Raw genomic sequence first — 72,089 nt, forward strand, 5'->3', positions numbered from 1 at the left:
TACATGAACACTAAGGCCTTCTAGGTTAGGGCCAAATACAAACAACAATTACAATATTAGTTCTACAAGATCCCTTAAGATCCAACTTACAATCTCAATCCCATCTTGTCCATATCCATAACTAGATAAGAACACCAAGAAGAAACAACACTTATGCCCTTAGGTCCACCAAGCAATCCTCTGGTTCTCAAGGTGTAGCAACTATCTTTTCAAATTCACATCTACCCTTCCTCCTCTTCTCTAAGCTAGATGAATCATTCCTAAAGACTCTACAAGACCCCTTACTTATTCCCAACTAAGCCACAAATTAGAGTAGTTCATTACAAACTAAATTAAATTCCTTATATTAAATATATGTTGAGCCACAAGTCAGCTACAACACAAATTAAATACCCCTACATAAAATTAAAAGCCAAAAGTTGGCTCACAATCAACTTGACACCAATGAGAACCAAGACCAAGTCAAGCATCAAATAAACTAAGCCAAGCATCAACAAATTCTAAAGCATTGTCGAGCTACAAGATCATGTCGAGCTTTGTAGATCATGTTAAGCTCCATAGACCATGTCAAGTCCCATAGAAAATGTTGATCTCCCAATGTTTATAAAACACTAGTATTTTCCAAGCTCCACAACTTTAGATTGCAAGTGAACCCAAGATGCTCCTACATTAGACACCCCAAGTTTGAAAAGATGTTCTCAGTAGCTAGAAGAACATCTTCTAAGATTCAACACATAAACTTCAAACTGGTTCTTCACATACATGTCCTCCAAGCCCTCAACTTGTATACTCTTTCCTTTTTTTTTCTTATGCTTCCTCACATCCATCCTCAATGTACTACAAGTCTACTTTTCGTATTGATCTCCAACCTTCTTTAAATCTAGCAACTCAATTTAGCTACCAATACTCTGGTTTGTTCTATCGAGTTATTCATTTCTCAAAAAAATTAGGGAAAACTTCCTAACACCTTTCTCAACAATAAACACATTCTTTACACAATCATGCATGACCTTGTAATTGTAAGGAAATATCTGAATACTCACTTAACTGCATCCCAATGTATCCATCCAGGATTAGCCATAAATTGACTTAGGACTCCCACTGCTTGGGCAATGTCTGGTCTAGTACAGATGATAGCATACATAAGACTACCAACTAGACTAGCATAAGGTACTCTACTCATGTCCTCCACCTCACTAGGAGATTTTGGACAAACATCTACAGATAAATTTGTTCCCACAGGAATAGGAACACATAGTGGTCTACAATCTGCCATGTTGAACCTATCCAACACAGACTTCACATACTTACTCTAACTCAACCAAAGTTTTTTGTTAGACCTGTCTCTACTGATTTCCATACCCAAGATGTACCTAGCTGCCCCAAGATCTTTCATCTCAAATTGTGCTGACAACTGAGATTTAAAATTAGAAATCATACCCTTACCCTTCTCAAACAGCAACATATCATCAACATATAATGCAACAATAAGAAGGTGATCATTTTCAATTTTTAAATAAACACAATGATCTGATTTTGATCTTACAAATCCAATTGACAATACAAAGGCATCAAACTTAAGGTACCACATCCTAGGAGATTGCTTCAAACCATATAGAGATTTCTTTAATCTGCAAAGTAAGTATTCTTTACCTTTAACAATGTAGTGCTCAGGCTGTGACATATAAATCTCTTCCTCCAAATCACCATGAAGGAAAGTTGTCTTCACATCCATCTATTCTATCTCTAAATCATATGATGTAGCAAGAGATAATAGAAATCTAATGGGTGTCAACTTTGCAACAGGAGAGTATATTTCACCATAATATATTTCCTCTACCTGTGAATACCCCTTTGCAACCAATCTAGCTTTATACGTTTCAACACTGCCATTTGCATAGAATTTCTTCTTGAACACCCATTTACAACCAACATATTTTCTCCCTTTAGGCAAAGGTACAAGGTCCCATGTTTTTTTTTTCTCTAATGAAGCCATCTCATCATCCATAGCCTCAATCCAGGAACCTGCATCTTCCATGCCCAAAGCCTCTTTCACAGGTCTAGGCTCATCAGTGTTAGTAATCAAAGCAAAAGCACAACTAGAATCTAACATAGAATAACCAAACCTTTCTAGTTTCTTTCTTTCTCTCATGGATCTCCTCAAGGGTTGAGGTTGAGGTTGTTCTTCCTCTTCTTCTAAACTATCAGAACTGCAAGAGCTCTCTTTATCATTAGACCCAACATGGTCTCTCTATTCAGTCTTCTCAGGGGTAGGAGGCAACTGAACAACATCTTTTTCCTTTTCTTTTTCATCTGGTTGTAGCACAATAGGAGAAGATGTTAGCTCTCTAAAAATAACATTTCTACTATACAACACCTTACTAGTCACAGGATCCCAAAGCTTGTATCCTTTTACACCAGCACTATACCCGATGAAAATACATTTAACAACTTTGTTTTTAAACTTAGATCTTTTCTCCATTGGAACATGTGCATAAGCTTCACAACCAAAAACATGAAGATGTCTAGCTAAAGGCTTCTTACCAGACCACACCTCCATAAGTGTCTTACCAACAAGGGCTGATGTAGGAGATCTATTAACCAGATAGCAAGCAATGGCCATAGCTTTGGCCCAAAACCTTTGTTCTAAACTAGCTCCACTAAGCATACTCCTAGCCTTCTCCATCAGTGTCCTATTCATTCTCTCTACAACTTCATTTTACTGTGGGGTATATGGAGTTGTCTTATGCCTCTGGATACCTTGTTCTTTACAGAACCGTTCAAACTCTTCTTAGCAAAACTTACCACCATTGTCAGTTCTCACACACTTAATCTTCTTACTAGTCTGATTTTCTACAAGACACTTAATCTTCTTACTAGTCTGATTTTCAGTTCTCACACACTTAATCTTCTTACTAGTCTAATTTTCTACAAGGGCTTTAAATTCCTTGAATCAACTAAAGACTTGTGTCTTACTTTTAAGGAAATAAATCCATGTCCTTCTACTGTAATCATCTATGAAAGATACAAAAAATATAGACTTGGAGATTGAAGGAACTTTTACAGGACCAAATACATCAAAATGAATAAGATCCAAAACATCATAAGATTTGTGAGAACTAGAGTAAAACTGAACACAATTTTGTTTACCATATACATAGTGTTCACAGAAGTCAAATGCGAGATTGCAATCATTTAACCCCTCAACAAGATTTTCATTTTTTAGGGTTCTGAGACCCTTCACACCAATGTGGCCAAATCTCATATGCCACAACATTGTCTTTTTTGTAGGAAGCTTACCTTCCAAAGTGTTTGCACCCTTAGGTACACTTGTTGCACTACCATCAGAACCACTAACCACAGTCTTCTTTACTGCTCGTTCAGATGGTGGGGATGAAGTGATAGCTACTCTCTTCTTTGAAACAGAAGAACTATTACACTGAGAAATGTGTGCATCAAGCTAAAAAAAAGTACCTCTCCTAGTACCCTTAGCAAGCACCATAGTTCCTCTCATCATCTTACATCCATCTTTAGAAAAAACAACTTGCACACCTACATCATTCATCATACTTACAGATAATAGGTTTCGTGCCAAACCTGGAATGTGCATAACTCAATTCATTCATTTTACTCGTCCATCAGGAAATTTGATAGTGACCCTTCCACATCTAACTATCTTTAAGTGAGAATCATCACCCAAGTACACCTTTCCACCATCGAACTCTTCATATCTTGAGAACCAATTTTGATGAGAGTTCATGTGAAAAGATGCACCTGAGTCAACCAACCACACATCATCAGATGCATGGGCTGCCAAAGCTACGATGAATGCATTGCCATCTTCTTGAGATTTTTCAGAACCAAAATCTGAGGCTTTCTTCTTCTTCTTAGGCTCTTTATAGTCTTTACGGAAGTTCCCAATCCTATCATAGTTCCAACATTTTTCCTTGGACTTATTGGAAGTCTTTGACTTCCCACGAGGTTTGGATCTACCCTTATTGTTAGACTTATTGTCATTTTTCTTTCCTCTTTCCATGGATCTCCCACGAACAACAAGGGCTTCTTTTTCTGAAATGGAAGCCTTTCTTCACATCTCCTCTGATAGCAAAGAAGACACCACATCATCCATTTTGAAATTGACTAATGTGCTTTCAAGAGCCATCACAAGATGGTCCCATGAATCTGGTAAAGAATACAAAAGTGTGTAGCAATGATCCTCCTCCTCTAACTTGACACCAGCTAATGTCAACTATACAACTTCTTCCTCAGGAACAACTTGTTCACCAAGATTTGGCCTGATACACGGCCCCAAGTCTCTCCCACAAACTATATGCAGTTTTCTCATCTAGAACATTCAGAAGGACTGCATCGGTTAAATAGAGTCTTATTAGACCCTTAGCTTTATAGTCTTTGATATCCCAATCTACTTGAGCTATAGTTGTTGGTCTTGTAGTTCTTATAGTCACTTCCCATAGGTCACAGTCTTCCAACATGTCTTCCATCTTGAGTTTCCACAACTCGAGATTAGTGCCATTGAATTTCTCCACCTCCATTCTTCAATATGATGAACTCACCATTTCAATCTGCAAATAAGATTTAGGATGCTCTGCACAAGACTCCCACTCAACTTGAGATTAGCTCAAAAAACCCTACCCAACAACTAGGATCAAAAGTTGATCAAGCTCTGATACCACTTGTAAGGAAACTTAGGTGTGGAAACAACTTCCTACACTAATCTCATAAGGAAAGTATGATGCAAATCCTATTAAAATCTTCTAAACTTATAGATTCAATATCATGTAAACAACAATATTGCAGCCAACCATGCATACAAAAAATAGACAGAAAAAAGAACACATAACACAAGGATTTTCTGGTGGGGAAAAACCTTTCGGTAAAACAACCCCACCCCTTTAGAACCTAAACAATGTATTATCTTCAACACAAGATTACAATACACTTGTAATGCAAGTTCAACATCAACAACAGAAGACTCCAGTAGCTACTCGCAGTACCAACAATACACCTTTTTTGCATCACTTCTCTTTGCAACCCTAAAAATGCTTATAACATGCACTTCACTTTAGGGCTACTCCCAAAATTAAACTGTATTAGGGTTTTACCATTCTCTGAGAAAATAGGAACCCCAAAAAAAATTAACCCCACTATTGGGGTAGAGTGTATAGTACTCAAATATCTTAGTTGCCACATGTCTTCACCTGTCATTGAATCTTTTTAACATAGCTCTTACGTGTAATAGGAATCCATCATAACCATTTTATTCATGATCTCCTTACACACAATTCAAGATGTCAACACATCAACATTATTTTCAAGAAATACATTTTACAAAAAAAATAATAAGAATAGGAATTATACAAGGTTGAGACACCTTATTCCTAACATTAATCATACTACCAAGGTCTACCAAGCAACACATGACAACTACTCATGTCCACAATATCACACAACACTTGGTCCTTATACTACCCAATCTGGAAGGCATTGCTTGTAATGAAATAACTTGCACAATAGAAGAATAATATCAAAAATATTATATAAATAAATGAGAGTAATAGGCCACTTTGAGGGGGAAACCTACAAATATCTCCAATGAGGATAGACTTCACAATATAATGTTGAAATAAGACTTCACAATCTTTTATATATACCTAATTATGCTTAGGTTGAATAGACACAACTCTACATAACACCTAGGCCAACCTACCTACCTAAATAATAATATAATAATGATAACATTAATTAATTAAGGATTAACATAGCCACGAGTTGACTATTCATAACCCTATGTACACCAATATTAAGGGTGTAGCATGCCCCTTGTCTTAAAATAAGAATTTTCTTTAATGCTAACCAAGTGTGGATTCTGTTGAATTAACTCCTCATCCTCTCATGTGGCCTCTTCAACTAGTAAATTCTTCAATTGGATGAGATACTAGTTGAGGCTTCTATTCCTTAGCTTCTTTGTGCATATTTGAAGAATGCAATCTAGTTCCAAAATTATTCTTCCTTCTTCATCAAGCTCTGGTAGTAATGTTTGAGTAGGAATATTCTATCCAATTACCTTCTTTAAATAATAAACTTGAAAAACTGGATGTATCTTTATTGTTGGTGACAACTCTAGCTTGTAGAAAACACTATCAATCTTTTGCATGATTTTCTATGGTCCATAATATCATGCAGACAACTTATTATTCTTTTTTTCTTGCTTCATTGAGATTTTTTTATAAGGTTTAAATCTTAAGAAGACTCAATCCCCAACTTCAAATTTTCTTTCACTATGATGTTGGTTTGCCTATTGTTTCATTTGATTTTGTGACATAGCTAGATTCTCCTTGAGTCTTAAAAGTACCTATTATTGATGAAGCAAGTGGTCCTATACTTCCTAAACTCTTGGTAACACATTTAATGATGATGTGATGGAAGGAGGATGATATCCATAAAGTGCCAAAAATGGAGACATTTTTTATGAGCTATGAAAATAAGTATTGTACCACCATTCAGCAAGAGGTAGCCAATCTACCCATTGAGATTGTTTCTCTAAAGTGAAACAATGTAGATATCATTCCAAACAAGTTTTCCCATTTGATTGAGGATGGTATGAAGAAATATGAGCCAATTGAGTACCCAAACATGAGCATAAATCTTTCCAAAAAAGACTAGTAAAGATAGGATCATGATCACTAACAATAACCTTTGGTGTACCATGTAGCTTTTGGATATTCTCCAAGAAAAAATTTGCCACTATACTTGTAAAATTATGTGATAATGCAATTAAATGTTCTTATTTAGTGAGGTGATCAACTACTACCATGATGACATTATGAACTTTCAATTTGGGAAGCCCTGTGATGATGTCCATGGATACCTCTTCCCAATGCTAGCTAGGAAGAGATAAAGGTTGAAAGAGACATAGTATCTTGATTGTTTCCTCCTTATTTCTTTGACAAACCAAACATTTAGCTACAAATTTTTGAACATCACCTTTTATCCCTTCCCAAAAAAAGTCTTGCTTTTCAATTGTTGGATTAGATTACTTGTTGCAACATCATTTTGTCACTCTGCTTTGGCTTCTATCACCCAATTTTCCTGCAATATTGAAAGGGCATGCAATAAGGCTTCATCTTTTTCATCCTTCCTAGAAAGTGCATCGGCCACAATATTTTCCTTCCCTTTCTTGTATACAATTTCAAAGTCATATCCCAATATCTTAGTAACCCACTTTTGTTTCTCTTTCAAATATAGTCTTTGTTCCAAAAAATGTTTTAGGCTAACATTATTTGTCTTAACCTTGAAGTGCCAACCCATTAAATAAGGCCTGCATTGTTTAACTGCATGAAGGATTGCTAGCATTTCCTTCTCATAAATAGGTTTGAGTTGATTTTTACCTTTTAATTGACAACTCTCAAAAGAAATTGGTCATTGTTCTTGCATAATAAATGCTCCTATCCCATTTCTAAAAGCATTGTATTCCATAATGAATTCCTTGGTGAAGTCTAGAGTGGCAAGCACTAGAGTTGTACACATAACCTTCAATTTCTCAAATGCTACATTAGCATGTTAATTCTAGTGAAAAGAATCCTTCTTCAATAGATTGGTGAGGGGTGCTACTATACAACCATAATTCTTCATAAATATTCTATAGTACCTTGTTGATAGCAAGAAACCCCTTAGCTTCTTAATGGTTTTTGGAATAGGCCATTGCATGATAGCCTTGATTTTGTTAGGGTCCACCTTTACTCCTTCATGTAAAACTATGTGTCCCAAATACTCCACCTCCTTAAGACCAAAAGTACACTTGGATGGCTTTGCATAGAATTGATGATCTTCAAGTAATTGTAATGCTTGATCTACATAGTGTAAATGTTTTTCCCAAGTCTTGTTATAAATCAATATATCATCAAAAAAATACTAACACAAACTTTCTAAAGAACTTCTTAAAAACTAAATTCATCAAACTTTGGAATGTAGATGGTGCATCGGCAAGACCGAATGGTATCATCAAAAATTCATAATGACCCTCATGAGTTTGAAATGTCATCTTAAAAATATCTTCCTCCATAATCCAAATTTGGTGATAACCTGATCTAAGATCTAACTTGGTAAAATACAGAGACCCATTTAACTCATCTAGAAAATCCTCAATGACTGGAATAGAAAACTTATCTTTAATGATGTACTTGTTGAGCACTCTATAATCTAGACACATGCACCAAGTTCCATCCTTCTTACACACCATCACCACAGGTGAGGAGTAAGCACTTTGGCTATGCCTAATAATTCCTGCTTCTAGCATTTCCTCAATAATATTTTCTATCTCACTTTTTTGTATGTGTGGGTACCTATAAGGCATGATGTTTGGTGGCTAGTTCCCTGGAACTATTTGTATGGTATTATCATGATCCCTCTTAGGAGGAAGTCCTTTAGGCATATCTCTAAGAATTATTGAGCAATGATTAATTATTTCTTTTAAATTTGGATGAGTAAGAGCATTAGAATGAGAAACTTCTAATGAACATAGTTGGGCCAAAAATTCACCTGCTCCTTTCTTAAGAAACTTTTTCATTTGATGAGAGCTTACCATCTTTAGGGATTTTGCATTCAACCCCCTTAGCTCCACTACCTCTCCTTTTGATTGAAATATCATGAATAGTTCTTCAAAGTTAATCTCGAAGGTTTCCAATGTAGTAAGACATTGTAGTCCGAAAACAATATCTATTGCACCCATGGATATCACATACATTGGGGTATCCAGTTGATAATCTCCCATGGATAATTTGATGCTATGAAACTTCCCTAAACAAATAAATGTACCCCCATTTGCAATCAAGAAATGAAACACTAGGGTTGGATATATAAAACAATTTAGAAGAGTTTCCAAATTTTTATTGATGAAATTATGAGTACTACCTGAGTCGATCAACACAGTTACTTTCTACTTCTTTAAGAAACCCACTACCTTGAGATTTTGTGGTGCAATAAAATCTGAAAGCACATGACAAGAAATGATTTTTTGAGAATCATGTGATTCCTCACCTAACTCCCTATCCTCCTCTAATATGGGTTCATCCTCTTCTTCCTCACCCAGACCTTCAATATAGAACAATTTCTTTCACTACATTTGTATCCTCGACTATATTTCCTATCTCAATTGAAACACAACCCTTTTTCTTTTTTTCTCCTCAATTTTTTGTGGAGTCAACTAAGTAGGTTGAGGAAGAGAAGTTGTTGAATTTCCTTTTTATCTTGTCACATTATCCCCTTACTTTCTAGGAATCAAGAACTTCTCCTCTACCCTGTGTGCCAATATAAAAGACTCATTTACTAAACTAGGACTAAACGTATGCACCTCATATTGAATGTGATCTTTGAGACCACCAAAGAATAAACCATTCAAGTTATCCTCTATAATTTTATCCACTCTTAAGGATATATTTTGGAATTTTTGAATATAATCCTTAATTGATCCTATTTTTTGAAGCTTAGCAAGTTGGCTAAAGAAGTTTTCTATCACACTATTGCTATATTGTGCTTTGAGTTCTATAAAAATTGACCATGATATTGTGAGACCCTTTTCCCCGCTATGAGTACAAAGCCAAAAATACTAGATGAATTGATCTAGTTCTAGATATAAGGAATCCATCGTGACCCTTTTCTCCATATGGAGTTTGATGTACCTCAAAAAAATCTGCATTTTATTTATCCATGTTAGAGGATCCTTGCCATCAAATTTGCGCATTTCCACCTTTGGGAAAAAATTCCTAGGTCCCATAGGATTATTAACATTTCTGTCATTATTAGCCAACTCGAAGGATTCACCTTGATTACATGAGAACTCCTTCTTTGTTTCATTTATATAGGTGCTTAACATGCTTCGTATATCTGATATATCTCCTCACAGGTCACACGTATCCCTCTTAACCTCTTCCTTGAACTTACTTATTTCCTCATTGGGATTACTATCTTATGTTATTTCCCAATCCTAATCAGAGGATTTCCCTAGTGTGGTAGCATTCTTTTTGCCTCTTGTTGGAGGCCCCATCATGATGGAAACCAATATTTTTGAAATAAATCATACAAATGAAATGTAAATTCTCTAATTTTTTAATTTTTTTTTTACCATAACTTACTAGAGCCAAGATACCCTTAGTTAGAAAAAATCCAAAAAATTAGCAAATTTGTTGCCTTGAGAGAGAATTCTCCTAATTTTGTAATAACATTCTTATTTTTCCTTCAATTTCTCCAAGCTTTGAAATTTAGGTTCCTCTATTATGTATTCAAAAACCCAATACAAGTTATACTCCAATTTGGTAGGATGTGATAGATATGTAGATCTCAAAAAATTATGTAGAAATAGTAATCCTACAATATTTTTCTCAAATTTTCTCCAATTCCAATGAATTTTTTATTATAGCTTCTTTAATATGGTCTTCTAAAACCCTTTAAAATTCTTTGTAAAATTTGCTAAGATTTAAAAGTTATGTTCTTCACAAAATTGCTCCAACGTTGAGAAAAAAATCTTGCCTTTATGGTGCCAAGATCATGCTCTAATACCACTTGTAATGAAATAACTTTCAAAATAGAAGAAATAATATATAATATTATATAAATACTTGATAATAACTGAGATTAATAGCCCACTTCAAGGGGGTAACCTCCAAATATCTCCAATGAGAACACACTTCACAATATGATGTTGAAATAAGACTCACAACCTTCTATATATACCTAATTATGCTTAGTTTGAATAGACACAACCCTACATAACAGCTAGGCTGACCTACCTACCTAAATAATAATATAATAATGATAAAATCAATTAATTAAGGATTAAGATAGCCACAAGTTGACTATTCATAACCATATATACACCAATATTAAGGGCATTACATTGCTCCCTCACTTCCAAAGCATGTTCACCTTGCAACTAGCCAACCCTATAAGGATAAGGATGTTTCACTCTCTTCAAAAAAAAATGAACCATCTCCATAGAAACAAGGTTACCAATACTACCACTGTCAACAATCACCTTGTAGACTTTACCACCAGACTTACAATGAGTCCTAAACAAACTAGTTCTCTGACAAGAATCTAGTATCCTCTGACCAACCTATAGTCATCAAGCAAGAAAACTCTCTCCTTTCTGGGGTTGATTGTCTTCAACCACAACCTCATTCACAATAGTAACTCTACTACCATGAGGACATTCAAAAGATCTATGTCCTTCACCACATCTGAAATAATTACCACTAAACTCACATCCACCTATCCTTCTCTTTTGATCAACAAGTTTTGGTTCACCTTTTGCACTTAATTTAGCCTTTCCTGAGTTATCCTATTTCTCCTTCCCTCTAGCATTACCTTGAATTTTCCTTTTCAACTTATCTTCTTCCTTTAGATTATACTATCCTCAACTGAATAAATATCTAGCATACCAACCACATCCTGACTATAGAATCTCAAACCATTAATGTATCAAGCTACTTTCTCCTTTGACAATTCTCTATGACCAGACTAAATAGTCAACTTATAGAACTCCTTGGTATAATCCTTCATAGACATATTGTTTTGCTTCAAATTTTGTAAGCTCTTAAACAACTCAAGTTCATAATCAACATGAATGAACTTTTCCTTCAACTTAGTTACCATAATTCTTTATCTAGAGATCTTCATTTCACCTTCTTCTTATTTGTCTCTCTATAGTTCTTTCCACCCAAGAGTAGCATGTCCTTTCAACTTAGTCTATGCAAACCTCACTCTAAGTGGATCCTCAATATCCTCAAGATCAAAGTAGTTTTTCAATTCACCAATCCAATCAATTTGGTCTTTCGGAGTCAAAGTACCTGATAAATTAGAAACCTCCATCTTATGCTTCGACTCCAACTGAGATCTAAGTCTAGAAAATTGAACAACCCTAGTTCCAATAGGTCTCTCCACATGATCAATTCTATCCTCACCACTAGATATTGCAACTTCAAAATCTTTAGCAACTTCTTGATAACTATCTTCAATACCCGTATTCCTAGGTATACCACCCAAAGCACTCACAATTTTAGCAATCGTGTCACTCTTCATCAATGTAATTTTAGAGTTGAATTCTTCTCTAATCTTCCTTGAGATCCTTTCTTCCACAAAATCACTAAGATCATCAATTTCCCTAGGGTCCAATCTTCTTGGAGGCATCTTCCAAAAATTTTACAAACCCTAAGTAATAGATCCACCAATCCAGAAGATCAACAGCTCCAAACTAAGAACCTTGTGCAAACTACCACAACTTTGATGATCTATCTACACACTCAAGAAAACCTTCACTCTAATACCACCTGATGTAGTACAAGGTATGAGAATCCCTAATGGATATTTCCTAACCCCTAGCAAATAATCACATAGTGGAAACACAACACAAGATATATGATCTGATACCAAATGCAACACTTTATTCATAAATATAAGTGATTCCATGCAATATTCTTGATTATAAGGCCTTTCAGGTTAGGGCCAAATATAAACAACAATTACAATATTAGTTTTACAAGATCCTTTAAGATCCAACTTATAATCTCAATCCCAACTAGTCCAAAGCTACAATTGGATAAGAATACCAAGAAGAAACATACCCTCAGGTCCACCAAATAATCCTCTAATTCTCAGGCTGTAGCTACTAGCTCTTCAAATTTGCATCTACCCTTCATCCTCTTCTCCAAGCTAGATGAATCATTCCTAAACACTCTACAAGACCTCTTATTTATAAGTAACTAAGCCACAAGTTGGCCCAATTCATTACAAACTAAATTAAATCCATTACATTAAATATATGTTGAGACACAAGTCAGCCACAACTCAAATTAAATGCCCCTACATAAAATTAAATATCAAAAGTTGGCTCATAGAAAAATTGACACCAATAGAAACCAAGACAAAGTTGAGCATCAAAAAATTCTCAGGCATTTTCGAGCTCCCAGACCATGTCGAGCTCCAAGACCATGCTGAGCTCAAAGACTATGTTGAGCTCCATAGACCATGTGGAGCTCCCAATGTCTATTGAACACAAGTATCTTCTAAGCTCCATAAATTTAAGCCAAAATCCCCCCCCAAACATGCAGGATTACAAGCAAGGCTAGGATGCTCCTACATCAGAAGATGATTGTGCATCCATCCTAGTATAAGAGTACCTAGGGTCTTAGGTCAAACCCTATATCAATTTTGGTTTTTAAGTGGCTTAGGCCAACCCATTGATGAACAAGGACTAAAAGAGAGTCCCCAGTGTGTTTTTGAATCTCTAGGAGGCAAAACTAGGTCTGCACAAATAGTTTTCCAAAGAGTTGTTAAATTTGCCATGTAAGTGTTAAAGTTATCAATATAGGTCACAGTTGGTCAAAGGATCAAACTAGCTCCAACATGTATGAAAATAGGTGAGAATGTGTTAGGGGTGTTTAATCACACTAAGTATCATTCTAAACCTATTTGAAGTGATCATGGGTGTTAGAAATGTGAAAGTGTAAAAGATGCAAAAGTTGGCAATGACAACATTGAAATTTTGTAATGTTATCATGACAACATTTTGCAAAATAGCAAAGAATTAGTTGTGGGTCTAGTAAGTTTAGGGCCCATTTGCCGTTGCACCAAAAGCCATGACTGTTAGTGAACATGGAACACCACATAATTAACCACCTGTGGGTAGGGGAGTGTGTCGCATCACCCAACAATCTCCCCCTTGACGCGCATACCAAGTGCTTACGTGGGTCGGGAAGGCACCGGGGAGATTTGAACCCATGGCCCATTTTTCGTTGCACCAAAAGCCATGACTATTAGTGAACATGGAACACCACATAATTAACCACGTATGGGTAGGGGAGTGCATCGCATCACCCAACAGTAAGTGCTGGAATTCTTTCTTGTAAAGAACATATTAGGTTGATTTAAACCTAATACCATAGTCATAAGGACTCACTTCACTTTAGGCTCTGTTAAGCGAAGGTGGGAAAACCTAAGGGATTTATCTTATTAACTTGATATTCTTCTCTACAAGACTATCCCCTATAGTAGAAATGGTCAATATTCTTCTATAATTTGCTGAAAAACTTCTTGATTATAGTAACTAATTACAACCAAAAAGAAACATCAAATAAGCCATGACCGACACTTCTTGCTCTTCAATACATAAAAAAGGTAAAATGATTTGTTGGTGTATGTAAATTTCATGTAGTTATATGAATGTTCCAGTGTGCCCTTGAACTTTAGAATGGGCCAGTGTCTTATCCATTGGGTTATAGAGTCAAAGATTAACAAACTTAAACCTTTTTAATCAACTTGTGATGAAGAGAGTCAACATTAAACTTTTAGTTTCATTCTGATTCTCATCCTTTTCATAAACCCTAAACCTTATCAATTATAGAAAGCCATTACCCAATTCTTTAAATAAGCAACAATCAATAAGAGATATACAACCACTTGAGTTGCATTAAACTGAAGAAAAACCTGTTCATTCAGTCTAAAAGCTTATAGACATATGGAAAAGAGACAAAACTTCAAAGATAATGACAATTAAGGATAAATCCTTCCACTTTGATCTCAATATTACTAATAAAACTCATAATATAACATAGAGATAAAACGTCTTTTCCAAAATGTTTTCCTTTTTGTATTCAAGTATGCATACAAATGAACTCATTCAAATAACCACATAACACTCTAGATGGACAACAAAATAATAATATGACATATATGAAAATTTTATCGACAACTGACCTCTACTTCTCATCTTGGAAATCCATAAATAGGATTGCAACAAGCTATAGATGAGAGGAGGACACATGTCAAAATTGTAATGGAAAACAAAAACTCTTTGGAAGATGGGATCCATAGATTTTTACAAAACAATCTCCCAGAAAATCAATCAAAAGGATAAGTAAATGAAATGGTAGAAAAAAATTTAGATCTATCCTTTAGTCTTTCCTTTTCCTTGTACTTCATCTGCCTTGCTTGCAAAATATCTCAACTACCTCCTCTCGGTAGAGCTTTTATTTCACCTACTGCTTCCTAGACATAAATCTCCCTTTTAGTGGGCCAGTCGGTATTCTTTACTTCTTGTAAATCTTGAGTGGCCTTGGTCCACTTAGCATCCATGATTGCCTTTGATTCAACAATAAACTTATTTAAATTTATTTACCTTAAAGAGAGAGTCAATTAAAACATGAAAAAGGGAATCAACAACATCTTCAAAATTTGCTACTATAGTCTCCTAGGTCAAAATGTTATCAAAAGAAGCTAACCACTCTTGCCAATTTTTTACTACATTGGTAGAATCTAGTATCAATGGTATATAGGGCTCCACTCTCTCAAATAAAATCTTCAATTTTCCTTGTATGACCTATAGCTTACCAATAAAGAAGCCATTTAATTCTCATACTATCTCCAGGCTTTCCTTTATAGTGAGTATCTTGTCTAGCAAGTCTGACTTTTTATCCATCAATACAATCAATCTATCCAAAAACTTAAGATAAGGTCCCCATAGGCCAAAAGTAGGAGTTAGCCATAAAAGTGCTTCATTGAAAAATTACTCAACACTTTGTAAAGCAGCATATAAATTATGAGCATATTGTGATATGCTCTTCAAAATATCAACTCTATGGCTCATTATGTTTCTAAGGATCTCTATCCTTACATTTCCTCCCTACTGAACTAATTGAGTATCAATACTCATTCTTCTTGGTTGTGATGCTTCACCCTCCTCTATATCCTCTCTCTAAACTAGGGCTTTAGTAGTGTCCTTGACTGGTAATGATGTTTTGTGTCCCTCTTCTCTCTAAGCTGGAACCATTCTCTATTATGCTTGTGTCAGTTGGTCTTTGAGAGATGTAAACTCATCCTCAAGTGCTTGGATCTTGGCCTCAAGCTCAACAATTTTCTCTTTGTATACATGGTTACTCCTAAGCTCATCTTCATAGAGCTTTCTAACATCAATGTAATCATGTATGGAATGGGCTAACCTTGTTTCCATTTCCTCCACCTTGGCCTCATTCATAAATGAGAAATGTTTCAGTGCCTTGGATATTTATGTTCCAGAGGTGCCTTGTAAGGTCCATATAATCATATTACCTTATTTAGTACTCTGTACATCCATCAATTTTGGCTTTTTGGAAGCAGGGGCCATACTACAAATTGCTAGGTATTTGGTATCAATATTGAAACCAGTCCCTCTCTCTAGTAAATCTACACCAAATGCCTCATAAGAAATGGCATTTTCCTACCTCCTTATCTGATCAAGTATAAAGATTGCTCCAAGTCCCATCCAGGCACCAATAACATGCCACTCCTTTGTACTAGACCTTTGGCCTCTTCCAAAGTCATTACTTCACTTTTAGGATCATAGGGCTAAAAATTCTCTATCAATTCCATTCTTTTCTCATCAGATTCATCTGGTTTCATCTTTAGAACAAGCTCACTCTATTTTATCTTCTACAAGAAACTCTTAAATTCATTGGAGTTGATGAATTCGTCATCCTCTAAGAATTGTTGAGCTTGGATGATCCTATCATCTAATCTTGTTGCTGCTAATTCCAGATCTATGATGGTATTCTTAGTTGTAGCAGCCCTATTTTGTAGGTAATTTTGTCTCATGTCATCAAAATACTAACTATTTCTTGGCAAAATCTGCAAGGTCCTTTTTCTAACCTGAGGAGGGATATGAATAATCTTTTGCCTCTTATTTCCTTTTGCCATCCATGATATCTAAGGAGCATCATCTTCTCCTACCTCAAGAGTCACATTTGGTTCAAGGCTATCAAGACAAACTCTATCCTCTTCCCCTATTGGACCCTCTAGAAATTTGGTCATAATCTCATAATGGTCCATGACCATTTTCCTAATTCTTTGGGGGTAAGGGATTTCCACGTAGAATCCTACAAATTGAGGATCAATTCTCTCTCTACCCTTAGCACATCATCAAGCTTTACAAGCTTATCAGTTGCCTTCCATTCTACTACTATATTCAAAATAATATCTTCATCGAGCAGCTCCTTGGAATTTGGCAACACATAATTTCTCATTTCTTTGAGTGTTGCCCTCATCCAACCGTCAAAGTCATACATTCTATAGGGGCCTACGCATAAATTATAATGGTGTAGATAGGAGTGGATTGAATCTTGGGCCTCTTTGCCAATGATGAAATCACCAATCCTAAAGCATCTACACAAAAAGGTTCCCCTATGCACTCTTGGCCCTAGATATTCCCTATTTACCATGAACAATTTCCAAATGAACTCAATTATTCCAAGCCTAGGAGGGATGAATTTTGGCAATATATGGGGTGGGTGGGGACAACCATGGACTCTTATTAAATAAAAATAAGGAAACAAGAAAATATCCCCCTATTTATGATCCAATCTCTTCCCCTCAGGAAGTAGGGCTGGTCTTAAAAGACCTTTCAAAATTTTAGGTGCCCTAAAGTATCTTGGGTCTAACATCTTCTTTATTACAGCACTAAAATTATTGAAAAATGACACAGAATTAGAAAAATGGTAAGTACTATCCCATACCCATGTCCATAGCTATATAGGAAGATCTCCATTCAAGTTAGAAGTCTGATTGATGAAATCAGAACTAATATACCCCACATTCTTATAAAGAATTAAGTGCATCAGTAGTGAGTAAGAGGACAAAGTGAAATCTTTCATATTTCCAGTCTGGGCCCTGGCAATGTTCTGCTTTATTATATCTAGAATATGAAAAATAGTTATATTCACAAGCATGGTAGGAGTCATGTACATCCCTTGCAATTATGTATTCTACTCCATAAACCTCATTAGACCTATCCTTTCCAACCACTTTATGGACACCATATACAATTTTGACAAAATAATTATTGAATTTATCCAGGGGCATCTTTTTCTCAATCTTCTTTGGGTAGTCACCCACTTTCTTCAAATCCCTAGGGATATGTTGTCGCATTGAGGTTCCTATGAAAGCATTGGGGTTTGTTTCAAATATCCTCAGTAAATCCTTTAAATCTATAGGTTGACCCATAACACCACTTAATCCAAAGGCCTCTATGAAAGGCTCTCTATCCAAAGTACAAAGAATAGTTCCATCCTTCTTATGGAAAGACTTAGTGGCTAGATTATAACATTGAAATAGGGCCTTCATTAAATCTACATCCATAAAAACCTCTAGGAAAATTAGCTTAGCCAGGTTCTTATTCCATGGGTTATACATAGGAATTTTCTTCTCCCTATTACAATAAAAGAAATAGAAAAGCTCAGAACCCATAACATCAAGACATATGGCATCTCTACATCTAGCATATGGGTCGATGAAAGCATGATCACCTACAAAGTTTGCATTAGTAGAACCAAAGAATATTTTTATCCATTCATCTTCAAATCTGCTAGGCTTTCTCTGTTTGGTTTTACCTTCCTTAGAGGTTGAAGTCTCTGAAACTGCCATATCTGAGGCCTGAATCTCCTCTACTTCCTAGTCAGACATCTTGAAAATATGCAAATAAAACACCCAAAATAGATATTACTCTATTCTTAATAAGCTCTAGAAATGATAATTCAAAATTCTCAAAAAACATAGGAAATGCTCAAATTCTCTTTCTTTGCAAATGGAAAACTATGATTATGAGAAGAGAAAATATTTATAAGCTGATATGTATAGACTAATGTTTATCTTGCATTTATTTCAGCATGCTTGAAATATGATATCAATCTATTCTATCAACTTCATGGAGCATCACCATTAATATCCAACTATGCACTTTTCGTATTGTATTCAAATCCTACTAGTCAAGAAGCCTATTGTTCATTTCCTGACATTATGTTTTTGTCAAAATAAGATCCTATGATATTATGACAAGGATAGTTGAAAATACCTTTCATAACATCACTTTATTACAACATTGTCTTTCCAACCTTATGAACACCCTTTAATAAACTCATGTCGACCAGTCAAACACAATGGAAAAATCCCTTATGATCTTACGACCTCCCTATTGTTGTAGCATTGGCATCAATTTCATCTCATTTTATGTTCACATGACAAGCAGCTTCATAAAATCATAGGTCACTTTTCTTTAACATCACCATTAGTCCCATTTTCTTCTATGATGTTATGGAAACCTTGAATCCTTTATATCATATCATCAATGGCTTATCATTTTTCTTGTATGATTTTATGATCATGCCCTAACTATATTTCGGAGAACCTCCTTCATAACCTTAAGATCTCATGATGAATAATTCATCATAAGATCGAAGACCATAATTTTCCACTCAATTTATATTATAAAACCTTTTCTGGTCCCACTCATTTTGACAGCATACACACCTAGCACTTGTACATTTTCTCTGTCCAATCAGGAAGTAGACACTTGTGTGACAACTCATCTCCTTGTTCACCTTTATCATCTTTACGATCTTACAATAGCTAAGTATCATGCCATCGAAATGCCTTCATATTTCCTTTATGATCCTATGAAAGACAACTTGTTTCAAGATCATAGCTGGCCTTTTTACTGCTCTCAACATCACGATAATCCTTTCATCATAATATTTGAGAAGATTACAATACAAACCACTTAAAATTTTATACAATCATACGATACAAAAAAATCATATGATTGGGAAGACTCAAAATTATATCCACAATAACACAACACAAAATCAATCGTGAAATCATAAAAGGCTAAAAGCCTTGTTTACAATATTTTGCTAACTCTCCATCATAACATCATAAGAAACAATATGTTTAAAGAAAAGAAAACCCACGATTCATATGGCCTAGGGTTACAAATAGGGCATAAATCAAACCATTAGGTTTATGTAAAAATAGGGTTTATTCTAAGAATGGATCCAAAATAAAAAAACAACCCTATCAAACAAGTAAAACTTTTCACCATAAATCTGAAAATTTAGCCTTGGTAGAAAAAGGAACTAACAATAAGATAGTTGGAGAACAAGAACTATAGCTATATAAGACCATTCTAGGGTAGAATGAGGGGTTTTGGAGTTCCTTTTGTATAAATTTGATCAATAAAGCAATATTTATTATCTATAAGAATTATCATAGATTATTTGCAACTCAAGGATTTATACTCTAATGGAATGGATTGATTAATTTATATGCATGTGTACATAGAGTATCTTGTGTACTTTCTTGGTGTGATTTCATCTTTATTTCTATTTATTTTATTGGTGTAATAAAATCCCCTCTCTGTGACTAATTCTTTGGTCCCTATAGAGTAGGAGGCACAAAAATGTCCCTACCATGAAATTCCACTGTGGAGATTGTATGACCTTCTAAAATATTCTAGGGAACTCTATACATAGTGTAAATATACAATTTGGGACCAAGATATGTAGGTTTTCTATTTTTTCTACTAAGCCCTAGGTGAGCTCAGTGATTAGTTGAAGTATTTGATAGATTTAGGAGAGCAATCTAACTTCATGGTTGTGTAGAGGACTCTTTGAAGGTATTGTGAGCCAAGGGAAAACTCACGGTGAATCCATTAAGTGTGTGTTTGAAACCTCAAAAGACATGGTAGTCATTTTAACCTTAAAACCCTTAATAATAGGTTTGATTCTATAAAAGTATTGTATGAACACATTGGAGGGCTAAGACCTAGAAAATCCTCGAGTAGTCTAAAAAAGGTATCTAAAAGGGTAATTTTTTTGGTGTCTTGTCAAAGGAGTTTCAAAATTATTGAGCAAAAACCCAATTAAAAGAACTAATTCATACAAAAGGCTACTAGCCCTATTACCAAGGGTGTTAAGGGGATCATTTATAAAATCATGGGAGATGCCAATAAATTTACCCTAAAACTAGTGGAAAGATTTAATTTGGAAGCCCCTCCATCTAATTTGCAGTTGGTCTTGATCTTGGTTTGCTAATGCTTGTACTTAACAAGTTTGGTTCAAGAAGTGTTGTGAGGGTAATTGAGTATTTAACTTGGTAGGAGAGATATAGTGAGGAAGGAGAATTAAGTGAAGGATTCTTCTTGGTTAGGGTCAAAAATAGTACCCTAGAAGGCTAGGATAGTAGCCTTAGGAGAGTCCAAAAGAGAAAGGGCTCTAGGTTTGAGATCTCTATATCAAATTAGAATCAGAGCCTAAAACATTTGGGCTAAGTATATGTCAAAGTTTGGAAATGAATTAGTGGGTAAGAAAAAGATAGTAGATAATGTAGATTTATGCATAGAAATGATAGATAAAGAGGAGGAGAATAGGCTCCTTAAGGAAGCCCTTGAAGCTATGAAAATAAACTAGATGAAGTGGTAGAGACAACTGATAAGGTTAAAGAGAAATTGAAGGATAGTGAGTATAAGGGTAAGGAAATAAATGAAGAGGATGAAGTCCATGAAATTGACCCACCTCTATATGAGGAACCATTTTAAGGCCATAAAATCATTCAATGGAAAGTCTCTTGAAGGGAGACCCTTGTTTGGTGGAAAGATGGATCTTGAGATAGTGAGGAAATGGATAGAAGGCATGGAGAACCACTTTCAGTGTGAAGGGATTACTGAAGCTCAGAAGGTAAAGGTGGTCAAGTCTAGATTGAGGATACCAACCCTCACTTGGTGGACGTTTCTTCAAGAAGAAAGAGAAAAAGAGGAAAGAAGCTAATATCCAATTTAAAAGATATGGTGGAAAAGATAAAGGAGAACTATGTACCAGAGGATTATGAGATTCAACTACATAAAAAGATACAAAACCTCAAACAAAGAGATATGAATGTTGCTGATTATATAGAGGAATTTCAAAAATTATTCCTAAAATCAAAAGTTCAAGAAGAAGAGAGTATCAAGGTAGCAAGGAATTTGAGTGGGCTTAGGTGGAGCATACAAGAAGAAGTCAGCCTCTTAACCCCTACTACTATCATAGGTGTGTTGAAAATTTGGCTAAGTAGGATAGGTTGGAATAAAGTAAAAGTTGTCATTTGTGGCAACATATACTTTGTATAAAGAAGATATTATATAAAAATGAAGAATTCACAGTTAGACATGAAAAAATACCCAAGTACAAGTTTGTTATCTAGCAGAATAGAGACACTTTTGATATGTATAGATGATAGAGAGATTATTGGCATATGTGCAATTGGGTACATACTATAAAAAGTGTCAAAATTATTGGAAGATTGGAAATATTTTTGGAAGATTGGTTTGATGATGATATGTTACATTCATGACTGAGTTTGTCATTGATGTCAACATAGCATGTTTGATGTCTTCTGTGGTATCTGATAGAAGAACAATAGAAAGATTAAGTCAGTATGGAAAACTAGTTGAGCATGATAACCACCCAAGGTTATGAGAGATACGTTTGAGTATCTAGTATATGTAGTTAACATCAAAAGTAGAAAATACAAGTCTAGAAGAAGTTATGTAAGTTTTGGTGATATCTGTTCTGAGATAGAGTTTACATAGGCATGTTCTAGTAAACTAGTTATATCTCTTAGCAGAGTTGATATCTTGATGATTGAGGTTGAGGACATGAAGAAGAAATTTTGGTGGTGATGTCACTAGATCACTCATCATAATATTGAGTGTACAAAAATTTATTCCAGTTGCAAGGCAAAAGATTTATGTTATCACTAAGTGTAATGTGTTCTTAATGAGGTCCCATAATAATTAGTTGAGAAGGACTAATAGCCAACTCAGGAATTGTTTTATGGACTTGGTATAAAAGAAGGATATTTCTCTTTATCATGATATGGATATATGTGACATGGGAATGTTTGGAGAGTAATAGAGTAGTACAAAATGTGAAGTTGAGCAGAGTAGTGTGAAAGTGAAGGAAACTTTTTTTTCGAGGTTTTTCTAAGTGATCTAAGGTTTGGTATTTGGATCCAAGGTCTATGACCTCATCTACAAGGTCTGGCAGTGATTGATCTAGTTGATAGGATAAAGGAAATTATAGAAGAATGAAGAAGATACCAATAAATTACTTGTTTGAGCAATGAGCTCTTCTTGTAGTTGAAATTAAATATTTGGGCAGTGGGTTCTTCTTGCATACATTATATCACAACTCCTAATAGGGTTGGAATCTCTTAAAAAGGATTCAAAGTCTTCTAACAAGGACTTATTGTACTAAATTTTGTAATAGACTCCTAATATGGTCTATCCTCTAAAAAGGAATATTTATATTAGTACATCATCTTGTGGGCATCATTCCCACCAGGTTTTTCCCTCTGATCAAGGGTTTCCCTAGTCAACATATCTGGTGTAATTGTCTATGTGCATCTTTGTATGGTTGTTGTTTATTGTGATTGAATGGTTAAGTTTTTTAATGAAAATAAGTGGTTTTATTATTTGTTAACTAAATCACCCCCCCCCCCTTCCTTGCGTTATCTTAGTGGACTATTATTTCTAACAATTGGCATTGAAGCCTTAGGTGCTCGAAGAAAAAGTTTAATAGCTTTAGAAGATCCATGGTGAACATGTTTAGAAAATATAGTCTAAATTTTGATGGAAAAGACTATGACAGTTGGAAGGAAAATATGAAGACACATTTTTTATGCATGGGTCTGGAATATTAGATCTTGACAAAATCAACAAAGAAAATCATTGAAGAAAAAGATTTGGAAACTTGCACAGAGAAAGAAAGAGATATTTTCATGTGTGACATGAGAGCTAGAGAAGCACTATTGACTCCACTTTCTGAAATTGTGTACTATTAGGTAAAATCACTTCCTTCTTCACCTTTGATTTGGAAAGCTTTGGAAAATAGTTTTGAATGTGATGCACATTCTAAGAAGTTGAGGCTACAAAGTTGGATTTTTGCATTTCAAGATGCTAAGATGATGGAAGATGAATCTATAAGAACATATATAGGCAGGATATCAAAGATTACTATAGGTATCAAGGCCCAAGGAGGAAACAAAGAAGATGATGAGGTTGTATGGAAGATATTGAAAACTCTAACACCACCATTCAAGCTAGCAATTCACATGATGTAGTTGTTGATATCATGTACCAAAGATTTCACAAAGGAGACATTTCTTGGAAGACTTGAAGCAATTGACAATGAACTTAGATAGTCTAGAGAACTAACCAGAATAGAAACAATGTTCAGTGCCTTGAACATTTGACCTAACCTATCAAGGAGCACAAGTGCTAGAGGAGATTTTGCAATAAGAAATAAATCTAGAGAAGAAAGAAAATTTGATGATGCAATAGCCCTTCTAGTAAGAAGAGAAAAGGGTGGTAAGAAAATCTTTAAGTGTTGGACTTGCAATGAATATGGTCATTATGCATCTAAGTGTCCAAAAAGGGAGAAAAAGTATAAGGGAAGTCATAAGCATAGAAAAGATAGAGATTTTTTTTTATGAAAATGAAGAGAATGATTCTAATGATTAACTTTAAGTGCTAGTTGATGATGAAATTGGATTTGTAGCAATTAAAGAGGCAACAATGCAGCATGCCAAGTAAAAGGTATTGGATCTATAACTCTTGATGGTAAAACTAATACTGAAGATGTATATTTTGTTGATGGTTTAAAACACAATCTTTTGAGTGTTGGGAAATTAGTAAAAAAAGGTTATCAATTGTAGTTCGCAAGAAAGACATGCATGATTAGAGATAAAGATGGAAAGGTAATTGGAATAGGAACTAGATCTAGAGGTAATGTATTTTAGTTGAATCCTATTGAAATGACATGTTTGGTTGCAAAGGTAGATGATAGTTGGTTATGGCATAAGATATTCTATCATATAATCTTTGATAGTATTGTGAGGACTAGTAAAATGTTTTCTTTTAGAGATTTACATAAGATTGTCAAGCCTACTAACATAATTTTCAAGGAGTGTGTTTTGGCAAAGCATAACAGGACCTCTTTTCCCAGCAAGAAGTTTACCACTACAACGAAGTTGGAGATTGTACACATAGATCTCAACAATACTACAAAAACAAGAGGATTCTATGGTGAAAGGTATTTTATGATTCTTGTTGATGATTTTTCTAGAATGATGTGGGTTGAATTTCTTAATGAGAAATCTAAGGCATTTGACAAGTTTTAGATATTCAAGAATAGATTTGAGAATGAATTAGGTGTAAAGATTAAATGTTTAAGATCAGATAGAGGAGGATAATTTACTTCAAATGAGTTTAACATGTTTTGTGAGGAAAATGGAATTAAAAGATAGCTATCAGCTCCAAGAATCCCTAAATAGAATGATGTTATAGAGAGAAGAAACGAGTCTATAATAGAAGGAACTAGAGCTATGTTAGCAAAAAATAATGTATCCAAGACATTTTGGAGAGAAGTAGTGAATATAATAGTTTATACTATGAACAAAGTTCAAGTCAGGAAGGATACAAACAAGACACCTTACAAACTATGGTTTGGTCACTTACCTTTAGTTAAGTATTTCAAAATATTTGGAAGTGTTACATTAAGAGAGATGATGACACTAGTAAGTTTGATGCTAGAAGTGATGAAGGTATGTTTCTTGGTTATTCATTGAAAATAAAGGTTTATAGATGTTATAATCAAAGAAATAAGACTATTATGGAAAGTGCTAATGTAAGAATTGATGGGAAGTTCAGAGTATAAGAGAGAATAATTGATTACAATTTAGATGATGATGTTGTTAATAAGAAAAGGAATGATGAGTTATTTCTTAATACTAACAATAATTTGCAAAATGAAGGAGAGAAAAGGCAGGAACAAAGCTTAGAACCTTCAATAGAGCCAAGAGTTGAGATAACAACTCCTACTTCAAGAAAGAACATTATAAAGAATCACCCATCTGAACAAATCATTAGAAGTAAAGACAAAGGTGTGATGACAAGAAGTAGAGTTAATGAAGAACTATGTTTGATATCGCAAGTTGAACTAAAGAATGCAGACAAAGCATGTAAAGATGATTACTGGAAATAAGTCATGAAAGAAGAATTGGATCAGATAATAAAGAATGAGACATGGAAATTGGTCCCTAGACTAGTAGATAAGAATGTGATAGGAACCAAATAGGTATTAGGAAAAAGATGAATAAGCAAGGAGAAGTTGTAAGAAACAAAGCAAGATTGGTGTGTAAAGGTTATTCACAACAAGAAGGAATAGATTATGAGGAGACTTATGCTCTAGTGGCTAGAATAGAAGTAGTAAGATTATTCTTAGCATATGCCACATAGAAGAAATTTAAAGTATATTAGATGGGTTTCAAATTAGCATTTTTGAATGGAGAACTTGAAGAAGAGGTATACATTGAGTAGCCTGAAGGATGTCCTTTGATAGATGACAAGGACATAGTATTTAGACTAAGGAAAGCATTGTATGGATTGAAGCAAGCACCCAGAACCTGGTATGCAAGGTTGGATAAGCATCTGACAAAGCTCAAATATAGAAAAGGTATGGTAGATAACATTATGTATTGGAAAGAAACTGATAATGGTTTGATGATTTTGATAATATTTGTTGATGATATCATATTTGGAGGAAATGATGAAGAAAGTAAGAAGTTTTCTAACTAAAGAAATGAAGAAAGAATTTAAAATGAATATGATAGGAGAGATGAAATATTTCCTAGGATTATAGATAGTACAAAATAAAGAAGGAATCTTTATGTCTCAAACTAAGTACTTGAAGGATTTACTAAAAAGGTTTGGTTTGGAAACATGTAAACCTATTGGAACACCTATGGTGACTAGACACAAGTTATCTACAAACCATGAGACACCTATTGTTGAGTAGAAGAAGAACAGATCTAAGATCAAAGGTTTCCAATATCTGACACACACAAGGCTACATATAGCAAATGTGGTAGGAATTGTTGCAAGATTTGAGGTCGATCCCAAAGAAGCACATTATGCAGCAGTGAAAAGAATATTTAGATATCTAAAAGGAACTTTAGAATTTGGATTATGGTATAAAAAATCTAATGATTTAACTTTAAGTGCTTATACTGATGTAGATTGGGTAGGTAGTCTGGATGACAAAAAGAGCACCAATGGAGGATCTTTCTTTCTTGGAGGAAGATTAGTTTCTTGGTTAAGCAAGAAGCAAGATTGTACATCTCAAAGTAGAATAAAAGTAGAGTATGTTGTAATGAAAAATAATTGCAATCAAGTAATCTAGATGAAGTAGATGCTAAAGGATATAAGGATAGAAATTAGTGAACTTATTGTTATACATTGTGACAACACAAGCACAATAAATATTTCTAAGAATCTAGTACTACATTCAAAGACTAAGCACATTTCCATTAAGTATCATATGTTGAGAGAAAAAGTTGTAGAAAAGGAAATCATATTGGAGTATGTGAGCACAAAATAGCAAACTACAGATATATTAATTAAGCCTCTTCCCAAAGAGGCTTTTGATTATTTGCAAGGTATGCTTGGGGTTATGACCCTTCCTACATCAGAGAAATAATATGCAAGAGTGCATCAATCTAGGATAATAGGGCACCATTGTTTGTCTAGATTGGATTTTGATGCTTCATGTATGAGGGAGCATATTTGATGGAAAAAGACACTCGGGACTCTTGTTGATGTTGTTGATGTTATTGAATAGTGTCTCTTGACACTTAAGCTGAGTAAGTACCAATTCTTGTAGAGTTTGATGTAGAGATGTTGGTTGCAGAAACCTTTGACATTGATGTCAATGGGGGAGAGTTTCGCATGAAAAACATAATACTATGGGAGAGTTTGGCATTATACTGTGGGGGAGAAGTATTGCAGGAAAAGATTATGCTAAGAAGATGTTTTGCATGAGTATGGGTGAATGTAGCATGAATTTGAAATAATAGTTTGGTATAGAGTTCATAATGGGGGAGTATGATTGATGAAGAAGATTTGAAGACTAGTTGTCTTTTGTTGGCATTCTTGGAACTAGATGGTTCTTCATCTATGTTGCCATCAATTCCAAAAGGGGAGATTGTTGGAAGATTGGTTTGATAATGATATGTTAAATTCATGATTGAGTTTTTCATTTATGTCAACATAAAATGTTTGATGTCTTATATGGTATCTGACAGAAGAATAGTGGAAAGATTAAGTTAGGTCGGATGACTATTTGAGCATGATAACTACCTTAGGTTAGGAGAGATACTTCTAAGTATCTAGTATATGTAGTTAACATCAGAAGTAGAAAAGACAAGTCTAGAAGAAGTTATATAAGTTTTGGTGATATCTATTTTGCAATAGAGTTTACAAAGGAATGTTCTAGTAAACTAGTTATAGCTCTTAGTAGAGTTGATATCTTGATGATTGAGGTTGAGGAAATGAAGAAGAGATGTTGGTGATGATGTGGCTAAGCTTGCTCATCATAATATTGAGGGTATGGAAAGTTATTCAAATTTAAAGGTACAAGATTTATGTTATCACTAAGTGTAATGTGTTCTTAATGAGGTCCCATAATAATTAGTTGAGAAGGATTAACAACCAACTCAGGAATTGTTTTATGGACTCAGTATAAAGGAAGGATATTTTCCTTTATCATGATATGGATATATGTGACTTGGAAATTTTTGGAAAGAAAAAAAGTATTACAAAATGTGAAGTTGATTAGAGCAGTGTGGAAGTGAAGTAAACTTCATTGCCAAGGTTTTTTTGAGTGACCTGAGGTTTCGTATTTGGATCTCAGGTTTGTGACCTAGTCTACAAGGTCTAATAGTGATTGTTCTAGCTAATAGGATAGAGGAAACTAGAGAGGAATGAAGAAGATACTAATAAATTACTTGTTTAATCAATGAGCTCTTTTTGTAGTTGAAATTGCATGTTTGGGCAATGGTCTCTTCTTGCATACATTATATCATAACTCCTAATAGGGTTGGAATCTCCTAATAGGGACTTACTGTACTAAATGTTGTAATAGACTCCTAATAGGGTCTATCCTCTAATAAGGAATATTTATATTAGTACATCATCTTGTGGACATCATTCCCACTGAGGTTTTCCCTCTGATCAAGGGTTTCCCTAGTCAACATATCTAGTGTAATTGTCTATGTGCATAGTTGTATCATTGTTGTTTACTTTGATTGAATGGTTAAGTTTTTTTAATGAAAATAAGTGGTTTAATTATTAGATAACTGATTCACCCTCCCACTAGTTATCTTGGTGGACTATTATTTCTTACAAAGATAACATATTTAAGTGCTCAAGTTAGTATAGTAAGTATGAAAGAAGATAAGACAAATTTACTAGTTGTGGCAGTATACAAGCAAAATATAGCATAACAATAAATGGGTAATATTAGTTAAGGAATTATTATTTTTATGAAATAATTACTTGGATAATTAGAGATGAAATCCTATATGTTAACCCGAGGTGAGAAAGAGTTAGTATTGTATTTTACCAAGTGTGTCAAAGCTTGAAGGCTGACAAGACATTTTTTGTAAAGTGTAAAAGTATAAAGGAAAGAATGCAAAATGTGAATTTGTATGTAAGTAATAAGTGATATGAAAAACTTATGTAAAATTTGTATGTATGATATGAAAACTATATGTGATGTGAATTGTAATGTATGATCAGAGGTATGCAAAGAGAAATGAAGGAAAGATCAGATATTGAAGATGTCAACATTGTAAAGAGGTTTTTGTATCTATCTCTTTGTATCAAGGGACTATGTTGTATATTACATGTATGGGTAGTGGCATCATCTTGCATATATTTTGTAAAATTCTACATAACAATTCCTAACAAGGTTGAAACTTTAACATGGCCTAGTCCTCTTGTTGGCATTATGATTATTTTTATCATTAGTGACAACACTTACTCAATTTTGTATGCTTATCAAGCATCAAGTGGTTACCTTGTAAACTTAGCAGCTCAGTAGTTTACACCAAGCAGACAATGGCTACCAAGAAAATACAGATAATGTGAAGTCCAGCAATATCTACCATGCTTCATAGTGTCTACCGAGTAGATAGTTTGTGTCATGAAGATTCAGTGAAAACCAAGCGATGAAAGATTCAATGTTTTACCAAGTGAAGCAAGGCAAACTCAATGTATAGTATCTATCAAGTCACCAATGGTTACTGAGTTTAGAACTACATCGTGTGATTGGTATGGACCGAGCCTTTACTTCTATCAAGTGCATGATGATGCCAAGTAATGCAGTGGATCCTAAGTATCAGAAGGTCACAGAGGTAGTTCAGTGAACCCGAGTTATTTACTATTGGGCTAACTCTATAATGTATTTGTTTACTTGTATTTTGGCCAACCTTGTAATTTTGTAAGTTTGAAAGGTATATATGTAAGATGTATTGTAAGATATCATGTATGAATGTATGTATGATGCATGGAATGAGAAGGAATTGTGAAGTAATGTGAAGTATATGTGAAAGATCATTAGCAGTAGTTCAAGGAACACAATAAGGTCAATTCAGAGACTGAAAAGTTATATCCATCACATGAGGTGATTAGTGCATAAGGGATCTTATCAAAAATCAGTTGCAAGAAGATCCACTATTTCATCCTAATAGGTGAATTAGATTTTCAAATCATCTAACAAGGTAGACTTAACAGTCTTTGTAAAAATCTCCTAACAGAGTGCATACTTCATTGTATGTTTGTAAATCCTCTAACAAGGTGGACCTAGAAATCCTTTGTGCTCCTAATAGGAAAGATCACCAAAAGTGGTCAATGTAAGCCTTAACCGGCCAACTTTATACTGCAGTATTGAAGTTTTGTGGGTATCATCCCCACCCTAGTTTTACTTTCTATTTGGAAGGTTTCTAGGTCACCAAATATTGTGTTCACTTGTGTAATTATTGTTTTATGTTTCAAAATTTATGCATGCAATAGTATAGATGGATGTGTGGTAAATTAATAAAAAGTTTTAAACTTACTGATTTACTCCTCCCCTCTCAGTAACCTATCATATCCTAAATATTTCCAACAATTGGTATTAGAGCTTTGTGGATCTCAAGTTGAAAGTTTAGCAACTTGAAAAAATATCTAAGGACAAATGGAGATATTCAGACTTGACAAGGAAATTGAAAATGAAAAGCTAGATCTGGAAATGGCCATGGCTCAACTCAAAGAAGAAAAGGAGCATCTTTCCCAATCCATAAAGAGAAGGAAGGAACTTGCAAGATAAATGAATGACCATTAGTATGTTGAAGAAAGGATTGAAGACCTTTTACCATCAAGCAGCTCAGATGAAGCTAATGAGGCAATCAAGGAACTCCTAGCAAAGAATGGATCTCTATAGGAAGAAGTAAGAAAGCTTAAAAGAGAACAAGAAATCCAATCAATCAGGCTATGTGAAGTTTTGGAACAAAGAAACAAGGCAAATAAAGACTTGGAGGCAAGAAATAATCAATCTAATCAGCATGAAGACCTCATGGATCAAATCTTTGGAGCAAATGAAGAAATCAGGATTCTCAAAGCACAAAATGAAAGAATAAGAAGTGATCTAAATAGTGAAAGGGAAATAATGAAAGACTATTGAGAGAACTAAGATGTGAAAAGCAAATTTTTGAAAAATTAAAGAGTGACCTAAATACTAAAAAAAATATCAATGAAAGAATGATGAAGTCACAAGAAGACATGAATCAACTGATATAGAAAAATGAGCAGAATCTTCATAAGAAAAAAGATAAAGTAGGACTTGGATACAATGAAGAACAAGGTGAATCTTCCAAGCAAGGTGCAAAAAGGAATCTAAAACCCTCATGTAATAATTGTCAAAAAATTGGTCATACATCAAACAAATGTTGGAGAAATGGAAATGCAAAATTCAAAGGGAAGTGTTATAACTACAATCAGCATGGTCACAAAGCCACTGAATGCAAGGATAAACCAAAATTTAAAGGTAATTGTCTTAAATGCAAGAAGCATGGTCACAAGGCATCTCAATGTAGATCCAAAACATTCAATCTAACTGAACAAGTTGTAAAGGCAATATTTGGATGAGACTACAATACCTAATGCAGATGTCCTTATTGTGGAGAATATGGACACATTGGTATAAACTATGCAATACATCACCTAAGGAAGAAGGACACTACTATAAGTTGTTATACATGCACTGAACTCGGTCATATAGCTAAAAACTGCATGAATATAGGTAGAATTGAAGATGAAAAGAAAGCAAGGGTTGGCAACATAAGGAAACAAATGAAGCAGCAATGGATTCCTAAATCCACTGAAGATACAAGCTCAAATCATGGAAGTGTAGTCACTCAAGAAGTGGGTGACTCTACCCCCTCAAACTAAATTCCTAAGAATGTGTTGGAGTTGTACTCAGCAAGGAAATCATAAGTAGTTGCAAGAAATATGAGGAATGTAAAATGATCCAATCAGTATTGTAGATACACTGGGATGATAGAAAAGCTATCTTTCACCAAACTACATTAGACTCTACCAAGTAAAGTGGTTAAAGACCTTACCAAGTAAAAGAGAATTTTGTTTGTTTATTGAGTTGGTACTCTTGCTAAGTTAGGTTAGTGGATGACAGTCTATCATGCACTATGACAACATGGTACCTAGCATTGATGGAAAACTTTTCATCAAAATGGGCAAAATTCAACTTCATTTTTCATCGTATTATCAGAGCTAAAAGATTTCTAGGTGCATTTGAGCAACTTCAAAGCGATTTCAAGAAAATTTGCAGTTAACGAATTTGATCAAGATTTCCACCACTTACCAAGCAACTATGGCTTCCACAAGCACAAGCGGCAACAAAGTGAAATGTGGATCAAAAATATTGGTCAAGGGTGTAGAATGGAAAGCACCAAACTTCAAGTTAGTTCCTACAGTTGTAGAGTCACTAGACCCTAATGGTGCACAATCATAGATTCCACCAAAGGTACTTTTAATCAATGATATCCGAACTCATTTCAAATGCTCTATTCAAGAAATAAGAACCCTAGAAAAGGATAGCACATTAGAAGAAATGTGTGTTGATGGCTCTCTTAAACTTGAACATAAACATCTAGAGACAAAAGGGTTGACCCACATCTCCCATATGCCAAGAAACTTCCAAATAAAATGGATTAGATATATTCTTAGTCATGTTCACAATGTTCAGCTATGGTTGGAACAACTTGTATTGATCACTAAGAAAATGATTCACAAGATTACTAGTCTTCCCATTCTCAGCAAAGCCAAATCTATAAAAACCCTAGTCGAGTGGGATGGCAAAGGCTTAAAGGTTAGCATTGTTATTGACGTAGAACTTAGATATGGAATTCATGTGATAGATCACAAGATCTATAGTTCAAGTTGTTTGAACAGTGTTTCATGTAAGGCCATAGACCTAGCATTTAAGGTTGCGAAGAAGAATTTGGAGTTTGACTTGTCTGACCTATTGCTAAGGCAACTGAACAAGAACATGGACAACATCATATCATCAAAGAAAAACCCCTATAAATTTGGTTCTTTGTTGACATATTTATTCTTCTATGTACAAAAATTATTTCCCTCCAAAGGTTCTGTCGTATGGAGAAAGGATGTCCCCATTCTATATCAAATTAATGAGTTTATAGTAGAAATGGGTGTAAATTTTGACAGTATAATGGATAACTATTTTGAAGACTTCAAGGAGAGGATGAAAAATAGGTTCAGGATTCCTCCTAAACTTGTTGAGGATTACAAAGATGATGTATTTTTCATGGTAGACTATGACAGAGTATACATTCAGGGAGTCAAGCCTCAAGTTGCATGGGTAAAACCTCTACCTTATGAGGTAAACATTGATGAAACCAGGGATATTATTGAAGCACTGGTAAATGAGCCAATAGATCCCAAGCAACCAATTTTTGGTACCTTTGCTGAGGCAAAAGAAAGAATAGAAACTGAGATCAAACTTCCCCAAGCAATCAACAAAGGTAAAAGAAAGGTTGCTAAGTTGAAAACTACTACCAAGCCTTTAATGATTACTGAGGGAAAAGGTGAGAATGAAGAAGAGGAGCAAGAACCAAAAAATGAAGAGGAAGAATCAGAGAAAGAGGCAGAGCCATCCAAGAAGAAAGGAAGGGTTATCATCACAAAACCCCCAAAGGCCTCCACAGCTATTTTCACTAGAAGAGGCAAAGGTAAGAATAAGGATGAAGTAGTATTTAGAAAGCCCCAACTTACCTTCCAAGAAAGGCTGAAACAGATGGAAGAGGGAGCTAGCATCACTAATTTTAAAGCTCTAAAGTTTGAAACAAGGACTGATGCAGAGAAGATGCAGATTGAGGAACTGGTACTTAATAAGATAGGAAAATGGAAGTATTCTCCAGACCAGATTGCCCCTCAAATCTCCAAAGAGTTGTTGGTAAGATTGCAACCAAGGTGGGAATTAGCCACACAAACAACAAAGGACATATATGAGTAGTCCTTAAAAATTTATTTTACTAAGTCTTACTAAGGTAGAAATAAAGGCAGCAATGAAGAACAATGAAGGTAAAATGATGATTAGATTTCATGCATGTTTGATTTTAATTAAGGACATTGAGCATGTTGTAAGAGATGCAAAAAATATGTGGAAGAACATCTATCATCTGCATAAGCCCAGTAATGATTGAGTTGTGATCAAGGATGATGATGGTACTAGTGATGATGAAGAAGATGACAACGCTCCTAGTGCTACTATTGATACTAGAGATGATCAAGCACTAAGATCTGATGATTAAGAAAAGGGGAAGAAGTTGAAGAGGAAGACAAGGAGGAAGAGGATGAAGAAGATGATCCAATGAAGATTGCAACACAAGTCATTTCTTCCCTTCCTCACTCTCCACCTAAGATAGCCACATCATTAGGGTTGGAGACAACTTCAACAAGATTGACCACATAAGAAACATCATCTACTCCTACTTCCCCATAGCTCTAAGCATCAGCTATGGAAGTAACCATTACTTTATCTAATGAGCTATAGCCTTCTTCATTAGCACTCGAGAAATTAGTCACTCTAGCATCAACTATGTCTACCTCCTCTAATCAATGTATAGTAAGTTCTATAGTTCTTTCTACAATTTTGTCTACTCCAATTGTGAATATTCCAGTCTATACACTACCTTTTTGTACATCATTTTTGGGAAGCACACCAATTTTGGATTTAGCCAGTACTTCTCTCAGTTTTCCTCCAATTGCACCTATTCAAGTATTTTCTGCTAGTCCATCCATGTCAACTATTGTCTCTGATTCCAAATCCAAGGAAGTAAGCATAGAAGTAAAACCAAAAACTCCTCTAAAACTTATGCTTAGTGGAAAACAAATTGATGAAGATATAGATTTGGATATAGAAATTTTTATTCCTAAGATAGACTCAGACAATGCCTCAGCCATTGAAATGAGAATGGTTAGTCAGCTTCTAGAGTAGAAGGCAAGTCAAAAGCAACTCAGAGAAGAGAGAGATAGAGAATATACTAGAATTGAAAATGCTAAAAATATAATTACTAAAGCTATTGGTGTTGATTTTGATTCATCTCAACACATTTTGTTGCAATTAGAAGAGGCTATAGATAAGTTCAATGAGGACACCTGATCTGGGCAAGAGAAACTCATTGAAAAGGTAGAGAAGAAATTTGATAATAAAGTGCTTGAGCACATTACTCAACACATTGCAATAAAAACAAGTTGAATTAACCTCAATTTTGAGCAATCTTGAGCAAGCATTCACAAATGTAACATCACTTTTTGGCAAGCTCTATGATGTTACCAAGTTCACTAAGGAATTCAAAGAAAAATTGAATAAATTAGATGTGGAAATGAAGGATAGCACTCAAAATTAGTTGCAGCTTGACCATAGTTCAAGCTCATCACACCACATAAAGGTGAATTTTTTGTCTGAAATGCAGGCAGAGTTACTCAAAGAAGAAGCTAGAATCTAGTCTACACTGATTGACATTCAAAATGTGATTCTTCCAGTCATGGATCAAATGCAAAATCACATTGCCTACTCAAAAACATTGATTCATGACAGCAATTGTTCAATAGCAGATCATATGATTGAAATTTTTGCAGAAGTTTAAGTGGCTCTCTCCACCTGCAAAATTTTGCAAGACAATTGGGATAAGATATTGTCTCTTATTCTCAAGGTTCACTCAGATTTTCTCTCACATGTTGGTGTCTCAATTTAAATTTATTGTATATACATTCTTTGGCATTATTTTCAAAAAGGGGGAGATGAGATTGTTGGCAGGGGGAGATAAGATTGTTGACATTGGGAATATGAGATGAATAAGGAATAAGAGAGACATTTTATAGATAAATGCTATGCATACCATATGTATGCGAGAGATATGTGATACATGTAAGATATGTATATAGAAAATTTACAAAGATCAATTTTGGTAAATCAAAATGTCAGTTTTGATTCATAAGTGTTTTTGTCACTAATGCAAAAGGGGGAGATTGTTGGCATTATGATTAAATTTTTCATTAGTGACAACACTTAGTGAATTCTATATGCTTACTAAGCATCAAGTGGTTACCTTGTAAACTTAGTATTTCAACAGTTTATACTGATTAGATAGTGGCTACCAAGAAAATACAGACAACATGAAGTATAGCATTGTCTACTGAGCTTCTCAGTATCTACCATGCTTCATAGTGTCTACCTAGTAGATAGTTTGTGTCATGAAGATTCAGTGCAAACCAAGTGATGAAAGATTCAGTGTTTTACCAAGTGAAGCAAGGTAAACTCAATGTACAGTATCTACCGAGTGATACTACATCTACCGAGTCACTAGTGGTTACCGAGTTTAGAACTACATTGAGTGATTAGTATGGACCGAGCCTTCACTTCTAACAAGTGCATGATGATGCTGAGTAATGCAGTGGATGCTGAGTATCAGAAGTTCACCAAGTCAGTTCAGTGAACCTAAGTTATTTATGATTGGGTTGACTCTATAATGTATTTGTTTACTAGTATTTTGGCCAACCTTGTAATTTTGTAAGTTTGAAAGGTATATATGTAAGATGTATTGTAAGATATCATGTATGAATGTATGTATGATGCATGGAATGAGAAGGAATTGCAAAGTAATGTGAAGTATATGTGAAAGATCATTAGCAACAGTTCAAGGAACACAGCAAGGTCAATTTAGAGACTAAAAGTTATATCCATCACATGAGGTGATCAGTGCATAAGGGATCTTATCAGAAATTAGTTGCAAGTAGATCCACTACTTCATCCTAATAGGTGAATCAGATTTTCAAATCCTCTAACAAGGTAGACTTAACAGTATTTGTACAAATCTCCTAATAGAGTGCATACTTCATTGTATGTTTGTAAATCCTCTAACAAGATGGACCTAGCAATCCTTTGTGCTCCTAACAGCAGATCACCAGAAGTGGTCAATGTAAGCCTTAATCAGCCAACTTTATACTGTAGTATTGAAGTTTTGTGGGTATCATCCCCACCCCATTTTTACTTTCTATTTGGGAGGTTTTTGGGTCACCAAATATTGTGTTCACTTGTGTAATGATTGTTTTATGTTTCAGAACTTATGCATGCAATAGTATAGGTGGATGTGTGGTAAATTAATAAAAAGTTTTAAGGTTACTGATTCACCCCTCCCCTCTTAGTAACCTTTCATATCCTAAATATTTCCAACACCTATAACAAGGACTGAGACACTATACATATGTAATAGATTCCTAATAAGGTCAATATCCTTAACTAGATACTTTTGATTAGTGGATCATTTTGTGGGTATCATCCCCACCAGGATTTTCCCTTGGCTAGAATTATCCTAGTTAACAAAAGATGGTATTATGAGTTCTCTTTGTGTATGGCTATGTTTACTATTCAACTTTGTTAGTTTTCTTTCTTATGCAAGTTACAAGGAAATTAATAATATCTAGTTTTGCACTAAATTTTGTAGAATACTGATTTTCCCCCCACCCCTCAATATTCCCTATTTCTAACAAGGGTCTATTAGTTAGCTCTTAAGGTGGAAGAGAAGAGTAAAAAGAAGCAATATTCTAGTTCAAGGGGCAAAGGAAGAGGAAGATACCCTAGAGGAGGCCATGGAGGTGGATTTAGTGGCAAGAGTAATGAAAACAAGAACAAAAGTGAATCCAAGATGGTTAAGTAGAGAAATGACACAACTAGTAGGGTTGGTTATAGTAGTGGTAGAGGCTTTAATAGTGGTGGAAGAGGTAGATTTGGGGGTTTTGTAAGGGGGTAACATTTTTCAAGCATAAAGTGCTTCAATTGTGGTCAATTAGGCCACCCGTAATATAGATTTCTTAATAACGCATCATCCTCACAAGGTGAAAATAAGGTTTCTTATGCTCAAGAAGAGGTTAGTATTACAAGGATAGCTAAAGTGAGACTTGATTTAGAGAGTAATGAAAATCTCATTTTTAGGATAGTGTTGATCAAGGAACCTAGCAAAGAAGAACCTAACTAGAGAAGAGCACTATTCAAGGTGAAGTGTAAGTTACTTGGAAAAGTGGTAGAGACATCATAGACTCAGGCTAGATAGATAATATAATATTAGAGGAGGTTACTCAGAAGTTAAAGCTCACAAAGATTCTCCATGTGCATCTTTACAAAGTTACTTGGTTGAACAAAGGGTAGAATATTCTTATGAATGAACAAGTTTGGGTTGAGTTTACTATTGGAGAGTATCAATACAAGATCCTTTGTAATGTCTTTCCCACAGAGGCTTGACATCTGATATTAGGTTGACTATGGAAATAAGATAGAGATGTAGTCCATCATGGGAAGAAGGACATGTACACTTTCAAGAAAAATGAAGTTACCTACAAGATTCAGTCCTTAGTTAAAGAAGAAGAAAATACATTAGTGGATTCAAATATACTTATAATTAGTGGGAAATATTTCTTACATGATCTTATAGATGAAGATCAAGTTGGCTTTTCTATATTTGTAGAATCTAAGGAAGAAGAGAATAAACTAAAGTCAACATTGCCTGTAGAGATAAAGCAATTATTGGATTAGTTTAGTGATATCATCAGTGATGGAGCACCAACCACTCTACCTCCTCAAAGAGATATTATTCATCACATTGATTTTGTACTAGTGGAATCATTTCCCAAAAAGGCTACATGCAAGATGGCATTAGATCAAAGTATGGAGATTGTAAGACAAGTCCAAGAACTACTTAACCAAGGACTAATCAGGAAGAGTAAGTCAATCCATGAGTTTTCCTAGTTGTTTTGGCACCAAAGAAAGGAAGTAAGTGGAGAATATGTATTTATTATAGGGAAATAAATACTATTGGAAATAAAAATGGGAAAGTAAACCCTAAGATGGGGGGTAAATCAAAACTTGAAAACTTTAACAATAAAACATTCACCACACATCCATCTCATAATTTAGCATATAAACTGAAATAGCTAATTAGACATTTGCATTTATAGCATAAAACAATTTTAACACATGACATAATAAATTTGGTTACCTAGAAACCCTCCAAGGAGAAGGTAAAATTGGGGTAGGGGTGACACCCACAAATCTTCGTGCTATTGTAGTTGTGAAGTGTAGCCAATTATGGTTACAATGAGTTTGATCATAAACTATGATCTACCCTGTGAGGGGTTTGCCCTATCAAAGGCTAAAAAGATTATTAGGTCTCACCTTTCTAGAGGATTTACACTCACAATTAACTAAGCACTCAATTAAGAGATTTACAAGAGTATGTTAAGAGTACAAAGCCTGTTAAGACTACTCTGTTAGGAGATTTACTCTATATCACCTATTAAAATGATTCAGCACCATGATCCTTTGGTTAGCACCTTAATGGTAGATGTCAGATCTTCTCTTTACTAATAAATCCTTGATCCTTCTAATCAAATATGTCTCCTCTATCCTTTCTCTACTTTTCTTTGTTCTCTCTAATTGATTTTACAATTCATAACATTGTCATATCGTCCATAGCCACCATGAATGTTCTCTCTACACTTAGCATTCAGGTCTCACACATGTTACAAACCATTTAGGTTTCACCTTCTTAAATAAACATAGGTGGAATGGGTTAGGTTAGAATCAATGACTCTGGTTGATCCATATTGCCACCTAATTAATCCCTTAATATAATTGGTTGCATGTGCTACATAGAGATTCAAAATATGACTTGATACTTATCTTCTACTATCACAAAATAATATTTATGTCACTCAAAAAATGGTTTACATAGTAGTTTATTCCATTACAAACAACTATGGCATTGACTATTTACTTAGCATTAAAAGGCTCGGATGCTCGACCAACATTGTGCTCTCAATTCTATAACTTAGCTTCTGAACAACTTGGCACACATTGTTCACTAGACACATATTATCTACTCATCTCCTAAATGACTCAGCATGCATAGAGTTCTCAACACTAACTATCATATTACTTGGCATGTATTGTCTGGTAACTTATGCTCAACATACACTACACATTTGGCTTGCACTAAATTCCTACCAGATAATGATTTAAGTGTTTAGTTAGTACCATGTGAAAACCAAAATGAGATCAACAATCTCCCCCTCTCAAATGAGGGAAAAAATATTTTCTCATGCATATATGACCATATTATAAGCATAACTTAGAAAATATATATACTTGACTTAGCTCTCATAAAAAAAATTTAGAACTTCAAAATTTACAGAATGGATGACTTATCTATCATACCTTATAACTCCATTACTCCCCCTAGGTAAATATTTCATTTTTGTTTATGTTTCTACTTCTAATACTCCCCCTAAGTAGATATGTCTTAAAAAACACACACAATTGAATCCAAAAATCACTATTTTGCAAATGGATTGTGGAAATCTACTATTGTTAATAGATATTTCTTATCAAAACTTCATCATTGTCTCCAAAACTTTACTATGCCCCTTTCTTCATTATCCAAAACTTCATATTCCCCCTTTTTTTATATTTATGTCATTTGGGTGGTACACTTATAGTGTTTTTATCCAAAATTGATTTATGGATCTTGATGATAATCTTTAGTGATGCATCCCAATTGTTTTTGGTTACCTCTAGAGATTGATACTAAATGTCTAGCTAGGTAGCAAGGTCAACTAAGCCATTATGTGTTGAAATATGAGAATCTCTCTTCATTAATGTCTCAGCATAGGGTAGTTCCTTATGAAAAACTTCTATATGTGGAGTCAACATCGGTTAGATATAGATCAAGGTGGATCTAATGGTAGTATCATGTGCTTGCAGCTTGGCAAGATTACCTTGGGTAGATAGTGACCTCTAAAAATATGACTGACTTTGACCAAGAGATAACTTGAAAGTAGTACATGTAAGTTGTAGATCTCCTTGTAGTTGGTCAATATCCCTTTGAACTTCCTATGTGAAAATTTTAACAACACATAGCTTAGTGTATAGAGAAAAAATATTCTCTAACACCTTCTTCACACTTTCCACTTTGGTTGCTAAGTTAACCTGTCTGAGTGCAATTGCACTAGATATCTTCTCTAAAAAAATTTTATGAAATTTCCTTTTAGACCATTCTATAGGTCTTCATCCTTTATCTTGTCAACAATTTTGACAAGTTTCTCAATGATAGGCATGTCTTCATTCATATCAGGGAGGCTAAAATCATCATAGAATTTGTCTTTGATGTCATGAAAAACTTTATTTTTCTTGTACTCAATTCTCAATATTTCTTTCCTCTTTTTCCTTTGTAGAGCTTAGTGATTGTGTTAAGATCAATATTTGGAAATTAAATCACTTCATCTAAACTTACATCACCATATAATGTATCATCTAAACTCTTTGATGTCCTAGGACTAGGCCTTGATATTTGTAAAGGTGTAGCATCTATGCTTGGCCTCTAAAGAGTTGGACTCATAGGAGGAAATGTAGAAATAGGCAGTGTGACCAGTGTCTACATAGAATTTTTTCCTCTATCTTAGTAATAAACTCTAACTCTATAGTCTTGTTATCCTCCTTCACTTCATGCTAAGATTCACCTAGTATTTGTGGAAAAGGTGTAGGACTTGCCTCTTGACCTGTGTGCATTTCAATTCCATCTTTTTCAATAATAACTAATGTAGGAAAAATTGAACTATTTAGGCTAGGCACTATTGATTTTTTTTTTTTGTGCCTCTACCTCTTTCATTTGAAATATAATTATGGGCAGTCTAGATGGTGTTTCAATTATGGCAACTCTCTATACCAGGTTTGTACATTGATCTTCTTGAAGATCTTGTGTATCTTTCTCTTTCAATTATATAGATTGAAGGGGAACATTAGATGTTTCTTGTGTTTTCTCCCCTACAAATGCAAGTTTTTTCTTCTCAATCTCATCTACTCATACCAACATAGGGTTTGTGCATAGTTGTGTTGTTGTGGTAGATTCTGTCAATATCTTCTTCAAATCCTTCTCAGTCAAAGGATTGACATTTTGTGTTGATGTGTCAAGAACATCATTGATGAGCACTGAGTCCTATTGACTCAATTCAATTGTGTGTGGAGGACTGGGACTCAACAATTTTACATCTTGTTGTTCTTCTTTAGTTGTTGCCTCTTGTGTTGTCTCCTCTGTACCATCCACATTACCCTCTTTGTCTTGAACTAATGTTTCTTGTACACCATTTTCCTCATCACCTTTCTTAGGTTCCTTTTTCTCTCCATCATCTTTCTTTTCTGTGTCCTTGGTGGATAGACCATAAATGGTTTTCCAAAGTAGTGTGCTTTGAGTCACCATTTTTTCTATCTGATTTCTCAAAAATTTGAAAGCTTTATACTTGGGGGAAATATCCCCTTTTATTTATTCATGGCTTTAGCCATCATCTACTAATCCAAATCAGGCATAGCTTGGGTTAATTGAGCCTCCCTTATTTTCCTCTCAATGGTCAAAATATATTGCCACTTTTGCTTAACTCAGTCATAAAGAATTTTAAGTAAGGATTCAACAATCTCTAGTGGAGTAGATTTAGATGTATCCATCATTTCATATATGGCTTCTTTGACCTTATTTCTATCTACACTCCCTAGTTTATCAAAATCTACATGCATGAAAATAGATAAATATGCATTTGTGATTATATTTTCACACAAATTATCAATGTCAGAATAGGGATTATGGCTTACCACCTTGAATTGGCTTAAGTCATCTAACTCTATCTTCTCCTCATCTAAATCATCCTTCTTTTTCTTCTTTCTCAGCCTCTTATAGGTCTTCTTTGCAGGCTAGCTCTGCTTTGCTATAGTAATTATTATTTTTCCCTTAGTATTTGCTACTTCAATAGCTTATAGTGTCATTGCCCTTGTTCTTGACCTAGTCACTACTACATTTGACCTAAATTGTGATAACAAGCTATTGCAATTACGAAATCCTCCTATCATTCAAGATACAATACAAAGAATTGGCTCCTGTCAGACAAGCATCAAACTTTTGGAGTTGCAAATTGTGATGGCAAGATCATCTATCACAATTTTGATGCCAAAATCTATCATAATTTGGGAGAAGTCAAGGCTACGAGTTCATCATCATATTGTCTTAATAGTGATAAGTCATCATTGCAATTACAACATCTTACATTTCTAGACCTCCATTGCAATAGCTATGCCAGTGCTCTAGGGTCAATGGTCATCCATCAGGAAGGGGATATATTGTGATAGTAGTGCCATGGGTGCAATGGTGATCTATCAAATTTATCTGTCACAATTGAGACAAGTTTGCGATAGCAATATTGTTGGGGTGACGGTATTTCATCAAAATAAGTCATCGCAATTGTGATGGCCTACTCGAATTTTTTTTTTAAATTCAATATGTAGAATTCAAAAACATCCACTTCATTCAATTTTAAGCTTCGTGGTTTCTAGAAGAGGAAGTGGAATTTGTCTTTATGGCTGACAATTTTTTTTGTGAAATCCTACTATCATTGTCCTTCTGTTAAAAGTCCACGCACCTAATTTTTGAATGATTTTTTCTACACAAACACATGACCTTAAAAAATTTCACTCCACCATAAAATATACATTCATTTATTTTAGGCATTTTTCCCATGTGTTCTTCCACATTTTGCGCACATAGGTACAAGAGAAGCTACAACTAAATCATCTGACAAAACTATTCAATCTAGTTTTTTGGATATCCATGTCCATCATCCATCCACATTGAACATTGGACCAACTCCTAGACTAAAGCATGAGGTAATCACATAGTTTTGAAAGTTAAAACTTGAAGCAAACAAAATAAGATTTAATTTTGGTTGATGTTGATTGCCATGCTTCTACATCATCTAATCATGGTGCAATAGGTAGAACTTATATCTAGAATGTAGTTTTTAAGGCTTTTTAAAACTTCTTATCTTGAGAAATTCTTTAAGGATTGATATTCTTAATTATAATATTTTTACTTCAATTTCATTCCAGGTAAATTGTGACAATACATTGAGAATATGCTTCAATGTTTATGCATTTTGAAATGTACAATTGTAATCTAGACCTCTCACTAGAAGGATTTAGAACAAATGTTTGTGATATCTTTTAGTTGAATTCAAAAATTAAATATATCATAACATTTGAAGGTGGATACAATGATATTGTAGAGGAGGACCCTTCAGACCTTATTGCTCATGAAGAGGACAAACCAAAAAATTGGGCAAACAATTAGATGGTTCCACTATTCTTCCACTAGGAAAGGGAGTATATATAGGAGGAAAAGGAATTGGGAAACCCATGAGAGGGAAACTTGGTGGAGAGATTGATAGAATATAATTCATGGTGTGTGGAACATATTTTATCTATAGTTGGAATGGAGTTGGAATAATATTGTATGATATTAGTGAGGTTGTATTCATTGTTGGAGGGGAAATTGGGAAAGTATATGGATGTGGAGGGAGAGTCATGTATTGTACTGTAAGAGGAATAAATTCTTGTGCCCATGGATTCAAATTGGAAATCATGGATTTCTACAATTATTGTGCCTCTAATATTCCTCAAAATATATCTTTGTAAGGTCAATGATACAATGAGAAATCTGATTTTGAAATTCATGGCTTGAGTAGAAGTAGTATCAATCAGACAACTTAGAAGAATGGCAAACACAAGCTCCATGAGAGGGGCCAAAGAGGAAACTTCATGGCCTATTGAAGTGCAAAGCTACAAAGGAGATAAGTACATAATGCTATTTGTTGATGATTACTCTAGGATGATGAAATTTGTGTTTCTAAAAAAAATATGATGCTTTTCAAATGTTTAAGTGGTACTTGGCAAGAGTTGAAAAAGAGATAGGTAAAAGTCTAAAATGTTTGAGATTAGACAGAGGGGGAGAATTCACTTCAAATGAGTTTGAGATGTTCTGTAATGATAGAGGAGTCAAAAGACAAACATCTACACCTATGACCCCTCCACAAAATGGAATTTTTGAAAGAAGAAATAGGTCTATAATGGACTGTGCTAGAACACTTATGATGGAGAAGAATGTTGCTCTAAAATAATGGAGAGAAGCTATAAGTACTACTGTATATACCTTGAACCATGTGCAAGTCAAGAAAGGTACTCATTCAACACCTTTTGAACTATGGTATGGATATCCACGTAATGTAAAATACTTTAAGGTATTTGGAAGAAAATTTTATATTCTTAAAGATGTTAGAAGTGGAAAGTTTGATGCAAAAAGTGAAGAAGGTATATTCCTTAAGTTACTCCACAAGAAATAAAGCTTACAAGTGTTTAAACACTAACACTAAGAAAATTATGGAAAGTGCAAATGTGAATTTTGATGAGTTTACAAAACTACATGAGGCTGAACCTACAAAGGAACCAGAAGAATACAAACCATTTGTATACTTCTATTAAGGAACGCCTACTAAAGAAGGTGCTACAAATCAAGTTGCAAACCAACAACAAGTCTCAATAACTACCAAGTCACAACCTATGAATGTCGAGTTGCATTTAGGAACCAAGCTACATTCAAATGCCAAGTTGTAGAATGAAGAAAATGCACATTTTGATTCTGAGATCAGCATACATGAAAGATATGATGAAATACCTAACGGAGATGTACACAGTGACACTGAAGTTGAGAGACAAAATGTAGTTACAAGAACTGAGCCAAGATTGTCCAAATTTGTCTAAATTTTTGAAAAGGCATCATCACACAGATCAAATCATTGTATACAAAGACACAAAGCCAATGATAAGAAATATATTGAGAAGTGAATCGTGTTTGTTAAGCATGAAGGAACCTAAGATAGTGAAAGATCAATTGGAAGATGATGATTGGTACAAGGCTATGGAAGGAGAAATTTAGCAGATAGAGAAGAACAAGACATGGAATCTAGTTCCTAAACAAAAAGACAAGAATGTGATTGGCACCAAATGGGTATTCAGAAACAAGCTAGATGAGAATGGTGAAGTGACAAGGAACAAAGCAAGACTAGTTTGCAAAGGATACGCACAAGAAGAATGAATTGACTATGGTGAGACATTTGCCCCTATTTCAAGAATGGAAGGAGTGAGAATTTTTCTTTCTTATGGTGCATACAAAGGTTTCAAAGTTTATTAGATGGATGTTAAGTCTAGATTTCTGAATGGCATACTAGAAGAAGTCTACATGGAATAGCCAAAAGGATTTGTTGATAAACATAATAACAACATGGTATGTAGACTACACAAAGCCTCATATGGATTGAAACAAGCACCAAGAGCATGGTATGAAATACTTCATACTTATCTTGTGAAGATTGGATTTGAAAGGATTGGTGATAACAACAATTTGTACATGAAGACAGATAAGGACAAAGGTATACTATTTTCTGAATTATTTGTTGATGATATCATATTTGGAGGACAAGATGCTTTGTGTAAGGACTTTGTAAATCAAGTGAAGCAATAATTTGAAATGTCAATGTTTGGAGAGATCAATTTTTTTGTGGGACTACAAGTAGATCAGATGAAATATGGTATATATATCACTTAGTCAAAATATGTCAAAGAGATATTGAAGACATTTGGACTAGAGGATTCCAAACTAGTAAGTACACCTATGGTGACAACACTCAAGCTATCAAAGAATGATGATTTAGCTAAGGTAAATCAAACATTATATAGATCCATGATTCGTAAATTGCAATATGTAGTACACAGCAGACCTGATATTACATTAGCTATAGGGATAGTTGCAAGATTCTCTACTAACCCCAGAGAGAATCAGTTGAAGGCTGTGTAAAGAATCATGAGATACTTGAAGGGAACATAAGAGTTTGGTTTATACTATAAGAAGAATGAAAAGTTTAAATTGAGAGCCTACATTGATGTTGATTGGGTTGGAAACATTGATGATAGAAGAGCACTAGTGGAGGAGCATTCTTCCTAGGTAAAAGACTTGTTATATGAACTAGCAAGAAGCAGAGTTGTACTTCCCAATCTATTGATAAAGTAGAGTATGTTCTTATTGCTATTAACTATAAAAACATTGCATGAATCAAACAGCTACTTCAAGGAATGAAGGAAGAAATGATAGAACTAGTGACATTTTATTGTGATAATACAAGTGCTATCAATATATCAAAGAATCTTATGATGCATACAAAGATAAAGCACATTGCAATCAAGTATCATTATGTAAGGGAATTGGTTCAAGATAAAGAGGTGAAGATGGAATATATTACCACAAAGGAGAAAATTGTTGATATCTTCACAAAATCATTACCTAAGGATTCTTATGAGTATCTAAGAGGTAATCTAGAGGTGATACCCCTATCAAAGGCTATGTAAAAGATAGAGGGAGTTCCCTACATTAGACAAGATGACATTCATTTCATACAAATTGATGTAGTGGATCTTGCTTTAGGAATTGCCTAAAGTAATCACAGAACTAGAACTACAAATCAATCACAAGCAAGGTGACAGAAGAAAGAAATTGAAAAACTTGAAAAAGCCTATATCTACATATATTAAAGATTCCAAGTGTTGACTACATGTCTTTGCCATTATTTTCAGGGAGGGAGAAATTACATTAAGCTGATCAAGTGCAAGAGGATAGGAACAATGGAGAAATTACGTCATCAGAAGATTATCAAATGATCAAGAAAGAAAGAGGGAGAAAGCATAAAAGCAATCGAAAAAAGATGAGAACAAAGAGGGAGACATTGAAAGAGAGGATTAAAAAGGAACTCAAAGGGAGTTATATTATGTAACCTAATTAGAAGATGGAAGTTGTTGATAGAGAGAGAATTTTCAATACAAATTTTCTTTTTGGTATTTTCTTACTATTTTAACCTAGTTAGTTTGATGGAACAAGATGTTCATCATTTGATTGACTTGGTTGATCAATTTGGTTTTCCATCAATGCCAAAGAGGGAGATTGTTGATATTTGATTGAAAAGATCATTGATTAGAAAGATTGTTGAAGAAGACTATGTGTTTCAATCATTGTTTTATCACTAATGTCAAACCTGCTATTTGTTGGTAAGACAATTGCTTATATGTTTCAAGTATTCTTACTTAGTTGATTGATGAGCAGGATATGACAAACAAGATGTAACAAAAGTACCTAGAGGAAAGGTTGAGTTATGATTATGTAATTAAGTACAAGAATCAAATAAGATAGTGATAACATAATGTATTAATGATCTACTTGAGGTTAATAAACAAAGTTCATTTGCCAAGCTTGACCAAGTAGATAGTAGGTGTCGAGAAAATTTAGTTCAAGCCGAGCAAAAAGTTAGTTGGAGCCAAGTAAAAAAAAATTCTAGTTGATACCGAGCAAGTTAACAGATGTTGAGTAATTTTCAATTGATGCTGAGCACTAGAAAAATCTAGTTGATGCTGAGTGATTTTACAATTGATGTTGAGTGATGCAGTATGTGTCGAGCATCAGAAGATTGATAATGCCAAGCTACTGCATTATGACAAAGATCATAGATTCACCAAATTAAAGCTAACAAGTTTGTTTTCTTGGAACTTGTGAATTAGGAGGAAGATAAGATTGATGAGTTGGTGGCACGAAATCTTATGTAAAAAATTTTGGAGGCAAACGCAAATGGATTCTAAGAGAAGTTTTTAGAGAAGACAAGATATGGGGTAGATACATTGTATACCTAATCCATCCAAAAACCCTAATTTAGATGATGGATAGTGAGCAAGAAAATGTTCTAATTTCCTATATATAGAAATTTCTAGTCATGAAGCAAGAGAGTTAGAGAGTTTGAGGCAAGAATCTAATAAGGAGAAGGAGAAAGGGGTTTTGCTTCATCAAGTGGCCCAAGAGAAGAATCTACAATGGTGTACTAACCAAGAAGGCTTAAGAAGATGAATTCTTGAAGGGTGAACAAACTATCAGAGCTAGAAAGAATGGAATCCAAGCAGAGTTGAGGACTAAACATAAATCTATAATCTATAAGTGAGGTTGTAAGTCGTATCAGATTAAAGTTGTACTGTTACTTTCTAACAATTGTATCATTCTAGGGTAAATCCTTTGGAATAAGGTTGACTTAACAGTCATTGGAAAATCCTTTAATAGGGTGGCATTCCAAGTGAATGGCCTAAAGTCCTCTAACAAGGCTCACTTTTAATAGGGTGACTAAAATCCCTTAACCGGGTCACATTTAATAGTGTGTATTGTAACCTTTAACAAGGTTGGCCTTTAACAAGGCATCACTTCAGAAGAGTGAAAAAGGAGTAGCATGTTACTGGTGTTTTTTTCCCAAATTGGGTTTCCAAATTAAATCATTGTGTCAAATGTGTTGATGAATGTGCCGTGTTTCATGCTTTACATTTCTACAAGTTGATTTGATAGTAACATATAAGTCTTAGTTGATACACAATGAATGCATGCATGGGTATGAATATTTTATGGGTTCATTGAATTGTGAAAAGTTTTACTTGTACATTTGGACCTTGAATAACTTATTCACCCCCCCTCTCAATTATTATAAAATAATTCCAACATAGTTATTAATTTTAATCAAAAAAATCCATGGAAGACACTATGATACCAAACATTTATAGTTTCTTAAGTAAAACAATTCTACTTCCATGCTTACCATAATCTATATGAAAATTTAGTCCAAATCCTTTAAAAAGCCTTCAAAAATAAATGAATTTAATTAATAGAGAGAAGACAAAAACAAAAGAACCTACATTAAAGTGTTTATCAAATGGAGGCCTTTAGATGGCCATGTTCTTTCATGCCCCTATATATGAGAATGGATGTCAGCATAATAGTTTTTTTTTTTTAATATTTAAATATGTTCATATATACATGAATGGATTTTGATATGATATGATATATATATATATATATATATATATATAGAGAGAGAGAGAGAGAGAGAGAGAGATGAATTTTAACATGATAGCTATTTATATGTATAAATATGTTTCTTGACAAAACCCTAACAAGGCAATTTTGTTGCATTGAGTTTTATGTTCCAAATAAGTAGCAATAATTTGAGAATAAAAATCATAGAAGTTGATTTAGCAATTCCATCAACCAAATTTAGAATTTGAAAGGTTGAATGGTGTTTGTTCTAGATTATGCAGTTATAAATTATGGGTAGTGAAAATAGTAAGATAGCCTTCTACATTGCAGTTCAAAGTGGAAGTGATGTAGTTATAAATCTATTTTTGAAACATCAAAGTATTATTGAATTTTTTTATTTAAGAGGCATAAAGGGAGAGAGACCTTTAGATACAAAACTTTCCAACTCAAACATCAAATTGGCAGCAAAGTTGATAGAAAATTCAAAATGGGTTGAAGTTTATTTTGATAAAATGAACATAAAATAGCTTATACGTTACTTCATACTAGATGGGTCTATTCATACTATATTCTAACTTTTCCTAATGCATTGTTTTTTTTATTGTATTCAGATTGAAAAGATGTAAAATGAATTTCAAACCCCAAATTAGATCTATGTTTTTTTTTCTCAACACATAACCTGGGCATTTATAATATAAGAGTGGTCATTGTGGTGTTGTTATTTGGTAGGAAATGAGAGTTGTGCAAACCTTGCAACAACCTACAAATTGATCTATAGAAAAGCATGAAATATCATAAAATATCAAAATGAAAAGGTGAACTTGGTATTTGGAAATAGTGACTAAAATATAAATGTTACCTACTTTCTCCATTAAGCATTGCATGTCATATAGAACACATAGTCTGAGTCCGTTCTGAAGGGATGAGTGTTTCCCACTATCAAAAAAATGAAACATAGGTTCAAGTACATGGCATATTTTGGTGGCCTTATTTGCTAATTTTTCCATGTTTTGAAGACAAATCTTTGACCTAACTTTAGAATCCTCTGCTTCCTCCCTATAATATTATTAAACATATCACCACACTCTAAATAAATAATGAGAATAGTTCATGAATCATTGTATACTTTAGAATGATCTAATATCATTTGTTTTCACAATTCAAATTCTTCTTCATGTCTTCCAATTTACAAAAAAAGTTATCAAATGCAATCAAACATGATTGCAGAAAAATAGAAACAATAGAATACCTTGGAGAGGAATTATTTCAGGCAATCACATAGAAATCCATTCTTTCAAATACTTCATACATTGTAACTAAATTTATTAGATAAATGAGTTTGACTATGGGATCCTTTTGGATTTCTTGAAACTAAGAGATTCACATAGTTAATTATCATGCAATCATAGGTTAATGTTGAGCTTCACTTGGTGTTGAGAATAGTTTAATATTCTCTACTAATCAAAGCCAACCACATGAAGGTGGAAGCTCATCTGGTAATAACTACAACTTGAACTTACTGACAAAATAATGAGTTCAACTTGACACTTACTAGCAAAATAAACAAATATAAATAGGATAACAAGGCAACTTAGGATGCCCCTATATCAGATAACCAAAGTTGAAATAAATGATTCTCTTGAATCATCAAGATGTCACAACCTAAGCTAAATCCAACTCAAATTGAGAAATCCATGTAGAATGTTCAACTAGTCTTTTCTTCCACTTCACCAAATATTTATAGTAATATTTTACTCTTGTGCTCTTACCAATTCTCTGATCTAATATATGATCAATCTCTTCAGTCTTCTTCTTAGGATAATCATCTGGTATAAAAATTCATAAGCATTAACACTATCAAACTTCCTAAAAACTCTACAAGGATCAAACCTCTTCGTTTTCAACTTACTATATGTTCCAATAGGAAATATATCATTCTTCAAATGAACCATCACCTCCTCACCAACCTCAAAAACATGATGTCTTGTAGACTTATTAGCATTCTCCTTCTATTTTTTATTACTTTGGTCAACCTCAACTCTACTTCCTCATGACAAGACTTCATAAAATTAGAAAATATTTCCCCTTCAACACTTCTCTTCTCCTCAACAATAACATCCTCAAATTTGATACTCCTATAGGCTACATTCTAGTAACAATCTTAAAAGGTATTTTTTCAGTACTCCTATTCAAAAAATTATTATATGCAAACTTATCTTGTGCCAATACCATATCCCAATTACTCAATTTATCTCCAACTAAATATCTCAACATATTCCCCAAGCTTCTATTCACAACCTCTTTCTTTCCATCTATCTATGGAAAGAATATAGAACTAAACTTCAACTCCATATCCATCTTCTTCCACAAATTCCTTTAGAAATAACCAACAAACTTGTTGTCTCTATTAGAGATAATACATTTTGGTAATTCATGCAATCTAAGAATCTCTTTGAAGAAAATCTCAGCAACATGCACAACATGTGATGTCTTCTTACATGGTATGAAATTTTCCATCTTAAAAAATCTATCCACAAAAATAAATATGGAATCATACCCTCTTGTTGTCTTAGATAAGCAAAGAACAAAATTCATATTGATGTCACTCTAAGGTTTCTCAAGAACATAAATAGATGTATACAATCTAGTACTATGATTACTCCTTTTTGAACTTGAAAAATTCCACAACTCCTTACAAAATTCTAAATATCCTTGTACATTTGTGGCCAATAATACTTGTCCTTAAGAAAACTCAATGTCTTATCAATACCAAAATGTCTAGCTGAACCACCACATTGTTTTTCCTTTATCAAATTTACTCTCATAGAACTTCTTGGTATACACAACTAAATTCTTTTGAACAACATACCTTCTTGAGTGAAATAATCATCATATTTACTTAGTTGAGCTGATAGATTTGGTACTTTGTACTCTATCAATGCCTTAGAAAAATCAAGATCAATATCATACAAGTCCTTTATCTCATCAAAATAAAGAAATTGAACCTTCATCTAGGTCAACAAAGAACGTCTTCTACTCAATGCATCTACAACTTGGTTAGTGATTCCACTTTTATGCTTGATCACAAATGTAAAACTCTAAAAATGTTCAAGCCACTTCATATTTCTCTAATTCAGCTTTTGTTGACTTCCCATATACTATAAAAATTTATGATCAATGTATAAGAGAATATCCCTTAGGAATCAAATAATGTTTGTACTTGTTAAAGGCTTGAACAACAACATAGAACTCTTGATCATACACAAATTACTTCCTTTTAGCATCATTCAATTTCTCACTAAAGAAAGCAATGGGTTTACCTTCTTAATTCAACACATCATTGGCTATTTCACTACCACTTGCATCACATTCAACTTGAAATACCTTATTGAAATTAGGCAAGGCCAATATAGGCAACTCAAAAACATTTTGTTTCAAATTCTCAAAACTCTTATCAACTCTATCTGTCCACTTACAATTCTTTGTATCTCCTCTCATGGTCTTAGTCATAGCATTACAAACATAACTAAAATTCTTTGTAAACTTTCTATAGAAACTAGCTAAACCATGAAATGATCTTACCTCACCAACATTCTTAAGTTTAGACCATTCTAGAATCACTTTAACCTTCTCAAGATCCATTCTCAAACCATCAGCTGAAATCAAAAATCCCAAATACACAATCTCTTCTTGCATAAATGAACACTTCTTCAAATATATCAATAATTTCTCTCTTTTAACCTTTGTAATAGCTATCTAACATGCTCAAGATGTTCTTCCTTAGTCTTACTGAATATCAAAACATCATCCAAATAAACAATCACAAATTTACCTACGAATCTCTTTATGACTTAATCCATCAACCTCATGAAAGTACTTGGTGTGTTGGTCAAACCAAAAGGCATTACCAACCACTCATTAAAAGCATATTTTTTCTTGAACTAAGTCGTCCACTCATCACCTTCTCTAATTATGATCTGATTATAACCAATCTTCAAATAAATCTTGGTAAAATACTTTGCTCCACTCAAACAATCCATTATGTCATCCATGCTTAGCATAGGAAACCTATACTTCACAATTTTCTTGTTAATAGCTATGGAATCAGTACACATTTTCCATTTTCCATTCTTCTTAGGTACCAATACAATTGGTACATCACATGGACTTAATATTTCTTTGATAAAACCTTTTAGCAACAACTATTGCACTTGTCTATTAAGTTATTCATTCTTAATAGGTGTCAATCTATATGGTACTTTATTTGGAAAACTAGCTCCTAGAATCAAATCCATACAATGACTTATACCTCTTACTAGTGGTAAACCATCAGGGATATCCTTTGCAAAAATCTCCTTGTATTCTCCCAATAAGCTTCCAATCTGTGCTAGTACTCGGCTAAAACTATCAGCTTCTATTGTCACTTGACCTCTACTATCTTATGCTACTCAACCATCTCTATTACAACTCAACCCTATAGCAATTACAACAAAATAAACTCAGTTCTTTTTAATATCCTTTTCAAATTACTTTCCACCAACCATACAAATTCTCATAGTAGTACAATTTATTTCATCAGGAGACTCGATCAAAGGCATCAATGTATCCATAACTTCTTTTCACCAAATAGTATATTGATCAACAAGTTTATCATATTGCCAAGTTCTACCTAATAGAATATGACAAAAATCCATGGGCATAGTATCACACTAAATTTCATCAAAATCATATCCAATCTTGAATGTTACAACACAATTGTTCACTTACCAATATCTTATGCTCCTCCCTGATTCATGAAACATGATAGGGTTTAGGATGCTTTGGCCTCTACAACTGGAACTTTGTAACCAGTTCCTTTGATGCCAAATTTGTTGAACTTCCACTGTTAATGATCACTTTACAACATTTCCCAACTATCTTACATATGGTCTTGAAAAGACTTGTTATATAAAAAAGATCTTTATCCTCAATTTTCTCACTACAAAGAGTGTTTCTCACCATCGAATTTTATCCATCCTCATCACTTTGAGGATACATAGATTCACCTTGTATCATAACATTTTTGCTACCACTTTCATTCTCACTAGAGAACCTACACTCAAAGATCTATGTCCTACTTTTCTATATCTAAAAAAGTTACCATGAAAACCGCCTATAAATAAGAATTACCTCTTCATCGGTTAGAGCTAGTACCTCCTCGATAAGAATTACCTCCTTTCCACTTAGTCTTTTTCCATTTAGATTTTTGCCTATCTTATGTAGAATTTTCATATCTACCTCCTTTTCCATAAGATCTACCTCTACCTCTCTGGAATCTACCACCTCTACCTTTCTATCTTTTCTCATACTTCTTTGTCAAGATTTCCTCAACCTTCAAGGCAACTTGATATGCTTTTTCCACACTTTCCAATTTCATAAAACTTAATTCATCTTGAATCCTATATCTTAATTCATTCAAGTACCTTACAAATTTCTCAACCTCATCATTCACATGTCCTGATCTAATGTCCAATCTATAGAATTCCTTAGTATACTCCTTCATAGTCATGTCCTTTTGTCTCAAATTTTGCATTTTCCTCAACAATATAACTTGGTAACCAACAGGAAGGAACTTATTCTTCACTTGGTTCACCATTTTTAACTAGGTTCTAGTAGTTTCCTTTCCTTTTTTTTTTTTATTAGTTTATAAACACTCCCACCATAGTGAGGCGTGACCTTTCAACCTAGTGACTACAATTTTCACCATCTTATTATCAAGATTTCCTTCAAACTCAAACAAATTCTCCATATCAAAGATCCAATACAACACAATATTGGTATCTGAATCTCCATCATAAGGAACAAATTCCACAATAGAATTTGAATATGCCCTAGACAACACTCTTAATAATCTTTCCTCATCTTGATCTTATTTGCCTCTCTAGAATCTACCGCCTCTACCTATTTGTCTTTTCAGATACTTCTTTGTAAAGATTTCCTCAACCTTAAAGGAATAATGATATGCTTCATCCAGACTTTCCAATTTCATAAAACTTATTTCATCTTAAAATCTAAAATCAACTTCAAGATCCATGATCTCTAGAAATCCAACTCTAAACTCACTCCTCCAGGATCATCTACCCAAAACTCTCTAAGTGATTCCTAAGATAAACCTAAACACCCTTATTTATTCTTACAAAAATGGATTACAAAAGATTCTAGATATTTACATAATAGAAAGCTGACCTTAAAAAAGTTTGCACACATTGCAAGACAAGATCCTTACATTAAATTCACAACTCAAATTAAATATATAAGTTGGTTCACGCTAGGAACCAATTATAGACAAACTCAATCAAAGAAGGAACTAAACATTAGCAAATATTAGGTTCACTCTACACATAAAAGAACATTCATCCACCAAGTAACTCAATTGAAACTAAGAAACTTGGCCAACACTAAATAACTCATCCAACACTGAATAACTTAGCCAATATTGAACTTGACAGCAACTACATCTTGACAACCACTAGAGCTCAGCACTTACTGGTAGAATAAACAAATATGAGCAAGATAGGAAGGCAACCCAGGATGCTCCTACATTACTTTATGAGTGGTTATATATGTCATTTAGCCTCACAAATATGTCTAGTACATTCACAAGGCTAATGAATGAAGTGTTGAAAGATTACATAGGCAGATTTGTGGTAGTTTACCTTGATCATATTCTCATCTTTAGTAAGACAAAAGAAGAACATATGAGGCACCTAGAGATTTTATTAAGGAGGTTACATGAAGAGATGTTAGTTTTCAACCTATAGAAGAGTTATTTCTTGAAACAAGAATTATTTTTCCTAGGTTGTGTTGTGTCCCAGGGTGATTTGAAAATGAACCCTAGTAAGGTAGAAGCCATCCTTAAGTGGCATACTCTGAAAATAGGTACTAAAGTGAGAAGATTTCATGTATTGGTTCAATTTTATAGGAATTTTTTTAGGAGGCTCAATGAGATATGTGCACCCATTCTAGATACTATCAAAGGTGGAATGAAGATATAGTTGACACGGACAAAAGAGGCTTATGAAGGGTTTGAGAAGTTGAAACAAGAAGTGGCCACACAACCTATCCTAGAGTTACCAAAATTTGATAATTTATTTATTCTAGAGTGTGACGTAAGAAATATAGCTATGGGAGTAGTCTTAGGTGAAGAAGGAGGATGAGTAACATGTATTAGTCAGAGGTTGAATGAAGATAAGTCAAGATACTCATATTATGACCTAGAGATTTATGCATTGGTCGATGCCCTTAGGAAGTGTAGGAACTATCTCTTTCCCAACGAGTTTATAGTCTATATTGATAATTAGGCTTTAAGCTTCATAAATACATAAGAGAAGTTGAATCTTAGACATATAAAATGGATGGAATTTCTTCAATCTTACACATTCACTATCAAGCATAAAAAGGGATAGAACAATAAGGTAGAAGATGCACTTAGTAGGAGGCCAATATCTATCCAAGAGATCCATCTAGAAATCATGGTGATTAAATTATTTAAGGACCTATATGAAGGATATCAAGATTTATCAGAAGTGCACAAGGTATGCTTTGATTTTAACAATCATTTTCATAGAAAATTTGTTGACTATATTTTGTAGAATCGGTTATTATTTAAAGGTAACAAGTTATGTGTACCCAAGGATCTATGAGTAAAAACCTCATGAAAGAGAAGATCAATGGGATTCTTAATGGTCACTTTTGTTTGACAAAAAATATTGGACCTGGTTTAGAGGTTCTATTACTAGCCAAAAATGTAGAGAGATGTCAAGAGGTATGTTGAACAATGTGTGGTTTTCCAAAAATCCAAAGGAATACCATTCATTGTAGGACTATACCAGCCTTTTCCTACTCCTAATAGATCATCGCAGTATCTCAGTATGGACTTCATAGTGATCTTACCAATGATAACTACTAGTTTTGATATTGTGTTTGTGATAGTAGATAACTACTAGTTATGAATCATTTTATACCTTGTAAGGAAAACCATGATGTTAGCTACATTTACCATCTCTTCTTAAAATAAGTAGTGAGGATTCATGGCTTACCTATAAGAATAGTATTATATAGAGATGTAAATTTCATGGGGCATTTTTGGAAAACTTTATGGAAAAGACTAGGCACAAACTTGGCATTTGGCTATCATACCATCCTCAAGCAAATGGTTTGATAGAGGTGATCAATAGAGTGATTGGAAACCTTCTAAGATGCTTAACAAAGGAGTATGGACAAGTGTAGGATCAAGTATTTCCTCAAGCTAACACTAGTAGAAATTCAACAAACAAATGACTATGTGACCAAAATTTTAGTTAGAACACTAAAACATTTAGTCACATGACTAAAAATGATCAAATTCTACTACAATTTTGTAAGTCACAAGTATAAATGACTAAATACATGGCTAAATTGGTCATTGGGTAAAATCAAAACTAAATAATCAATCATAACTTTTAGTCACATGACTAAAAATGATCAAATTTTACTATTTTTTTGTAAGTCAAAATTATAAATGACTAATTTAGTCACTAGTGACTCATACACCCATCTCTTGTATGAATGTTCCTAGAGATTATTTTATTTTTTATCATTATTTATTCAGATTTATTGTTATGTGTTCAGCTCAAGTAGACTCAATCCCAAGAGCTCCCATGTTAGAGGCTCATAAAATTATGTTGTAGGCTCCTACCTATTTATTATCAACCATTATTTTAATAACTTATTTGAAAATTTGAACTTTGAATCTATATCAATTAGGGCCTAACATTTTCTTATATGAAAAAGATCTTTTGGGAAATGATTTCATGAGGAAATATTACTCCAATGTTTTGAGGGGCTAAGTATGAACAAAGAGGATTTTTTTTCTACACTAGATAACCATTTACTTTCACTAAGGTAGGGATTTTGCAAAGGCACATACAATTATTTGATAGGTGTAGAGGTGTGGGGGAGACCATTATCTACATCGTACAAAAATACCTCATTGATTCTAATTATGAATGTATTTTAAAATGTTATATTCATTGTATTTTAATTTTAGTTTTAATTAATTAATTAATTCAATAAATGATATATTTTGGATGGTGTATAGATGTTTCTATAAAATTTAAAGTAACTATCTCATAACCTTTTAAAATGGAAGGGGAATTTGAATTTTCTCAAATGCCATCATAATATAATGGCATATAAGAAAATACTTATGATGATTTTTTGGTAATTTATTTTATTCTACATTTTTAATTTAATGTTAATATCAATTTTTTTTGTGTTCTTTATGAATTTAAAATTTTTAATATATAACAATATGTATAATGTTGTTATTGATTTTTACCTCTAGACAAATAATATGTTTGTAGAAGAATAAAGTACCATGATGTGGTCTTAAAAGGGGTTTTAAGTCTTTAAGGGAAGACCAAAAAAATAATTTCTAAATAAATTTGTATTTTTATTTCATGTCAATCATAACATAAAATAAATTTACCGATATGTTATTTTTGTCAAAAAAATTTCAAAATGGAGTGTTTTGATGTAATCAAAGGGTGAAATAGTGCTACTAGGTATCACTGCTTGGAGGGAAACTAAAACTAAAATCTTGATTTAGGGTTTCCTATATGCTTGTGAGGTTTTCTCATGATGAAGAATAGCTCAATTATGGAGCAACAAGCTCTCTAGTAAACAAGAGATCTAATAGAGTTGGAGTTCCTTCTTTTGTCTTAACATAGAGGAATATTTGTAGGCATCATAAGAAAGCATAGTTTGAAGAGATGCACTTTTCTTTTAATGGGCATTAGAGCTTCTTGAAGAACTGTTGGACATTAGAGGTTCTTAAAGAAATACATAGAAAGAGCAAAGTCTTCATAGAGCATATATTCAATTTCATAATCATACAGATGACCTTTATTAGTAAATTTGTCAATTTGGATAAATTACCTTTTCTTTCAGTGTTGACACCTTACAACTTAGTGTAAAAGCTAGTTATATAAGACATCCAAAAAGTAAGATAAAATAACCCATTATAAAGATCTATTCATACTCATTTAAGGAAAGATTGAGAATCAATACATAAATATTGATCGAAGCACGTTGTCCTTAATCTATACAATTAAATCACAAAATTACATAATATAATAATTCAACACAACAATAGTAGTTGAAAATAATATCAAAGAAATCCCTATTCAAAAGATAGGGTTAAGAAAAATAATTTCTTCTCATGGTCTTCCAATGGATAGTCCTTGATCAGTCTCATTTTCTCTTACCCACAAAACAATATCTGGTGTGTTCTAGAAGTGCATGATAGTAGTACTCATTTGACCTCTCATCAAATCAGTATAAACATTGCCATTCATTCCTCCAATATTAGTAAACATATCTTCTCAAGGTTCTTTAACATAAATGTTTTTGTATTAAAGTCTTTCTTGCAATATGCTATAATTTATTGTAGAAATCCTTGGCTTTCTTTTATACAAATTGTGTATTTATTTTGTGTATAAAATATAGGGCTTTAAAAAAAATGGATATCATAAATCTAATTTTATAGATAATAAATATGTTTACTGCTCATTCGATGGAATGTTTTTTTATGATAGAGGCAATCTTTTGCATCATTTAGAACCTTTGTTTCTTTGTATATAAATCAAAATCTCATTGAATTATGAATAACAAGGATGAAAGGGCTTTCATTATTTGAATATGTATTATTTGGATCGACTTCTAAGTGTGATCTATATATCAATCCCAATAACATAGTTTAACATAATTTTAAAAAATTGAGTTCAGAAGAAAGTTTTAAAATATTAATTTCTAGAATTGATCGTGTATTTTTTTAATATTGGATTTTGAATATAAAAACAATATATTATGTCATTCTAATGATGGATCAAGAAGTGTGTAACATCTATGATCAAAGAATGTGAAAAATTGATGTTAAAAGACATACAGAATCAAACTCAAAAACAAAGATATACTTTTTAAATGAAATGTGGAAATCTCATAAGATTGAAGGAAAGCTTATAAAAAGTATTATTAAAGAACTCGATATGACTATATGTCCATAAAAAGTAGTTTACATTTAATCTATCTTCTGTGTAAAATCAAGGAAGTGGCACTACTATACATATGTGAATTTTTTTGCAAGATTCTTTGGTTTTGGATCATGACTTATCTGGTACTTAATACCATATATGAGACATTACACTTCATCTCACAAACAAGTTAGTTGGTTGATCTTGGGCAATTAGTTAAGTGATTTGACACAATGCTTTTTAATTTTTTTAGGACCTTTAACTTGGCTATTATAAGTCTAAATTTCTAAATTGGAAATAATATTTTGTTTACAGAATTGGATTGATGCATTGGATTCATAACTTCATACCAATTTAAAACTCTGACACACTAAAACTATTAACGTTAATTTCTTCTTATTTTCTCAACAAATTCATGGAGATAGCCAAGATATTAGTAATAAATGCTTAGATGAACTAAAATGAGCAATTTATGGGTTTGTTAATCAAGCACTTGACATTTTTGCACTTCTTAAATTCTAATGTTTGTTGGCAAATACCAAAATAGATAACTACAACTTTTCTCATGTGAAAGAAAACCTCAATTGGTTGTGAGAACGTGAATGCAAAGGTCAAGCACAAAAATTGTGAGATTTTAAAACCAAAACCAACCCACTTTAGCTTTTGAAATTAAAACTCCAATCAATTCAAGCATGTCAATTAGTGCAGGAAAATTAACCTTAAAATTTGATGTCATCAATTCCCTCCACAAATATTTGTAATACAAAAAAAGTAGATTGTAGAAGGAATTTTCAATTTGTTAAAAATGAATATAGTTCAAGATGCCTCCAATAAAATAACACTAATCAGATTTTCCATTGATGCAGTCCAAAGCAAGGTATCTCATTAAAGGAATGATAAGGTATTTAGTCCATAGTAGCCAAAAGCTATTCCATTAAGCTCCAACATGCAGTTGGGTAAAAGTACAAAGTTGTGTCACCTTTTAGCCTAACTTATCGGAGTGATGGAATTTGAGTATTTATATCTAAAAATCAATTTTGTTCAAACATATGATCTAGATAAATTCATTCTAGCTAAGTTATATATGGTATCCCACTTTTCCAATTAGAAATATCTATTAAATGCATGTTTTATAGTAGTTTATATCCAATTACTAAAAAAATAAAATTATTTTAGAAAAGTGGCATTTCAATAACTCTTACTTTTTTTAATGATATTTTTTTAATAACATATAAACACCATTTTATAAAGCTCAGAGTTAAGAAAATTATCATATAGGTTTTATAGTGTTTTAATAAGATATAGTATATTGTAATTTAAAAAAATCTATAAGCACGTATTTTAACACTCAAAAAGATGTTGATTTAAATAAAGAAAAAAATATTAAATCACATCAAATTCTTTTTAAAATTATATAACATTCTAGAGGAGAGAGTCCTCTTCTAGAATATATATTTTGTCTTGCTTAGAATAGATTTGTTTTGAAAAATGTGGTTTGACATGATAACTATCAATTTCAGGTGAGTTGAAATTTGAATCATTATAAAAGAGAAAATATAGGTCTAAAGCCAATATTTATTTTTGAATGTTCTAGCTATGTATTTTATCTATAACATAGTATGGGATCAAAGTTAAATAATTCTATTTCCATATAATTTTGTGGTGGGAACTAGACCCCTAATTTTCAACATTTTTTAGTAGCTAAAAAATCATGCATAAAAATTAGGAAAATGTATCAATTCTTATTCCAAATAATTGTTAAAAATTATAATCCTAAACTTTATCCATTTCTGCACATTTCATTAGTTTACTTCATTTTCAAATTCAAAATAATAATACCAATTTTATGTCATTGAAGGCAAATAGTTATACTTTTGTTAGCCTTTTCCTTTACAAAAGGGTGACATAGGTTTGCGCTTTTACCCAGCTGTGTCCTAAAATATGTAAGAATTATGAATGGGTTTTCATATTCGAGTCTAAAAACTAATTTAATATTTTAGTTGTTCATATTTAGATTGCTTTTGGATTATTTCCATAGCCAAAAAATATTTGGTATTGAACCTAGCCCCAGTTTGTGCCTCATTCTGTGGGTCACCCAATTTTTCAAATTTCAAGGCCATGTTAGTTTTCTTGTTTCTTGCCTCTCAATGGTCTCAACTTGTAAGTCTAAAATCTAGATTTTTCGAGCATGGAATGTTCTTGCAGACATTAGAGAAAGAACCCATTTTAGGTACCATTTTTTTTGAAGAGCCAAATACAAATATTTATGGATTTGATGCATACATGGAATTTGAAGGCAAATGGATTTCACTTGACCCTAAAGTCATGCTAAATAACTCAGGAGCACCATCAAAAGGGATCAAACTATTATTTCAAGGTTTAAGAGAACAAAGTTTATAGTTAATAAATTTCAAATTTAAAAAAATCATTCCTCATACGTGGTATATTATTAACTTGTAAACTAGGAAACTAAAAATATAGCCTACAATAGACAAGTATAAATCAAGTCCACCATAAATGAGGTAAAACCACTAGCAGAAAACAATATAGCCAATCAAAAATAAGTAATGAATAATAGAAAGTTCAACTTAAATAATAACGAAACTATGGATTCCAATTTTTAAAAATAAAATAATAGACATAAGCAAGGTGGAAGCATAAGCCTCCTACCTATAAGGCAAGGACTTAAAAATCTCCACTTGTCCAACTTGTCTAAAAAAATTAGGTTGGTGCGAGGAAGAATCATATGACCCATACACACAAATCATTGTGCGTACCCTACAAATTTCTAATTTGAAAATATCATTGGTTCTAGCATATATTTCATCTAGATATAGAAAAATACATGTTTGATAATTGAATCAAATATTTATAGCTATGTTTGCGGCTATGGATTCTATTCCATGTAAATAGTGTCATGATTAGTAGAGTTACCTACTAACTAAATATAATAACTTTATCTAGCGTGTATTTTATTTACTAAAAAGTATATAGAGAAGCATGGAGTATGAAATCCAATCATCAATCTTTAGTGTCATTAGTGATTAAAATAAATATTCATCATAAAATGAGTTAACTAGGGTCCACTTTAGTGGCAAATATTCACTATTTGGAAAATGTTTCCCATCGACCAACATCAATTTGGCAAATTTCTTATGCATATGTGGGTTGGCGCATTGCCCCAAGTTTACCAAATATAAGTCAAACCCTCTAGCCCATCACAAGAGGATTTATGCCATCAAATCTCCTTTTGAAATGAAATAGCCAATCAGAAATAGTTTTGGCACACAGAAAATTAAACACATTCATCTATGATTTCCCAAGCAAAACTTTTTGGATGGCCTCAATTCACCCTTGGTTTTAAAAAATATTTTAGGAGAGGGAAAAAATTTTCCCCCCAAATATATGGACACATGTCCACACAAATTCAATTTTACCAACTATATTATGCATGGCTATATAATGGACAAACTATATTTGCCTTGGAAATCCCAGAATATGGGTTTTTCTTAGGTGAGCTTCACCAAATATTTTGTATGCACTATAATATTCCCATGGATTTTTCCAAAAAAGAGTGGTATAAATACATTCATAGATTAGTAGTGTTGATTTATGGAGGAGTAAACTAGATACTGAAATGGGAGGTGAATCAGAATCTATAACAATTTATACCTTTTCACAAATTCATCCACATCTAATAATAACTTATGCATGAAAGTCTATAAATGTAAACTTGTTGTAACATGTAAATTAATTCAATCACATGCATGAAAGTAATAACACATAACACAGTATTTTTTACCCAAAGCCCTCTAAGGTGAAGGTAAAATTGGGGCGGGGATGACACCCACAAATTTGCATTACTTCAATAAAAGAGTTAACTAGTTAAGGTTACAATGTTTGACCATAATATATGATCTACTCTGTGAGGGGTCTTACCTATTAAAGACTTTAGAAACTATTAGATTTCACCTTGTTAGAGGATTTGATGCTTACAACTAAGTAAGGACTCTATTAGGAGATTTACAAAGATCTATTAAGACCACTCTATTAAGATATTTACCTTGATTCAAGGCTATTAAAACTAACTCAGTAAATTACTCTTAATTTTCTCTATAAGCTGATTTTGAGTCTTCTCCTTACTAAATAATCCTTTCATCTAATCTAATAACTCTTGTCTTTCTCATCTACTTTCATTTCTTATGAATAGATCAATTGTTCTATTAGATGATAACAGAACCCTTGAATGACTTATGATCCCTCCTCTCTAATCTTCAAATGCATGCACACAATCACTTGCTCGTGATCTAGGTTAAGATCAATAAGTGGGAGATAATTTCCATAGCAAGTCAAATTGTGATATTGTTATTAGGATTTAACTATGTGATTTTGAGTCAAACTCATTGACCCATGTTTCATGAGTAGTGATTCAACATAAATCCATCTCTTATGAGAATAAATGGAACACTTATCACTCATTGGATCTAGGCTAAGATCGTCACTATATAAAGATTCCATGAAGAGTCTTCTAGATGGTTCCATACTTTTCCTCTTCATCTTGATCGTTGAACATACACATGGGGATATGTGATCCATGCCATGTAAATATTCTGTAACAATCTCAATAGATATTAAATGTTCTATAACAACCTCTTCAAAACTTAAATAAAACTTCAATGTCTGCATGATAATCATTTTGCCTAAAACTCTATTCTATCCCTAACTATTATGTAAAATCTACATTGCTCAGCATGTACTATTACTGGTGCTCAACATTGTTGTTGTACAAACTTTATTAACTTTTTGATGCTTGGCATATATTGTATCACTCAGTACTTATATACTTGGAATTTCACTCAGTCACTAATGACTTTTTTGGTCACTAAATGAGCTTGGTATATATAGAAAATTTCTCTATGACCATACTTTACTTGGCCTCTATTGAAATACTCAATACATACCATCTTATGTACATGACTTAGCCTATGTAGATTAGCTCAATCACAATGATGATGGTCTAACTCTGCCTTGTAAATGACTAATTGATTAAAACTAATAGACAATAGTGGTTAGAGATACCAACAATCTCCCCCTTCAACATTAGTGGAAAAAACACTATCATATTTACACTTTGTTATATCAATACAAAAATGAGATCTCCCCCTAAGTCTTATGACTTGTGAAATGTGAATACAAAAAATTATTATAGTCTTTAATTCATTACCTATACATGATACTCCTTCTATATACATTTCTCCCTTTTATACATTTCCCCCTTGTTTTTGAACACTTGATGTCACTTCTACTAGGTTTGAAAGAGTTGAAGTAATCCATATGTTTCAATGAATTTTTTGTGCACTCTGGCAATCATGGCTAGTGCATGATTCCATGTGGTTCTTTCTACCTCCAAAATTTGATTCTATAGTTGTAGTCTTGGAGATAAATCTATTAGATTCTCGACCACTGATAAGTTATGATCTTCTATGATAAGATCCTGGGTTTTTTTTAGTTCTCTCTATATGACCTCCAATTGAGGTATCAATATTTCCTAAATTGAGATTAGTTTAGATCTAATGGTGTTGTTAACTACCTAAAGCTCAACCATTGTACCTTGAGCATTTAGTAGAATATTGTAGTGATCTATGCTAGATCATGTTAACTCTAAGATAACACTACTGGATGCATTCATCTCATACTAAGTCTTATCTACATGTGCCTAAATAGTATCTGTAAATCTTGGCACATCTAAAAAAATTGTGTACACCTATTGTACCTTTTTTATAATACTCATCATTACCTTTTTCTTTTTCCTGTAATAGCACTTTCTTCTTAGCTATGATTATAAAGACTTTGTCCATAACCTTGGTCTCAACTCTTCTCGTTGGCCAATCCATTAACTTGTCATTAGATTCAAAAATATTAGTACTCACTTGATCAATGATATGTACAAGTTGATCAATCATCGGTATCTCTTCATCTACATTTTGTATGTTAAAAGCATCAACAAATATTTTATTTACATATTGTAGTGTCTATTGCTGTTTTAGCTCTCTCCTGAGCTCTTCTTGTCTCTTTTTCTTCTTCAAAATTTCTTGCAGCAAAATTTTTTGTTGTGAGGTGAGATTTTCCAAATTAAATTGTGGCATCTCAATATGTTCATCCAAACTAACCTCAATATCTAGTGAAATGTATTTTATTACTTTTCTCTTCCTATTTGGTGAAGGGGTGTTGCTGCTCAACACTGCCTTAGGAGTAGGTGAAGGGGTGTCACCACTCAGCCTTTCTTGTGCATCAGTGCTTGAGATAATAGTAGAAGCACTTGGTTTAGACTTATCTAATTCTTTGTTTCCCTCAATTTGAGGTGTTGAAAAAGTCTTATCATTTTTATCTTCTTCTTTATTGGTAAGCCTTGACTTCTTGGCTTCTAGAGTTTCAAGGGTGTCGACATGTATAGGAGACATGTTTCCTTGTGGACTCAACACACCTAAGCTTTCTCCACTACTATGTTCATCATCAATATTCACAATTTCTATCTTCTTTATTGTAAGCCCAAAAATTCTCTTACACAACAATTCACTTTATTTTCATACATCTTCCTCTTTATGTTGTAGTATCAAGAACAATCTATATTTAGGAAAAAATATGCTCCTATGTTGTTTTAAAAATGTGTCCTTTTGTTCTTAAGATAGATCAGGCATAACTCTAACTAGTGACTCAATTCTTATCTAATTTTCTTTTACTTCAGCTTGCTACCATTTCCTCTCTAATATATCATATAGATCCTTGGGTATCTTCTTCTCTATTTCATTAGGAGCTAGATTTTAATTTTCAATCATTTCTACCATAGCTTCCTCAATTTTATTTCTATCATCACTATCTAGTGCATCATATCTCATGTGTTTGAAACTAGATAAACCTACAGATCTTCTTATGTTGTCACATACCTCTTCAATAATCTTGATTTTCCTGATAGGTGGTCCTCCGACATATCTCCTTCTCCTAGTTCAAGGTTCATTTGACTTAGTAGTCTTTGCTACTTTCATTTTCAAAGACTTCTTGGCAATAATAGTTTCCCAGGTCCTTGGATTAGTTGGTGGTGGAGGTGTCACTATCTTCTTGTTCTTTGATCTTTGAGCCTTATTTCTTGGTGGCATGACAACAACTAGGGCTTTACACTTGATAGCTTCTTTATCTTATGCTTCTTCTTTCTCATCACCACTATCCTATTCTTCATCTTCACCAAGACTTTGAGTCAATTGAAATGGTCCTTTATCCTTTCCTAGGGCTCCTAATTTAGCTTCTAGGTCTTCAATCATCTTCTTCCTTTTCTTTTCTTCAGAAGGTATTTTGATGTTCATTATTATCCTTGCCTTTGCTTCTTCATATCTACCAAATGGTTCTACCTTGGCATCGATCTCTTCTTTTAATAATGCATCAATGTTTGCACTAACATCATCACTCTCTATTCCATATCCAAAACTTTTTAGCCATGCCTTCCTTGGCTTTACGTCTTGCACAAATGTGTTGTCTATATCAACAAGAAAACAAAATCACTATAGTATTTTGTGACCAATTCCTCTAGAATTCTCACTCTCCTTTTCATTCTCAACTTGAGTTTATCAAAATATGTATTCATTTCATTATTAAAATATCTCCTAATTGAGTAATAAAATCTCATTGAGTTTCCTTGTAATTGGTTTCTCTTGTTCCCATACAATATTTCCTATGCAAGGAAAATACTTTTGAATATAAAATAATGTACAAAAAATTAGGGAATCAAACTTACATAATGAATTATTTTCCTTTCTTATGGATGATAGGTTCTCTACCAGTTGTATCATTTGCAGCTTAGCAAGAACATACTCATGATCTTTCATCACAATCTTCCATCCTTGGTCCATACCCATACTTGGCACACTATTTAATTTGCTAGATTGATAAAATTTGTGAGCAATGACTTTCATTGAAAATTCTATAAGTGGATCAGAAATTCTTGTAATGGATAGACCATGTCCATTCCACTTGAATCCTATATTAGCCTCAACTTCTCCTTAGCTCAAGCATCACATGGTTTTCTTCCTATCTAGGGTTGGATAGATAGTAACCCTATGCATCATCATCTTCATGTTTATACTGGTCCATTCTATAGCCAGTACTTCATATCATGAATTCTACTTAAAATAACTTTGATCCATTCCATTTTTAATTTTTTTTGAAATTATTGGGCTTGAGTTAACCCTTTCCTTTCAACAATTTTAACCTCATCCTTCAAGGTTCCTTCATCACATAGCTTCTCATAAGATTCCCTAATCTCGTATTCTCCTACTTCTCCAATTTTGCACATGTAACAACTTCTAAAATCATGAATCATGATGACTTTAGGTGGTATCAAGGATAACACACCCATTGAGTCTCCTTTAATAGAAATTTCTATAATAGCATGAAATTTAGTTGGAGGATAGGAATTACTCATCGCCAATCAAACTTTACTAACCTTTTGGCTCATTCCAATAGTTAATGAAGCTACCATGATCATAACTAGGGTTTGATGTTCTTCCTTCTCTAGATATTTGACACATGATCACACTCTCACTCAACTTTTCTAATCAATTCCCTTCTTGAAATATTTTTTGGTTGCTTGAATTCACTTAATCATTGAAAGCTCTTCAAAAATATGGATGGAAGGTATGAAATAATGTATTTGAAATCTATTATGTACCTCATCTTTTGATCGATTAGATTTGTCATTAATATTTTTGTACTTCATTGAGTGGAAGCCTACTAGCATAGGTCTTTATTAGAATGCTCGGTCTATGTTGCAACACTCGGTCAACATAGATAGTATACTTTGTAAAATTTTACAAAATTTATTCTCTTGCATCTTAAATATATAGATATGAACTTTTGGTACACATTTATGTAAGGAATGATTTTTATGATGTATCATTTAGGTATTTTGTTCCATACATACCTCTTTTCTTAGTTAGAGATGACATGATCATCTTCTCTATTGGATTGGGCGACCTTAGCTCCATTAACTCTACTATTTCCATCTTTAATTTTCTTTTTCCATTTTTGGTTCATTTCATTCCTCACTTTCTCAATGTCTACTTTTCCTTTTCCTTTTCCTTTTTCCTTTATCTAATTGTCTAAATGTACTTGATTCCTGCAATTCTTGCTTTGATGTCCAAACTTATGACATCTGGAACATGCATTGTTAGGTGCATAATTCTTCTTTCTCTAATTTTGCCAATAGGGTTTTGTCTCTAATCTACATTCAAATGCTCTATGCCCATATTTCTAATAGCTATAGTAGTGTCCTTCAAATCTAGGTGTAGTAGGTGCATTTCTCAATTTTGACCTACACTCATGTATTTGATGTCCTTATTTCTTGTAGTAAAAATAGGAACCAATAAAATTAGGTTTATAATTTTACATACCATGTTTGTTTTGATAGATATTTGCAGTATGACCAATTTTTCCACAATGATAGCAAGTTGGATTGTCTTTTGGCTTTACATTTCTCATTTCTTCGTTCTTGAATGATTCTCCTTTCTCATTGCTTGAATTTCCTAACCCATTAGAACAGCTTGATGACTTCATAAGTTCTTCAAAATATATCATTGCTTTCTTTTGTTTGTTGAATTTCTCCATAGATTCCTTCTCATTCTTCAATATTTCATTATGAGATTTTAGGTTGGCAATATCCACATCCTTTTGATGAGTATCTGATTTGCAGTCATTAGTTGATTCATCATATTCATTTATGTATTTGTGAACTTCTACACATCAGATATCTTTTCTTCTAGTCTTATAGTCATTACCCTCTTGTCATCTTCTTCCATACATTTGTCTTCTTCATCTTTCTTTCTTTGTTCAGTCACTTTACTTAGTCTCACTAATTGGATTCCATGTTCTCTTTTCATTGCCCTTATCTATTCATTGAGGATTTTGTTCCTTTCAAGTAGTTTAATAGATGCTTTTTCATTAGGATTGATTGGCTAAAATAGTCCTTTAGTTTCAACTACTTCAAAAGAGAATTATTTTATCTAGATGGAAATTTCCTTTCTCCTTTTTAGGGAATCCTTAAGATCTTGTCTTGCCTTCTCTAGTTTCTACAATGTGATTTGGATTTTGATCACTTGATTGTCAATAGTCTTGCCCAATTTGAAATCCTCCATCTTCTAAGACCTTATCTCCAAAACTTTAAGCTTTTTTCAGAGAACTAGTTCTCTGATACCAATTGTTTATTTATGGAGGAGTAAACTAGATACTGAGAGGGGGGTGAATTAGAATCTATAATAATTTATACATTTTCATAGATTCGTTTACATCCAATAATAACTTATGCATGCAAATCTATAAATATAAACTTTTTGTAACATGTAAATCAATTCAAACACATGCATGAAAGTAATAACACATAACATAGTATTTGTTATGCAAAAAACCTCAAAGATGAAGGTAAAACTAGAGTGGGAATGACACCAATGAATCTTCACTACTGTATTAATAAAGTTAACTAGTTAAGGTTACAATGTTTGACCATAATATATGATCTACTCTATGAGGAGTTTGTCCTATTAAAGACTTAAGAAATAGTTAGGTTTCACCTTATTAGAGGATTTTACACTTACAACTAAGTAAGGACTCTATTAGGAGATTTACAAAGATCTATTAAGACTACTCTATTAAGAGATATACCCTAATTCAAGTCTGTTAAAAATTACTAAGAACCTGACTCTTAGTTTTTTTTGCAAGCTGATTTTGAGTCTTCTCCTTACTAACTGATCCTCTCCTCTGATCTGATAACTCTTTTCTTTCCCTTCCACTTTCACTACTTATCAATAGGTCACTTGTTCTATTAGATGATAATAAAACCCTTGAATGACTTATGATCTTCTCCTCTCTAATATTCACACACATGCACATGATCACTTGCTACTAATC

The sequence above is a fragment of the Cupressus sempervirens genome, chromosome 5, assembly GCF_028749045.1.
Source record: "Cupressus sempervirens isolate cs-2001-9-10 chromosome 5, ASM2874904v1, whole genome shotgun sequence".
In the NCBI taxonomy this organism is placed as follows: Eukaryota; Viridiplantae; Streptophyta; class Pinopsida; order Cupressales; family Cupressaceae; genus Cupressus; species Cupressus sempervirens.